At 35.6% G+C, this 72,089-nt stretch overlaps 2 long non-coding RNA genes across 22 annotated transcripts in view; one reads left to right on the forward strand and one right to left on the reverse strand.

Moving 5' to 3' along the window:
- The first annotated feature begins 14,470 nt into the window (after positions 1-14,470).
- Positions 14,471-46,465, forward strand: LOC127918152 (uncharacterized). Of its 20 annotated transcripts, none has more exons than XR_008099137.1 (7): positions 14,471-14,926; positions 16,539-16,672; positions 16,803-17,198; positions 27,742-28,009; positions 38,618-38,883; positions 44,564-44,697; positions 45,240-45,629. It is a non-coding gene; the product is annotated as an uncharacterized LOC127918152 (long non-coding RNA). The 20 variants fall into 20 exon arrangements; XR_008099147.1 differs by having other exon boundaries at positions 14,471-14,796; XR_008099139.1 differs by lacking the exon at positions 16,803-17,198 and adding an exon at positions 19,206-19,471 and having other exon boundaries at positions 45,240-45,628.
- Positions 46,466-65,827: 19,362 nt separating this feature from the next.
- LOC127918151 (uncharacterized) overlaps positions 65,828-72,089 on the reverse strand; it is a 16,553-nt gene continuing 10,291 nt past the window's right edge. For both annotated transcript variants that reach the window (XR_008099134.1, XR_008099136.1), the window contains exons 2-3: positions 70,492-70,631; positions 65,828-66,172 (exon numbers count right to left, since the gene is read on the reverse strand). This is a non-coding gene — a long non-coding RNA (uncharacterized LOC127918151). The remainder of the gene's footprint in view (positions 66,173-70,491; positions 70,632-72,089) is intronic.

The following is a 72,089-nucleotide window of genomic DNA, read 5'->3' on the forward strand; positions in this document are numbered from 1 at the left end:
CAGCAATTGAACTACAGAAGTAACCACTTTTCCACAAACAAGGTCTAAAATCATGTTTGATGCACTCTGGAAACAATGCTTTTTACAGAACTGTTCAAACTAGATGATTGGAACAACTGTGGAAAATGTTCAGCAAGTTGCAGCAATTGAACTGCAGAAATAACCACTTTTCCACAAACAAGGTCTAAAATCATGTTTGATGCACTCTGGAAACAATGCTTTTTACAGAACTGTTCAAACTAGATGATTAGGAACACTGTGGACAATTTTCAGCAAGTTGCAGCAATTGAACTACAGAAATAACCACTTTTCCACAAACAAGGTCTAAAATCATGTTTGATGCAATCTGGACACGTTTTAAACATACCTGTTCAAACCAGGATGATAGAAACACTGTGGACAATTTTCAGCAAGTTGCAGCAATTGAACTGCAGAAATAACCACTTTTCCACAAACAAGGTCTAAAATCATGTTTGATGCACTCTGGAAACAATGCTTTTTACAGAACTGTTCAAACTAGATGATTAGGAACACTGTGGACAATTTTCAGCAAGTTGCAGCAAAAGGTCTAAAATCATGTTTGATGCACTCTGGAAACAATGCTTTTTACAGAACTGTTCAAACTAGATGATTAGGAACACTGTGGACAATTTTCAGCAAGTTGCAGCAATTGAACTACAGAAATAACCACTTTTCCACAAACAAGGTCTAAAATCATGTTTGATGCACTCTGGAAACAATGCTTTTTACAGAACTGTTCAAACTAGATGATTGGAACAACTGTGGAAAATGTTCAGCAAGTTGCAGCAATTGAACTGCAGAAATAACCACCTTTCCATACCTTAAGGGAAGAATTCGGCAGTACCTGTATGGTTAGTGAGAAAGTCCATATTGCAAATGTACGGTCCCTTACTAGACGTCCGAAATCGTTTGTAAAATTCGCGGACGGCGTCGGGCCGAGCGGCAGGGCCGGACCTACCAGGAAGTCATCAAATGAACGTTGTCGGACATTCGGTTTCCGTTTTACAAAAATAATAAGATTTATGTCATTTTTCCCATGTCCCGGAAATTCCCACAAGAGGGCATAAGCAATCATATGGCTATTGCTACAAAACATCACGATTCACGACGGGGCCTTATCTCGAAAACTGAAAATATTTAGAAGCCGAAACTCGGTGAGCGTAGGGGCGGCATAATGGGCAGTTGGCCCCGAACAAGATGGCGTCTAGGCCTCAACGGTTTTTGAGTTATGGCCATTTATCTGGGATTAAAGGTCCAAAATGAAAATAGAGAAATTATTTTTCCACTTCACGTCAAAGTCAAGGAGCCTCCGGTGTCAATAAAAAAGAACCAGCCATTTATCTATCGTCATTTAAGAGAAATCGTACAACGACACCTTGGTGATGTTCACGGATAGGTGTTTTTTTTTTTCAACGGTTACAGATCCAGTTGCAGGTTGTTCTTACGAATCTTTTTAAAGTGTGCTGCGGAGCTCTGCGAGATTTCTGTGATTTTCTATGATTTTCTGAAATAACACACACTCACTAAACCCTCCGTAAATAACTCAGTTCTTAACGTAAAGACTTAAAACTCAGGATTCTGTAAAGGCATACCCCAATCATGATATGAGTTTATTTATAGCTTCCTGTGCCAACCGGAAGTGCCTTTAATGGTGTCACAGTGGCAGTTTCCATGGGTTAAAAAGGTCAGATCTTTTCAAAACTTCATATGTGTGACTAGGTAACCCTCATGAACTGTAAATCAGTCATTTCTCCCAACAGATGTCAAAGAAAATCTCTCACACGCACACACAGCAAGGATGGAGTGAAAAGTGCGGTTCTCAAAGACACAGAGAGCAGGCAATGGCATAAACATAATAATCTCTAGGCCGTGCCGAGTTCAACGAGATATCCCGCTTGACCGTAGCTCGCTCGGTCTAAGCACAGCGACCATTAGAAAATTAGGCCCAAAATGAAGCCTGCCCCACAACGTCATTTGCTTTTGGGTGACAGTGAGAGAACCGTTAGGGTGAGAAGCACAATTCGACCTCAGGTACGTTCCTAAGGTCCTTCCGATCCGTGCAAGCCTAACGTTGACCGTGTGGCATTAACCCTTAATAGTTAAAAGAAGGTGTTTACTTCAAAGAGTTTGCATTGACTTCTCTCCCCATAGGAATACATTGCCTTTACCCCTAAATTCAACCTGAAGTCTATATGGGTTATGAATGCCGTATGAACCTGTCTTTGGTAACAGTCCATCAGGCCAGTGTGAGGTCTACCTGTGTTGATTCTAAGCTTCCTGGACCAACCGGAAGTGGTTAAAATCACCCTAAAAGTGTTTTTCCATTACCTGCCTGCAGTTTGATAGACATAGTGCATTCAACCCTGTGTAAATCAGTCAATTCTTAACGTAAAGACTTAAAACTCAGGATTCTGTAAAAGCATAGCCCAGTGAGGATATGTTTTGACTTATAGCTTCCTGTGACAACCGGAAGTGCCTTAATTGGTGTCTCAGGGGCTGTTTCGAGGGGTAAAAAAAGTCAGATCTGTCCAAAACTTCATATGTGTGATTAGGCAACCCCCATGAACTGTAAATCAGTCATTTTTCCCATAAAATTTCAAAGGAAAACTAAATCACACAGACACACAACTTGGAAGGAGGGACGTATTGGGATTTGTAGAGACAGACAGTGCCTCCAATAGTTAGCTTTGTTCGAGCTAAAAAAGAACCGTCAGACCTAGAGTTCCGAAACTTTAGAAACCTGTTCTAGACCTCGGGTCGATAGTGCGTGGTGAGTTAGGTGGCTCTAGAAGGTTCTCGGACCGAGAAATAGCCTCGTACATTTGCAATGACTTCAATTCATTTTGACCATTACGAAAATGGCGACATTTAGAAAAGTCTCAGAGACACAAGACTAGGTGCATTGAAACCGGCTCGGCCCATAGAGACGGACCCCAACGTTTCGGTCCGATAGCTCATTCAAGGACCCCATAGCAAGGCATGGAAAAAAGTGGATTTTCAGCACCAATTAGGGTTTTACTCGGGCACCGAAGGACCTATCGAGCCGAAACTCGGGATTCGGGGTCGCCTCACATAGGCCTTCACATAATGTCCGACCTGGACCCGCAGCTAGAACGTAACTATGTGTTTTACGTTTTTATTATGTTTTAAACTAATGGCGCTGTGAATTATGGGCCTGCTCTGACATATATGATAGTTGGCTTCTAAATGAGTTGGAAAAAGTGGGTTTGGTGTCAATTGGTATCAGTTTGGTGTCAAAATGACATCTAATTGACTGATGGACACTGACTTGCTAGTTGACTTTTGTACATTTGCAATATGTTTAAACGGAGAGGGACCATCACCAAAATGGCATTCTGAAATCAACACAAAAAATGGCATCACCATAGTCTCCAGACTGTGCCGAGTTCAACGAGACGCCCCGCTTGACCGTAGCTCGCTCTGAGTGCAGTGACCTTGAAAAAAAGCAGAACCAAAATGAAGCCTGGCCCTCAATGTCATTTGCTTTTGGGTGACAGTGAGAGAACCGTTAGGGTGAGAAGCACAATTCGACCTCAGGTACGTTCCTGAGGTCCTCCCGATCCGTGCAAGCCTAACCTTGACCATGTGGCATTAACCCTTAACAGTTAAAATAAGGTGTTTACTTCAAACAGTTTGCATTGACTTCTCTCCCCATAGGAATACATTGCCTGCACCTCTAAATTCAACCTGAGGCCTATGTGGGTTAAGAATGCCTTATGAACCTGTCTTCTATGACAGTCCATCAGCTCACTATGAGGTCTACCTGTGCCGATTCTAAGCTTCCTGAAGCAACCGGAAGTGGTTAAATTGACCCAAAAGGTGTTTTGATGTACATAACCTTCAAAGGTGAAAATGACTACATTCAACCCTGTGTAGATCGTAGATCAGTCAATTCTTAACTTAAAGACTTAAAACTCAGGATTCTGTAAGTTTCTATGTCAATCAAGACATGGGTTTACTTATAGCTTCCTGTGCCAACCGGAAGTGCCTTTAATGATGTCACAGTGGCAGTTTCCAAGGGTTAAAAAGGTCAGATCTTTTCAAAACTTCATATGTGTGACTAGGTAACCCTCATGAACTGTAAATCAGTCATTTCTCCCAACAGATGTCAAAGAAAAGCTCTCACACGCACACACAGCAAGGCTGGAGTGAAAAAGTGCGGTTCTCAAAGACACAGAGAGCAGGCAATGGCATAAACATAATCTCTAGGCCGTGCCGAGTTCAACGAGATATCCCGCTTGACCGTAGCTCGCTCGGTCTGAGCGCAGCGACCATTAGAAAAGTAGGCCCAAAATGAAGCCTGCCCCACAACGTCATTTGCTTTTGGGTGACAGTGAGAGAACCGTTAGGGTGAGAAGCACAATTCGACCTCAGGTACGTTCCTAAGGTCCTTCCGATCCGTGCAAGCCTAACCTTGACCGTGTGGCATTAACCCTTAATAGTTAAAAGAAGGTGTTTACTTCAAAGAGTTTGCATTGACTTCTCTCCCCATAGGAATACATTGCCTGAACCCCTAAATTCAACCTGAAGTCTATATGGGTTATGAATGCCGTATGAACCTGTCTTTGATGACAGTCCATCAGGCCAGTATGAGGTCTACCTGTGTTGATTCTAAGCTTCCTGGACCAACCGGAAGTGGTTAAAATCACCCTAAAAGTGTTTTTCCATTACCTGCCTGCAGTTTGATAGACATAGTGCATTCAACCCTGTGTAAATCAGTCAATTCTTAACGTAAGGACTTAAAACTCAGGATTCTGTAAAAGCATAGCCCAGTGAGGATATGTGTTGACTTATAGCTTCCTGTGACAACCGGAAGTGCCTTAATTGGTGTCTCAGGGGCTGTTTCGAGGGGTTAAAAAGTCAGATCTGTCCAAAACTTCATATGTGTGATTAGGCAACCCCCATGAACTGTAAATCAGTCATTTTTCCCATAAAATTTCAAAGGAAAACTAAATCACACAGACACACAACTTGGAAGGAGGGACGTATTGGGGTTTGTAGAGACAGACAGTGCCTCCAATAGTTAGCTTTGTTCGAGCTAAAAAAGAACCGTCAGACCTAGAGTTACGAAACTTTAGAATCCTGTTCTAGACCTCAGGTCGATAGTGCGTGGTGAGTTACGTGGCTCTAGACGGTTCTCGGACCGAGAAACAGCTTCGTACATTTGCAATGACTTCAATTCATTTTGACCATTACGAAAATGGCGACATTTAGAAATGTCTCAGAGACACAAGACTAGGTGCATTGCGACCGTCTCGGCCCATATAGACAGACCCCAACGTTTCTGTCCGATAGCTCATTCAAGGACCCCGTAGCAAGTCATGGAAAAAGTGGATTTTCAGCACCAATTAGGGTTTTGCTCGGACACCAAATGACCGATCGAGCCGAAACTTAGGATTCGGGGTCGCCTCAGCTAGGCCTACACGTAACATAAGAAATGGACCCGCAGCTAGAACGTAACTACATGTTTTATGTTTTTTTATGGTTTGAACCAAAGGCGTTGTGAATTTTGGGCCAGCTCTGAAGTGTGTGATAGTTGGCTACTAAACAGGTTGGAAAAAGTGGGTTTAGTGTCAATTTGTATCAGTTTGGTGTCAGAATGACATCTAATTGACTGGTGGACACTGACTTGCTAGTTGACTTTTGTACATTAGCAATATGTTTAAACGGTGAGGTACCATCACCAAAAGTGACATTCTGAAATCAACCCTAACGAGCCATTGAGATGAACCAGAATCACTGCCCAGCCATCCCGAGTTCATCGGGCCAGTCAATTTCACATTCCTGCAGGATTTTTATAGCATGACAAATTCGTGATGGTACCTGCCCATTGAACCATATTGCAAATGCACAGTGACTTTGCAAAAGTGAGAAAACATAAACAAATGGACATGATGAAATCAACACAACGAGTGATGGAAATGTACAACTATCACTGCTCGGCCATCCTGTGTTCATCAGACCAGTCAATTTTGCATTTTTGAGCATGTCAAATTTCATATGGTAAATGCACATTGAAACATATTGCAAATGCACGTGCACTTACAATATGATTCTATAGTGAAAAAACATCACCTAATGTTCATGATGAAATCAACACAACGAGTGATGGAAATGTACAACTATCACTGCTCGGCCATCCTGTGTTCATCAGACCAGTCAATTTTGCATTTTTGAGCATGTCAAATTTCATATGGTAAATGCACATTGAAACATATTGCAAATGCGCGTGCACTTGCAATATGATTCTATAGTGAAAAAACATCACCTAATGGACATGATGAAATCAACACAACGAGTGATGGAAATGTACAACTATCACTGCCCGGCCATCCTGTGTTCCCATAGCGAGCATTAATATCAGAATGACCGGTAAATGCATTTACAAGCATATTTTTGGGGGTTACCAGGTGCCTATTTTCAATCACCAGTTGCACAACATGCGAATCCATCAGAATATTTTAAACAGTCCATAAAGCACTCAGGACGGACTCAATAGATAGAGGGCCGTAGTAGGGTACTCCCATAGCGGGCATGGACAATAGGCGTCCCGGTAAATGCATTTACAACCATATTTTTATTTTTGGGTTACCAGTTGCACAACAATGCACGTGCATTTGCAATATGATTCTATAGTGAAAAACATCACCTAATGGACATGATGAAAACAACACAACGAGTGATGGAAATGTACAACTATCACTGCTCGGCCATCCTGTGTCCATCAGACCAGTCAATTTTGCATTTTTGAGCATGTCAAATTTCATATGGTAAATGCACATTGAAACATATTGCAAATGCGCGTGCACTTGCAATATGATTCTATAGTGTAAAAACATCACCTAATGGACATGATGAAATCAACACAACGAGTGATGGAAATGTACAACTATCATTGCCCGGCCATCCTGTGTTCCCATAGCGAGCATTAATATCAGAATGACCGGTAAATGCATTTACAGCATAGCATATTTTGGGGGTTACCAGGTGCCTATTTTCAATCACCAGTTGCACAACATGCGAATCCATCAGAATATTTTAAACAGTCCATAAAGCACTCAGGACGGACTCAATAGATAGAGGGCCGTAGTAGGGTACTCCCATAGCGGGCATGGACAATAGGCGTCCCGGTAAATGCATTTACAACCATATTTTTATTTTTGGGTTACCAGTTGCACAACAATGCACGTGCATTTGCAATATGATTCTATAGTGAAAAAACATCACCTAATGGACATGATGAAAACAACACAACGAGTGATGGAAATGTACAACTATCACTGCTCGGCCATCCTGTGTCCATCAGACCAGTCAATTTTGCATTTTTGAGCATGTCAAATTTCATATGGTAAATGCACATTGAAACATATTGCAAATGCGCGTGCACTTGCAATATGATTCTATAGTGTAAAAACATCACCTAATGGACATGATGAAATCAACACAACGAGTGATGGAAATGTACAACTATCACTGCCCGGCCATCCTGTGTTCCCATAGCGAGCATTAATATCAGAATGACCGGTAAATGCATTTACAAGCTTATTTTTTGGGGGTTACCAGGTGCCTATTTTCAATCACCAGTTGCACAACATGCGTATCCATCAGAATATTTTAAACAGTCCATAAAGCACTCAGGACGGACTCCATAGATAGAGGGCCGTAGTAGGGTACTCCCATAGCGGGCATGGACAATAGGCGTCCCGGTAAATGCATTTACAACCATATTTTTATTTTTGGGTTACCAGTTGCACAACAATGCACGTGCATTTGCAATATGATTCTATAGTGAAAAACATCACCTAATGGACATGATGAAATCAACACAACGAGTGATGGAAAGGAACAACTATCACTGCCAGGCCATCCTGTGTTCATCAGGCCAGTCAATTTCACATTCCTGCAGGATTTTTATAGCATGACAAATTCGTGATAGTACCTGCCCATTGAACCATATTGCAAATGCACAGTGACTTTGCAAAAGTGAGAAAACATAAACAAATGGACATGATGAAATCAACACAACGAGTGATGGAAAGGTACAACTCTCACTGCTCGGCCATCCTGTGTTCATCAGACCAGTCAATTTTGCATTTTTGAGCAAGGTCAAATTTCATATGGTAAATGCACATTGAAACATATTGCAAATGCACGTGCACTTGCAATATGATTCTATAGTGAAAAAACATCACCTAATGGACATGATGAAATCAACACAACGAGTGATGGAAATGTACAACTATCACTGCCCGGCCATCCTGTGTTCCCATAGCGAGCATTAATATCAGAATGACCGGTAAATGCATTTACAAGCATATTTTTTGGGGGGGTTACCAGGTGCCTATTTTCAATCACCAGTTGCACAACATGCGAATCCATCAGAATATTTTAAACAGTCCATAAAGCACTCAGGACGGACTCAATAGATAGAGGGCCGTAGTAGGGTACTCCCATAGCGGGCATGGACAATAGGCGTCCCGGTAAATGCATTTACAACCATATTTTTATTTTTGGGTTACCAGTTGCACAACAATGCACGTGCATTTGCAATATGATTCTATAGTGAAAAACATCACCTAATGGACATGATGAAAACAACACAACGAGTGATGGAAATGTACAACTATCACTGCTCGGCCATCCTGTGTCCATCAGACCAGTCAATTTTGCATTTTTGAGCATGTCAAATTTCATATGGTAAATGCACATTGAAACATATTGCAAATGCGCGTGCACTTGCAATATGATTCTATAGTGTAAAAACATCACCTAATGGACATGATGAAATCAACACAACGAGTGATGGAAATGTACAACTATCACTGCCCGGCCATCCTGTGTTCCCATAGCGAGCATTAATATCAGAATGACCGGTAAATGCATTTACAAGCATATTTTTTTTGGGGGTTACCAGGTGCCTATTTTCAATCACCAGTTGCACAACATGCGAATCCATCAGAATATTTTAAACAGTCCATAAAGCACTCAGGACGGACTCAATAGATAGAGGGCCGTAGTAGGGTACTCCCATAGCGGGCATGGACAATAGGCGTCCCGGTAAATGCATTTACAACCATATTTTTATTTTTGGGTTACCAGTTGCACAACAATGCACGTGCATTTGCAATATGATTCTATAGTGAAAAAACATCACCTAATGGACATGATGAAAACAACACAACGAGTGATGGAAATGTACAACTATCACTGCTCGGCCATCCTGTGTCCATCAGACCAGTCAATTTTGCATTTTTGAGCATGTCAAATTTCATATGGTAAATGCACATTGAAACATATTGCAAATGCGCGTGCACTTGCAATATGATTCTATAGTGTAAAAACATCACCTAATGGACATGATGAAATCAACACAACGAGTGATGGAAATGTACAACTATCACTGCCCGGCCATCCTGTGTTCCCATAGCGAGCATTAATATCAGAATGACCGGTAAATGCATTTACAAGCTTATTTTTTGGGGGTTACCAGGTGCCTATTTTCAATCACCAGTTGCACAACATGCGTATCCATCAGAATATTTTAAACAGTCCATAAAGCACTCAGGACGGACTCCATAGATAGAGGGCCGTAGTAGGGTACTCCCATAGCGGGCATGGACAATAGGCGTCCCGGTAAATGCATTTACAACCATATTTTTATTTTTGGGTTACCAGTTGCACAACAATGCACGTGCATTTGCAATATGATTCTATAGTGAAAAACATCACCTAATGGACATGATGAAATCAACACAACGAGTGATGGAAAGGAACAACTATCACTGCCAGGCCATCCTGTGTTCATCAGGCCAGTCAATTTCACATTCCTGCAGGATTTTTATAGCATGACAAATTCGTGATGGTACCTGCCCATTGAACCATATTGCAAATGCACAGTGACTTTGCAAAAGTGAGAAAACATAAACAAATGGACATGATGAAATCAACACAACGAGTGATGGAAAGGTACAACTCTCACTGCTCGGCCATCCTGTGTTCATCAGACCAGTCAATTTTGCATTTTTGAGCAAGGTCAAATTTCATATGGTAAATGCACATTGAAACATATTGCAAATGCACGTGCACTTACAATATGATTCTATAGTGAAACAACATCACCTAACGGAGATGATGAAATCAACACAACGAGTGATGGAAATGTACAACTATCACTGCTCGGCCATCCTGTGTTCATCAGACCAGTCAATTTTGCATTTTTGAGCAAGGTCAAATTTCATATGGTAAATGCACATTGAAACATATTGCAAATGCACGTGCACTTGCAATATGATTATATAGTGAAAAAACATCACAAAATGGACATGATGAAGTCAACACAACGAGTGATGGAAAGGAACAACTATCACTGCCCGGCCATCCCGAGTTCATCAGGCCAGTCAATTTTGCATTTCTGCAGGATTTTTGAGCATGTCAAATTTCTTATGTCATTTGGCCCACAAAAAAATTCCTTTAATTTAAAAAAATATTAAAAAATATGATAATAAAATTGGACAAAAGTATATTCATACAGTTCTTACACATGTGTAATTGACAAAAAAATTGAAAGAATTAAAAAAACGGTCCAGAAAGCACTTTTTAAGGGTGTGTGAAGTTTTTACAAAATTGACATTTTTGACTTTTGACTTTTGACTTCCTATGAAATCATATTGGAATTGGACAAAACATATTCCTTATGCGCATGTAAAAAAAAAAAAAAATTATGATAATAAAATTGGACAAAAGTATATTCATACAGTTCTTACACATGTGTAATTGACAAAAAATCGAAAGAATTTCGAAAAACGGTCCAGAAAGCACTTTTTTATGGGTGTGTGAAGTTTTTACAAAATTTTGACATTTTTGACTTTTGACTTTTGACTTCCTATGAAATCATATTGGAATTGGACAAAACATATTCCTTATGCGCATGTAAAAAAAAAAAAAAAAAAAAATATGATAATAAAATTGGACAAAAGTATATTCATACAGTTCTTACACATGTGTAATTGACAAAAAAATCGAAAGAATTTCGAAAAACGGTCCAGAAAGCACTTTTTAAGGGGTGATAAGTTTTGAAAAAATTTCATTTTTTCAAAATTTTACTTTTGGACATTGACTTGGGTTACATATCCAATATGAAAAACCCGGTGGAGCGCATTTGCCCCCTGTTGAATTTTTAAAGTGTTACAACTGGCAATTGCCATATGGCATTTGCAATACACTTTGCATGAATCAACGCCGAATTGGGTGGTATTGGCCAATGTGTATATGGTTTGTCCGATGCCAATGACTTGCCATTCATTTTTGTCCAATACAGGGGGACTTCCCTTACACAAACAAGGTCTAAAATCATGTTTGGTTACACTCTGAAAGTACATTTTTTACAGAACTGTTCAAGCTAGATGGTAGGAACACTGTGGACAATTTTCAGCAAGTTGCAGCAATTGAATTACAAAAATAACCACTTTTCCACAAACAAGGTCTAAAATCATGTTTGATGCACTCTGGACACGTTTTAAACATACCTGTTCAAACCAGGATGATAGAAACACTATGGACAATTTTCAGCAAGTTGCAGCAATTGAACTGCAGAAAAAAACACTTTTCCACAAACAAGGTCTAAAATCATGTTTGATGCAATCTGGTAACAATGTTTTACAGAACTGTTCAAGCTAGATGGTAGGAACACTGTGGACAATTTTCAGCAAGTTGCAGCAATTGAACTACAGAAATAACCACTTTTCCACAAACAAGGTCTAAAATCATGTTTGATGCACTCTGGATACAATGTTTTAAACATAACTGTTCAAACCAGGATGATAGAAACACTGTGGACAATTTTCAGCAAACTGCAGCAATTGAACTGCAGAAATAACCACTTTTCCATAAAACAAGGTCTAAATCATGTTTGATGCACTCTGGAAACAATGTTTTCAACAGAACTGTTCAAACTAGATGATAGAAACAGGGACAATTTTCAGCAAACTGCAGCAATTGAACTACAGAAATAACCACTTTTCCACAAACAAGGTCTAAAATCATGTTTGATGCACTCTGGATACAATGTTTTAAACATAACTGTTCAAACCAGGATGATAGAAACACTGTGGACAATTTTCAGCAAACTGCAGCAATTGAACTACAGAAATAACCACTTTTCCATAAAAAACAAGGTCTAAAATCATGTTTGATGCACTCTGGAAACAATGTTTTTACAGAACTGTTCAAACTAGATGATTGGAACAACTGTGGAAAATTTTCAGCAAACTGCAGCAATTGAACTACAGAAATAACCACTTTTCCACAAACAAGGTCTAAATCATGTTTGATGCACTCTGGATACAATGTTTTTTACAGAACTGTTCAAACTAGATGATTAGGGACTGTGGACATTTTCAGCAAGTTGCAGCAATTGAACTACAGAAATAACCACTTTTCCATAAAAAACAAGGTCTAAAATCATGTTTGATGCACTCTGGATACAATGTTTTTACATAACTGTTCAAACTAGATGATTGGAACACTGTGGAAAATTTTCAGCAAACTGCAGCAATTAAACTACAGAAATAACCACTTTTCCAAAAACAAGGTCTAAATCATGTTTGATGCACTCTGGATACAATGTTTTCAACATAACTGTTCAAACTAGATGATTAGGGACCATTTTCAGCAAACTGCAGCAATTAAACTACAGAAATAACCACTTTTCCATAAAAAACAAGGTCTAAAATCATGTTTGATGCACTCTGGATACAATGTTTTAAACATAACTGTTCAAACTAGATGATAGAAACACTGGGACCATTTTCAGCAAACTGCAGCAATTAAACTACAGAAATAACCACTTTTCCAAAAACAAGGTCTAAATCATGTTTGATGCACTCTGGATACAATGTTTTCAACATAACTGTTCAAACTAGATGATAGAAACACTGTGGACCATTTTCAGCAAACTGCAGCAATTGAACTGCAGAAATAACCACTTTTCCATAAAAAACAAGGTCTAAATCATGTTTGATGCACTCTGGATACAATGTTTTCAACAGAACTGTTCAAACAAACAATTTACAGAAGCAACTTTTCCATAAAAAAAAGGTCTAAATCATGTTTGATGCACTCTGGATACAATGGAACTGTTCAAACTAGATGATAGCAACAATTTTCAGCAAGTTGCAGCAATTAAACTACAGAAATAACCACTTTTCCATAAAAAACAAGGTCTAAATCATGTTTGATGCACTCTGGATACAATGTTTTAAACATAACTGTTCAAACAGATGATAGAAACACTGTGGACAATTTTCAGCAAACTGCAGCAATTGAACTGCAGAAATAACCACTTTTCCATAAAAAACAAGGTCTAAATCATGTTTGATGCACTCTGGATACAATGTTTTTACAGAACTGTTCAAACTAGATGATTGGAACAACTGTGGACCATTTTCAGCAAACTGCAGCAATTAAACTACAGAAATAACCACTTTTCCATAAAAAAACAAGGTCTAAATCATGTTTGATGCACTCTGGATACAATGTTTTCAACATAACTGTTCAAACTAGATGATTAGGAACACTGGGACCATTTTCAGCAAACTGCAGCAATTAAACTACAGAAATAACCACTTTTCCATAAAAAACAAGGTCTAAATCATGTTTGATGCACTCTGGATACAATGTTTTCAACATAACTGTTCAAACTAGATGATGGAACAACTGGGACCATTTTCAGCAAACTGCAGCAATTAAACTACAGAAATAACCACTTTTCCATAAAAAACAAGGTCTAAATCATGTTTGATGCACTCTGGATACAATGTTTTCAACATAACTGTTCAAACTAGATGATTAGGAACACTGGGACCATTTTCAGCAAACTGCAGCAATTAAACTACAGAAATAACCACTTTTCATAAAAAACAAGGTCTAAATCATGTTTGATGCACTCTGGATACAATGTTTTCAACATAACTGTTCAAACTAGACGATACTGGGACCATTTTCAGCAAACTGCAGCAATTAAACTACAGAAATAACCACTTTTCCATAAAAAACAAGGTCTAAATCATGTTTGATGCACTCTGGATACAATGTTTTCAACATAACTGTTCAAACTAGACGATAGGGACCATTTTTCAGCAAACTGCAGCAATTAAACATGTTTGATGCAGAAATAACCACTTTTCCATGGACAATTTTCAGCAAATAAAAAACAAGGTCTAAATCATGTTTGATGCACTCTGGATACAATGTTTTCAACATAACTGTTCAAACTAGATGATATAGGGACCATTTTCAGCAAACTGCAGCAATTAAACTACAGAAATAACCACTTTTCCATAAAAAACAAGGTCTAAATCATGTTTGATGCACTCTGGATACAATGTTTTCAACATAACTGTTCAAACTAGATGATAGAAACACTGGGACCATTTTCAGCAAACTGCAGCAATTAAACTACAGAAATAACCACTTTTCCATAAAAAACAAGGTCTAAATCATGTTTGATGCACTCTGGATACAATGTTTTCAACATAACTGTTCAAACTAGACGATATAGGGACCATTTTCAGCAAACTGCAGCAATTAAACTACAGAAATAACCACTTTTCAATAAAAAACAAGGTCTAAATCATGTTTGATGCACTCTGGATACAATGTTTTCAACATAACTGTTCAAACTAGACGACAGGGACCATTTTCAGCAAACTGCAGCAATTAAACTACAGAAATAACCACTTTTCCATAAAAAACAAGGTCTAAATCATGTTTGATGCACTCTGGATACAATGTTTTCAACATAACTGTTCAAACTAGACGATAGGGACCATTTTCAGCAAACTGCAGCAATTAAACTACAGAAATCACCACTTTTCCATAAAACAAGGTCTAAATCATGTTTGATGCACTCTGGATACAATGTTTTCAACATAACTGTTCAAACTAGACGATAGGGACCATTTTCAGCAAACTGCAGCAATTAAACTACAGAAATAACCACTTTTCCATAAAAAACAAGGTCTAAATCATGTTTGATGCACTCTGGATACAATGTTTTCAACATAACTGTTCAAACTAGACGATATGGACCATTTTCAGCAAACTGCAGCAATTAAACTACAGAAATAACCACTTTTCCATAAAAAACAAGGTCTAAATCATGTTTGATGCACTCTGGATACAATGTTTTCAACATAACTGTTCAAACTAGACGATAGAAACAGGGACCATTTTCAGCAAACTGCAGCAATTAAACTACAGAAATAACCACTTTTCCATAAAAAACAAGGTCTAAATCATGTTTGATGCACTCTGGATACAATGTTTTCAACATAACTGTTCAAACTAGACGATAGGAACACTGGGACCATTTTCAGCAAACTGCAGCAATTAAACTACAGAAATAACCACTTTTCCATAAAAAACAAGGTCTAAATCATGTTTGATGCACTCTGGATACAATGTTTTCAACATAACTGTTCAAACTAGACGATAGGGACCATTTTCAGCAAACTGCAGCAATTAAACTACAGAAATAACCACTTTTCCATAAAAAACAAGGTCTAAATCATGTTTGATGCACTCTGGATACAATGTTTTCAACATAACTGTTCAAACTAGACGATAGGGACCATTTTCAGCAAACTGCAGCAATTAAACTACAGAAATAACCACTTTTCCATAAAACAAGGTCTAAATCATGTTTGATGCACTCTGGATACAATGTTTTCAACATAACTGTTCAAACTAGACGATAGGGACCATTTTCAGCAAACTGCAGCAATTAAACTACAGAAATAACCACTTTTCCATAAAAAACAAGGTCTAAATCATGTTTGATGCACTCTGGATACAATGTTTTCAACATAACTGTTCAAACTAGACGATAGGGACCATTTTCAGCAAACTGCAGCAATTAAACTACAGAAATAACCACTTTTCCATAAAAAACAAGGTCTAAATCATGTTTGATGCACTCTGGATACAATGTTTTCAACATAACTGTTCAAACTAGACGATAGAAATAGGGACCATTTTCAGCAAACTGCAGCAATTAAACTACAGAAATAACCACTTTTCCATAAAAAACAAGGTCTAAATCATGTTTGATGCACTCTGGATACAATGTTTTCAACATAACTGTTCAAACTAGACGATTAGGGACCATTTTCAGCAAACTGCAGCAATTAAACTACAGAAATAACCACTTTTCCATAAAAAACAAGGTCTAAATCATGTTTGATGCACTCTGGATACAATGTTTTCAACATAACTGTTCAAACTAGATGATTAGAACACTGTGGACCATTTTCAGCAAACTGCAGCAATTAAACTACAGAAATAACCACTTTTCCATAAAAAACAAGGTCTAAATCATGTTTGATGCACTCTGGATACAATGTTTTCAACATAACTGTTCAAACTAGACGATAGGGACCATTTTCAGCAAACTGCAGCAATTAAACTACAGAAATAACCACTTTTCCATAAAAAACAAGGTCTAAATCATGTTTGATGCACTCTGGATACAATGTTTTCAACATAACTGTTCAAACTAGACGATATAGGGACCATTTTCAGCAAACTGCAGCAATTAAACTACAGAAATAACCACTTTTCAATAAAAAACAAGGTCTAAATCATGTTTGATGCACTCTGGATACAATGTTTTCAACATAACTGTTCAAACTAGACGATAGGGACCATTTTCAGCAAACTGCAGCAATTAAACTACAGAAATCACCACTTTTCCATAAAACAAGGTCTAAATCATGTTTGATGCACTCTGGATACAATGTTTTCAACATAACTGTTCAAACTAGACGATATAGGGACCATTTTCAGCAAACTGCAGCAATTAAACTACAGAAATAACCACTTTTCCATAAAACAGGGTCTAAATCATGTTTGATGCACTCTGGATACAATGTTTTCAACATAACTGTTCAAACTAGACGATAGGGACCATTTTCAGCAAACTGCAGCAATTAAACTACAGAAATAACCACTTTTCCATAAAAAACAAGGTCTAAATCATGTTTGATGCACTCTGGATACAATGTTTTCAACATAACTGTTCAAACTAGACGATAGGGACCATTTTCAGCAAACTGCAGCAATTAAACTACAGAAATAACCACTTTTCCATAAAAAACAAGGTCTAAATCATGTTTGATGCACTCTGGATACAATGTTTTCAACATAACTGTTCAAACTAGACGATATAGGGACCATTTTCAGCAAACTGCAGCAATTAAACTACAGAAATAACCACTTTTCCATAAAAAACAAGGTCTAAATCATGTTTGATGCACTCTGGATACAATGTTTTCAACATAACTGTTCAAACTAGACGATATAGGGACCATTTTCAGCAAACTGCAGCAATTAAACTACAGAAATAACCACTTTTCCATAAAAAACAAGGTCTAAATCATGTTTGATGCACTCTGGATACAATGTTTTCAACATAACTGTTCAAACTAGACGATAGGGACCATTTTCAGCAAACTGCAGCAATTAAACTACAGAAATAACCACTTTTCCATAAAAAACAAGGTCTAAATCATGTTTGATGCACTCTGGATACAATGTTTTCAACATAACTGTTCAAACTAGACGATAGGGACCATTTTCAGCAAACTGCAGCAATTAAACTACAGAAATAACCACTTTTCCATAAAAAACAAGGTCTAAATCATGTTTGATGCACTCTGGATACAATGTTTTCAACATAACTGTTCAAACTAGACGATAGGGACCATTTTCAGCAAACTGCAGCAATTAAACTACAGAAATAACCACTTTTCCATAAAAAACAAGGTCTAAATCATGTTTGATGCACTCTGGATACAATGTTTTCAACATAACTGTTCAAACTAGACGATAGGGACCATTTTCAGCAAACTGCAGCAATTAAACTACAGAAATAACCACTTTTCCATAAAAAACAAGGTCTAAATCATGTTTGATGCACTCTGGATACAATGTTTTCAACATAACTGTTCAAACTAGATGATAGAAATAGGGACCATTTTCAGCAAACTGCAGCAATTAAACTACAGAAATAACCACTTTTCCATAAAAAACAAGGTCTAAATCATGTTTGATGCACTCTGGATACAATGTTTTCAACATAACTGTTCAAACTAGACGATAGGGACATTTTCAGCAAACTGCAGCAATTAAACTACAGAAATAACCACTTTTCCATAAAAAACAAGGTCTAAATCATGTTTGATGCACTCTGGATACAATGTTTTCAACATAACTGTTTCAAACTAGACGACTAGGGACCATTTTCAGCAAACTGCAGCAATTAAACTACAGAAATAACCACTTTTCCATAAAAAAACAAGGTCTAAATCATGTTTGATGCACTCTGGATACAATGTTTTCAACATAACTGTTCAAACTAGATGATTAGGAATAGGGACCATTTTCAGCAAACTGCAGCAATTAAACTACAGAAATAACCACTTTTCATAAAAAACAAGGTCTAAATCATGTTTGATGCACTCTGGATACAATGTTTTCAACATAACTGTTCAAACTAGACGATAGGGACCATTTTCAGCAAACTGCAGCAATTAAACTACAGAAATAACCACTTTTCCATAAAAAACAAGGTCTAAATCATGTTTGATGCACTCTGGATACAATGTTTTCAACATAACTGTTTCAAACTAGACGATAGGGACCATTTTCAGCAAACTGCAGCAATTAAACTACAGAAATAACCACTTTTCCATAAAAAACAAGGTCTAAATCATGTTTGATGCACTCTGGATACAATGTTTTCAACATAACTGTTCAAACTAGACGATAGGGACCATTTTCAGCAAACTGCAGCAATTAAACTACAGAAATAACCACTTTTCCATAAAAAACAAGGTCTAAATCATGTTTGATGCACTCTGGATACAATGTTTTCAACATAACTGTTCAAACTAGACGATAGGGACCATTTTCAGCAAACTGCAGCAATTAAACTACAGAAATAACCACTTTTCCATAAAAAACAAGGTCTAAATCATGTTTGATGCACTCTGGATACAATGTTTTCAACATAACTGTTCAAACTAGACGATAGAAACACTAGGGACCATTTTCAGCAAACTGCAGCAATTAAACTACAGAAATAACCACTTTTCCATAAAAACAAGGTCTAAATCATGTTTGATGCACTCTGGATACAATGTTTTCAACATAACTGTTCAAACTAGACGATATAGGGACCATTTTCAGCAAACTGCAGCAATTAAACTACAGAAATAACCACTTTTCCATAAAAAACAAGGTCTAAATCATGTTTGATGCACTCTGGATACAATGTTTTCAACATAACTGTTCAAACTAGACGATAGGGACCATTTTCAGCAAACTGCAGCAATTAAACTACAGAAATAACCACTTTTCCATAAAAAACAAGGTCTAAATCATGTTTGATGCACTCTGGATACAATGTTTTCAACATAACTGTTCAAACTAGACGATATAGGGACCATTTTCAGCAAACTGCAGCAATTAAACTACAGAAATAACCACTTTTCCATAAAAAACAAGGTCTAAATCATGTTTGATGCACTCTGGATACAATGTTTTCAACATAACTGTTCAAACTAGACGATATAGGGACCATTTTCAGCAAACTGCAGCAATTAAACTACAGAAATAACCACTTTTCCATAAAAAACAAGGTCTAAATCATGTTTTGATGCACTCTGGATACAATGTTTTCAACATAACTGTTCAAACTAGACGATAGGGACCATTTTCAGCAAACTGCAGCAATTAAACTACAGAAATAACCACTTTTCCATAAAAAACAAGGTCTAAATCATGTTTGATGCACTCTGGATACAATGTTTTCAACATAACTGTTCAAACTAGACGATAGGGACCATTTTCAGCAAACTGCAGCAATTAAACTACAGAAATAACCACTTTTCCATAAAAAACAAGGTCTAAATCATGTTTGATGCACTCTGGATACAATGTTTTCAACATAACTGTTCAAACTAGACGATAGGGACCATTTTCAGCAAACTGCAGCAATTAAACTACAGAAATAACCACTTTTCCATAAAAAACAAGGTCTAAATCATGTTTGATGCACTCTGGATACAATGTTTTCAACATAACTGTTCAAACTAGACGATAGAACACTAGGGACCATTTTCAGCAAACTGCAGCAATTAAACTACAGAAATAACCACTTTTCCATAAAAAACAAGGTCTAAATCATGTTTGATGCACTCTGGATACAATGTTTTCAACATAACTGTTCAAACTAGACGATAGGGACCATTTTCAGCAAACTGCAGCAATTAAACTACAGAAATAACCACTTTTCCATAAAAAACAAGGTCTAAATCATGTTTGATGCACTCTGGATACAATGTTTTCAACATAACTGTTCAAACTAGACGATATAGGGACCATTTTCAGCAAACTGCAGCAATTAAACTACAGAAATAACCACTTTTCCATAAAAAACAAGGTCTAAATCATGTTTGATGCACTCTGGATACAATGTTTTCAACATAACTGTTCAAACTAGACGATAGGGACCATTTTCAGCAAACTGCAGCAATTAAACTACAGAAATATAACCACTTTTCCATAAAAAACAAGTCTAAATCATGTTTGATGCACTCTGGATACAATGTTTTCAACATAACTGTTCAAACTAGACGATAGGGACCATTTTCAGCAAACTGCAGCAATTAAACTACAGAAATAACCACTTTTCCATAAAAAACAAGGTCTAAATCATGTTTGATGCACTCTGGATACAATGTTTTCAACATAACTGTTCAAACTAGACGATATAGGGACCATTTTCAGCAAACTGCAGCAATTAAACTACAGAAATAACCACTTTTCCATAAAAAACAAGGTCTAAATCATGTTTGATGCACTCTGGATACAATGTTTTCAACATAACTGTTCAAACTAGACGATAGGGACCATTTTCAGCAAACTGCAGCAATTAAACTACAGAAATAACCACTTTTCCATAAAAAACAAGGTCTAAATCATGTTTGATGCACTCTGGATACAATGTTTTCAACATAACTGTTCAAACTAGACGATAGGGACCATTTTCAGCAAACTGCAGCAATTAAACTACAGAAATAACCACTTTTCCATAAAAAACAAGGTCTAAATCATGTTTGATGCACTCTGGATACAATGTTTTCAACATAACTGTTCAAACTAGACGATAGGGACCATTTTCAGCAAACTGCAGCAATTAAACTACAGAAATAACCACTTTTCCATAAAAAACAAGGTCTAAATCATGTTTGATGCACTCTGGATACAATGTTTTCAACATAACTGTTCAAACTAGACGATAGGGACCATTTTCAGCAAACTGCAGCAATTAAACTACAGAAATAACCACTTTTCCATAAAAAACAAGGTCTAAATCATGTTTGATGCACTCTGGATACAATGTTTTCAACATAACTGTTCAAACTAGACGAATAGGGACCATTTTCAGCAAACTGCAGCAATTAAACTACAGAAATAACCACTTTTCCATAAAAAACAAGGTCTAAATCATGTTTGATGCACTCTGGATACAATGTTTTCAACATAACTGTTCAAACTAGACGATAGGGACCATTTTCAGCAAACTGCAGCAATTAAACTACAGAAATAACCACTTTTCCATAAAAAACAAGGTCTAAATCATGTTTGATGCACTCTGGATACAATGTTTTCAACATAACTGTTCAAACTAGACGATAGGAACAGGGACCATTTTCAGCAAACTGCAGCAATTAAACTACAGAAATAACCACTTTTCCATAAAAAACAAGGTCTAAATCATGTTTGATGCACTCTGGATACAATGTTTTCAACATAACTGTTCAAACTAGACGATAGGGACCATTTTCAGCAAACTGCAGCAATTAAACTACAGAAATAACCACTTTTCCATAAAAAACAAGGTCTAAATCATGTTTGATGCACTCTGGATACAATGTTTTCAACATAACTGTTCAAACTAGACGATAGGGACCATTTTCAGCAAACTGCAGCAATTAAACTACAGAAATAACCACTTTTCCATAAAAAACAAGGTCTAAATCATGTTTGATGCACTCTGGATACAATGTTTTCAACATAACTGTTCAAACTAGACGATACAGGGACCATTTTCAGCAAACTGCAGCAATTAAACTACAGAAATAACCACTTTTCCATAAAAAACAAGGTCTAAATCATGTTTGATGCACTCTGGATACAATGTTTTCAACATAACTGTTCAAACTAGACGATAGGGACCATTTTCAGCAAACTGCAGCAATTAAACTACAGAAATAACCACTTTTCCATAAAAAACAAGGTCTAAATCATGTTTGATGCACTCTGGATACAATGTTTTCAACATAACTGTTCAAACTAGACGATAGGGACCATTTTCAGCAAACTGCAGCAATTAAACTACAGAAATAACCACTTTTCCATAAAAAACAAGGTCTAAATCATGTTTGATGCACTCTGGATACAATGTTTTCAACATAACTGTTCAAACTAGACGATAGAAACATAGGGACCATTTTCAGCAAACTGCAGCAATTAAACTACAGAAATAACCACTTTTCCATAAAAAACAAGGTCTAAATCATGTTTGATGCACTCTGGATACAATGTTTTCAACATAACTGTTCAAACTAGACGATAGGGACCATTTTCAGCAAACTGCAGCAATTAAACTACAGAAATAACCACTTTTCCATAAAAAACAAGGTCTAAATCATGTTTGATGCACTCTGGATACAATGTTTTCAACATAACTGTTCAAACTAGACGATTAGGAATAGGGACCATTTTCAGCAAACTGCAGCAATTAAACTACAGAAATAACCACTTTTCCATAAAAAACAAGGTCTAAATCATGTTTGATGCACTCTGGATACAATGTTTTCAACATAACTGTTCAAACTAGACGATACAGGGACCATTTTCAGCAAACTGCAGCAATTAAACTACAGAAATAACCACTTTTCCATAAAAAACAAGGTCTAAATCATGTTTGATGCACTCTGGATACAATGTTTTCAACATAACTGTTCAAACTAGACGATAGGGACCATTTTCAGCAAACTGCAGCAATTAAACTACAGAAATAACCACTTTTCCATAAAAAACAAGGTCTAAATCATGTTTGATGCACTCTGGATACAATGTTTTCAACATAACTGTTCAAACTAGACGATAGGGACCATTTTCAGCAAACTGCAGCAATTAAACTACAGAAATAACCACTTTTCCATAAAAAACAAGGTCTAAATCATGTTTGATGCACTCTGGATACAATGTTTTCAACATAACTGTTCAAACTAGACGATAGGAATAGGGACCATTTTCAGCAAACTGCAGCAATTAAACTACAGAAATAACCACTTTTCCATAAAAAACAAGGTCTAAATCATGTTTGATGCACTCTGGATACAATGTTTTCAACATAACTGTTCAAACTAGACGATAGGGACCATTTTCAGCAAACTGCAGCAATTAAACTACAGAAATAACCACTTTTCCATAAAAAACAAGGTCTAAATCATGTTTGATGCACTCTGGATACAATGTTTTCAACATAACTGTTCAAACTAGACGATAGGGACCATTTTCAGCAAACTGCAGCAATTAAACTACAGAAATAACCACTTTTCCATAAAAAACAAGGTCTAAATCATGTTTGATGCACTCTGGATACAATGTTTTCAACATAACTGTTCAAACTAGACGATAGGGACCATTTTCAGCAAACTGCAGCAATTAAACTACAGAAATAACCACTTTTCCATAAAAAACAAGGTCTAAATCATGTTTGATGCACTCTGGATACAATGTTTTCAACATAACTGTTCAAACTAGACGATAGGGACCATTTTCAGCAAACTGCAGCAATTAAACTACAGAAATAACCACTTTTCCATAAAAAACAAGGTCTAAATCATGTTTGATGCACTCTGGATACAATGTTTTCAACATAACTGTTCAAACTAGACGATATAGGGACCATTTTCAGCAAACTGCAGCAAACTACAGAAATAACCACTTTTCCATAAAAAACAAGGTCTAAATCATGTTTGATGCACTCTGGATACAATGTTTTCAACATAACTGTTCAAACTAGACGATAGGGACCATTTTCAGCAAACTGCAGCAATTAAACTACAGAAATAACCACTTTTCCATAAAAAACAAGGTCTAAATCATGTTTGATGCACTCTGGATACAATGTTTTCAACATAACTGTTCAAACTAGACGATAGGAACACTGTGGACCATTTTCAGCAAACTGCAGCAATTAAACTACAGAAATAACCACTTTTCCATAAAAAACAAGGTCTAAATCATGTTTGATGCACTCTGGATACAATGTTTTCAACATAACTGTTCAAACTAGACGATATAGGGACCATTTTCAGCAAACTGCAGCAATTAAACAGAAATAACCACTTTTCCATAAAAAACAAGGTCTAAATCATGTTTGATGCACTCTGGATACAATGTTTTCAACATAACTGTTCAAACTAGACGATAGGGACCATTTTCAGCAAACTGCAGCAATTAAACTACAGAAATAACCACTTTTCCATAAAAAACAAGGTCTAAATCATGTTTGATGCACTCTGGATACAATGTTTTCAACATAACTGTTCAAACTAGACGATAGGGACCATTTTCAGCAAACTGCAGCAATTAAACTACAGAAATAACCACTTTTCCATAAAAAACAAGGTCTAAATCATGTTTGATGCACTCTGGATACAATGTTTTCAACATAACTGTTCAAACTAGATGATAGACGATAGGGACCATTTTCAGCAAACTGCAGCAATTAAACTACAGAAATAACCACTTTTCCATAAAAAACAAGGTCTAAATCATGTTTGATGCACTCTGGATACAATGTTTTCAACATAACTGTTCAAACTAGACGATTAGGGACCATTTTCAGCAAACTGCAGCAATTAAACTACAGAAATAACCACTTTTCCATAAAAAACAAGGTCTAAATCATGTTTGATGCACTCTGGATACAATGTTTTCAACATAACTGTTCAAACTAGACGATAGGAACAGGGACCATTTTCAGCAAACTGCAGCAATTAAACTACAGAAATAACCACTTTTCCATAAAAAACAAGGTCTAAATCATGTTTGATGCACTCTGGATACAATGTTTTCAACATAACTGTTCAAACTAGAGGAATAGGGACCATTTTCAGCAAACTGCAGCAATTAAACTACAGAAATAACCACTTTTTCATAAAAAACAAGGTCTAAATCATGTTTGATGCACTCTGGATACAATGTTTTCAACATAACTGTTCAAACTAGACGATAGGGACCATTTTCAGCAAACTGCAGCAATTAAACTACAGAAATAACCACTTTTCCAAAAACAAGGTCTAAATCATGTTTGATGCACTCTGGATACAATGTTTTCAACATAACTGTTCAAACTAGACGATAGGGACCATTTTCAGCAAACTGCAGCAATTAAACAGAAATAACCACTTTTCCATAAAAAACAAGGTCTAAATCATGTTTGATGCACTCTGGATACAATGTTTTCAACATAACTGTTCAAACTAGACGATACTGTGGACCATTTTCAGCAAACTGCAGCAATTAAACTACAGAAATAACCACTTTTCCATAAAAAACAAGGTCTAAATCATGTTTGATGCACTCTGGATACAATGTTTTCAACATAACTGTTCAAACTAGATGATTAGGGACCATTTTCAGCAAACTGCAGCAATTAAACTACAGAAATAACCACTTTTCCATAAAAAACAAGGTCTAAATCATGTTTGATGCACTCTGGATACAATGTTTTCAACATAACTGTTCAAACTAGACGATAGGAACACTGTGGACAATTTTCAGCAAACTGCAGCAATTAAACTACAGAAATAACCACTTTTCCATAAAAAACAAGGTCTAAATCATGTTTGATGCACTCTGGATACAATGTTTTCAACATAACTGTTCAAACTAGACGATAGGGACCATTTTCAGCAAACTGCAGCAATTAAACTACAGAAATAACCACTTTTCCAAAAACAAGGTCTAAATCATGTTTGATGCACTCTGGATACAATGTTTTCAACATAACTGTTCAAACTAGATGATTAGGGACCATTTTCAGCAAACTGCAGCAATTAAACTACAGAAATAACCACTTTTCCATAAAAAACAAGGTCTAAATCATGTTTGATGCACTCTGGATACAATGTTTTCAACATAACTGTTCAAACTAGACGATAGGGACCATTTTCAGCAAACTGCAGCAATTAAACTACAGAAATAACCACTTTTCCATAAAAAACAAGGTCTAAATCATGTTTGATGCACTTGGATACAATGTTTTCAACATAACTGTTCAAACTAGACGATAGGGACCATTTTCAGCAAACTGCAGCAATTAAACTACAGAAATAACCACTTTTCCATAAAAAACAAGGTCTAAATCATGTTTGATGCACTCTGGATACAATGTTTTCAACATAACTGTTCAAACTAGACGATATAGGGACCATTTTCAGCAAACTGCAGCAATTAAACTACAGAAATAACCACTTTTCCAAAAAACAAGGTCTAAATCATGTTTGATGCACTCTGGATACAATGTTTTCAACATAACTGTTCAAACTAGACGATGATAGAAGGGACCATTTTCAGCAAACTGCAGCAATTAAACTAGAAATAACCACTTTTCCATAAAAAACAAGGTCTAAATCATGTTTGATGCACTCTGGATACAATGTTTTCAACATAACTGTTCAAACTAGACGAACAGGGACCATTTTCAGCAAACTGCAGCAATTTGAATTACAGAAATAACCACTTTTCCATAAAAAACAAGGTCTAAATCATGTTTGATGCACTCTGGATACAATGTTTTCAACATAACTGTTCAAACTAGACGATTAGGGACCATTTTCAGCAAACTGCAGCAATTAAACTACAGAAATAACCACTTTTCCATAAAAAACAAGGTCTAAATCATGTTTGATGCACTCTGGATACAATGTTTTCAACATAACTGTTCAAACTAGACGAACAGGGACCATTTTCAGCAAACTGCAGCAATTAAACTACAGAAATAACCACTTTTCCATAAAAAACAAGGTCTAAATCATGTTTGATGCACTCTGGATACAATGTTTTCAACATAACTGTTCAAACTAGACGATTAGGAACAGGGACCATTTTCAGCAAACTGCAGCAATTAAACTACAGAAATAACCACTTTTCCATAAAAAACAAGGTCTAAATCATGTTTGATGCACTCTGGATACAATGTTTTCAACATAACTGTTCAAACTAGACGATTAGGGACCATTTTCAGCAAACTGCAGCAATTAAACTACAGAAATAACCACTTTTCCAAAAACAAGGTCTAAATCATGTTTGATGCACTCTGGATACAATGTTTTCAACATAACTGTTCAAACTAGACGATAGGGACCATTTTCAGCAAACTGCAGCAATTAAACTACAGAAATAACCACTTTTCCATAAAAAACAAGGTCTAAATCATGTTTGATGCACTCTGGATACAATGTTTTCAACATAACTGTTCAAACTAGACGATAGGGACCATTTTCAGCAAACTGCAGCAATTAAACTACAGAAATCACCACTTTTCCATAAAACAAGGTCTAAATCATGTTTGATGCACTCTGGATACAATGTTTTCAACATAACTGTTCAAACTAGACGATATAGGGACCATTTTCAGCAAACTGCAGCAATTAAACTAGAGAAATAACCACTTTTCCATAAAAAACAAGGTCTAAATCATGTTTGATGCACTCTGGATACAATGTTTTCAACATAACTGTTCAAACTAGACGATATAGGGACCATTTTCAGCAAACTGCAGCAATTAAACTACAGAAATAACCACTTTTCCATAAAAAACAAGGTCTAAATCATGTTTGATGCACTCTGGATACAATGTTTTCAACATAACTGTTCAAACTAGACGATTAGGAATAGGGACCATTTTCAGCAAACTGCAGCAATTAAACTACAGAAATAACCACTTTTCCATAAAAAACAAGGTCTAAATCATGTTTGATGCACTCTGGATACAATGTTTTCAACATAACTGTTCAAACTAGACGATTAGGGACCATTTTCAGCAAACTGCAGCAATTAAACTACAGAAATAACCACTTTTCCATAAAAAACAAGGTCTAAATCATGTTTGATGCACTCTGGATACAATGTTTTCAACATAACTGTTCAAACTAGAGGAACACTGGGACCATCAGCAAACTGCAGCAATTAAACTACAGAAATAACCACTTTTCCATAAAAAACAAGGTCTAAATCATGTTTGATGCACTCTGGATACAATGTTTTCAACATAACTGTTCAAACTAGACTAGACGATAGGGACCATTTTCAGCAAACTGCAGCAATTAAACTACAGAAATAACCACTTTTCCATAAAAAACAAGGTCTAAATCATGTTTGATGCACTCTGGATACAATGTTTTCAACATAACTGTTCAAACTAGACGATAGGGACCATTTTCAGCAAACTGCAGCAATTAAACTACAGAAATAACCACTTTTCATAAAAAACAAGGTCTAAATCATGTTTGATGCACTCTGGATACAATGTTTTCAACATAACTGTTCAAACTAGACGATAGAACATAGGGACCATTTTCAGCAAACTGCAGCAATTAAACTACAGAAATAACCACTTTTCCATAAAAAACAAGGTCTAAATCATGTTTGATGCACTCTGGATACAATGTTTTCAACATAACTGTTCAAACTAGATGATTAGGAACAGGGACCATTTTCAGCAAACTGCAGCAATTAAACTACAGAAATAACCACTTTTCCAAAAACAAGGTCTAAATCATGTTTGATGCACTCTGGATACAATGTTTTCAACATAACTGTTCAAACTAGACGATATAGGGACCATTTTCAGCAAACTGCAGCAATTAAACTACAGAAATAACCACTTTTCCAAAAACAAGGTCTAAATCATGTTTGATGCACTCTGGATACAATGTTTTCAACATAACTGTTCAAACTAGACGATAGGGACCATTTTCAGCAAACTGCAGCAATTAAACTACAGAAATAACCACTTTTCCATAAAAAACAAGGTCTAAATCATGTTTGATGCACTCTGGATACAATGTTTTCAACATAACTGTTCAAACTAGACGATTAGGGACCATTTTCAGCAAACTGCAGCAATTAAACTACAGAAATAACCACTTTTCCATAAAAAACAAGGTCTAAATCATGTTTGATGCACTCTGGATACAATGTTTTCAACATAACTGTTCAAACTAGACGATAGGGACCATTTTCAGCAAACTGCAGCAATTAAACTACAGAAATAACCACTTTTCCATAAAAAACAAGGTCTAAATCATGTTTGATGCACTCTGGATACAATGTTTTCAACATAACTGTTCAAACTAGACGATTAGGAATAGGGACCATTTTCAGCAAACTGCAGCAATTAAACTACAGAAATAACCACTTTTCCATAAAAAACAAGGTCTAAATCATGTTTGATGCACTCTGGATACAATGTTTTCAACATAACTGTTCAAACTAGACGATAGGGACCATTTTCAGCAAACTGCAGCAATTAAACTACAGAAATAACCACTTTTCCATAAAAAAACAAGGTCTAAATCATGTTTGATGCACTCTGGATACAATGTTTTCAACATAACTGTTCAAACTAGACGATATAGGGACCATTTTCAGCATACTGCAGCAATTAAACTACAGAAATAACCACTTTTCCATAAAAAACAAGGTCTAAATCATGTTTGATGCACTCTGGATACAATGTTTTCAGAACTGTTCATAACTGTTCAAACTAGACAAATTTCAGCAAACTGCAGCAATTAAACTACAGAAAAACCACTTTTCCATAAAAAACAAGGTCTAAATCATGTTTGATGCACTCTGAAATACAATGTTTTCAACATAACTGTTCAAACTAGACGATTAGGGACCATTTTCAGCAAACTGCAGCAATTAAACTACAGAAAACCACTTTTCCATAAAAAACAAGGTCTAAATCATGTTTGATGCACTCTGGATACAATGTTTTCAACATAACTGTTCAAACTAGACGATAGGGACCATTTTCAGCAAACTGCAGCAATTAAACTACAGAAATAACCACTTTTCCATAAAAAACAAGGTCTAAATCATGTTTGATGCACTCTGGATACAATGTTTTCAACATAACTGTTCAAACTAGACGATAGAAACATAGGGACCATTTTCAGCAAACTGCAGCAATTAAACTACAGAAATAACCACTTTTCCATAAAAAACAAGGTCTAAATCATGTTTGATGCACTCTGGATACAATGTTTTCAACATAACTGTTCAAACTAGACGATAGGGACCATTTTCAGCAAACTGCAGCAATTAAACTACAGAAATAACCACTTTTCCATAAAAAACAAGGTCTAAATCATGTTTGATGCACTCTGGATACAATGTTTTCAACATAACTGTTCAAACTAGACGATAGGGACCATTTTCAGCAAACTGCAGCAATTAAACTACAGAAATAACCACTTTTCCATAAAAAACAAGGTCTAAATCATGTTTGATGCACTCTGGATACAATGTTTTCAACATAACTGTTCAAACTAGACGATAGGGACCATTTTCAGCAAACTGCAGCAATTAAACTACAGAAATAACCACTTTTCCATAAAAAACAAGGTCTAAATCATGTTTGATGCACTCTGGATACAATGTTTTCAACATAACTGTTCAAACTAGACGATAGGGACCATTTTCAGCAAACTGCAGCAATTAAACTACAGAAATAACCACTTTTCCATAAAAAACAAGGTCTAAATCATGTTTGATGCACTCTGGATACAATGTTTTCAACATAACTGTTCAAACTAGATGATTAGGGACCATTTTCAGCAAACTGCAGCAATTAAACTACAGAAATAACCACTTTTCCATAAAAAACAAGGTCTAAATCATGTTTGATGCACTCTGGATACAATGTTTTCAACATAACTGTTCAAACTAGACGATAGGGACCATTTTCAGCAAACTGCAGCAATTAAACTACAGAAATAACCACTTTTCCATAAAAAACAAGGTCTAAATCATGTTTGATGCACTCTGGATACAAGTTTTCAACATAACTGTTCAAACTAGACGATAGGAACAGGGACCATTTTCAGCAAACTGCAGCAATTAAACTACAGAAATAACCACTTTTCCATAAAAAACAAGGTCTAAATCATGTTTGATGCACTCTGGATACAATGTTTTCAACATAACTGTTCAAACTAGACGATAGGGACCATTTTCAGCAAACTGCAGCAATTAAACTACAGAAATAACCACTTTTCCATAAAAAACAAGGTCTAAATCATGTTTGATGCACTCTGGATACAATGTTTTCAACATAACTGTTCAAACTAGACGATAGGGACCATTTTCAGCAAACTGCAGCAATTAAACTACAGAAATAACCACTTTTCCATAAAAAACAAGGTCTAAATCATGTTTGATGCACTCTGGATACAATGTTTTCAACATAACTGTTCAAACTAGACGATAGGAACAGGGACCATTTTCAGCAAACTGCAGCAATTAAACTACAGAAATAACCACTTTTCCATAAAAAACAAGGTCTAAATCATGTTTGATGCACTCTGGATACAATGTTTTCAACATAACTGTTCAAACTAGACGATACTGGGACCATTTTCAGCAAACTGCAGCAATTAAACTACAGAAATAACCACTTTTCCATAAAAAACAAGGTCTAAATCATGTTTGATGCACTCTGGATACAATGTTTTCAACATAACTGTTCAAACTAGACGACAGGGACCATTTTTTGCAGCAATTAAACTACAGAAATAACCACTTTTCCATAAAAAACAAGGTCTAAATCATGTTTGATGCACTCTGGATACAATGTTTTCAACATAACTGTTCAAACTAGACGATATAGGGACCATTTTCAGCAAACTGCAGCAATTAAACTACAGAAATAACCACTTTTCCATAAAAAACAAGGTCTAAATCATGTTTGATGCACTCTGGATACAATGTTTTCAACATAACTGTTCAAACTAGACGATATAGGGACCATTTTCAGCAAACTGCAGCAATTAAACTACAGAAATAACCACTTTTCCATAAAAAACAAGGTCTAAATCATGTTTGATGCACTCTGGATACAATGTTTTCAACATAACTGTTCAAACTAGACGATAGGAATAGGGACCATTTTCAGCAAACTGCAGCAATTAAACTACAGAAATAACCACTTTTCCATAAAAAACAAGGTCTAAATCATGTTTGATGCACTCTGGATACAATGTTTTCAACATAACTGTTCAAACTAGACGATAGGGACCATTTTCAGCAAACTGCAGCAATTAAACTACAGAAAAACCACTTTTCCATAAAAAACAAGGTCTAAATCATGTTTGATGCACTCAGTTTTTACAGAACTGTTCAAACTAGATGATTAGGGACTGTGGACATTTTCAGCAAGTTGCAGCAATTAAACTACAGAAATAACCACTTTTCCATAAAAAACAAGGTCTAAATCATGTTTGATGCACTCTGGATACAATGTTTTCAACATAACTGTTCAAACTAGACGATATAGGGACCATTTTCAGCAAACTGCAGCAATTAAACTACAGAAATAACCACTTTTCCATAAAAAACAAGGTCTAAATCATGTTTGATGCACTCTGGATACAATGTTTTCAACATAACTGTTCAAACTAGACGATATAGGGACCATTTTCAGCAAACTGCAGCAATTAAACTACAGAAATAACCACTTTTCCATAAAAAACAAGGTCTAAATCATGTTTGATGCACTCTGGATACAATGTTTTCAACATAACTGTTCAAACTAGACGATATGGACCATTTTCAGCAAACTGCAGCAATTAAACTACAGAAATAACCACTTTTCCATAAAAAACAAGGTCTAAATCATGTTTGATGCACTCTGGATACAATGTTTTCAACATAACTGTTCAAACTAGATGATAGGAAACACTAGGGACCATTTTCAGCAAACTGCAGCAATTAAACTACAGAAATAACCACTTTTCCATAAAAAACAAGGTCTAAATCATGTTTGATGCACTCTGGATACAATGTTTTCAACATAACTGTTCAAACTAGACGATTAGGGACCATTTTCAGCAAACTGCAGCAATTAAACTACAGAAATAACCACTTTTCCATAAAAAACAAGGTCTAAATCATGTTTGATGCACTCTGGATACAATGTTTTCAACATAACTGTTCAAACTAGACGATTAGGGACCATTTTCAGCAAACTGCAGCAATTAAACTACAGAAATAACCACTTTTCCATAAAAAACAAGGTCTAAATCATGTTTGATGCACTCTGGATACAATGTTTTCAACATAACTGTTCAAACTAGACGATAGGGACCATTTTCAGCAAACTGCAGCAATTAAACTACAGAAATAACCACTTTTCCATAAAAAACAAGGTCTAAATCATGTTTGATGCACTCTGGATACAATGTTTTCAACAGAACTGTTCAAACTAGATGATAGGAACAGGGACCATTTTCAGCAAACTGCAGCAATTAAACTACAGAAATAACCACTTTTCCAAAAACAAGGTCTAAATCATGTTTGATGCACTCTGGATACAATGTTTTCAACATAACTGTTCAAACTAGACGAACAGGGACCATTTTCAGCAAACTGCAGCAATTAAACTACAGAAATAACCACTTTTCCATAAAAAACAAGGTCTAAATCATGTTTGATGCACTCTGGATACAATGTTTTCAACATAACTGTTCAAACTAGATGATAGGGACCATTTTCAGCAAACTGCAGCAATTAAACTACAGAAATAACCACTTTTCCATAAAAAACAAGGTCTAAATCATGTTTGATGCACTCTGGATACAATGTTTTCAACATAACTGTTCAAACTAGACGATGATAGGGACCATTTTCAGCAAACTGCAGCAATTAAACTACAGAAATAACCCTTTTCCATAAAAAACAAGGTCTAAATCATGTTTGATGCACTCTGGATACAATGTTTTCAACATAACTGTTCAAACTAGACGATAGAAACATAGGGACCATTTTCAGCAAACTGCAGCAATTAAACTACAGAAATAACCACTTTTCCAAAAACAAGGTCTAAATCATGTTTGATGCACTCTGGATACAATGTTTTCAACATAACTGTTCAAACTAGAACATAGGGACCATTTTCAGCAAACTGCAGCAATTAAACTACAGAAATAACCACTTTTCCATAAAAAACAAGGTCTAAATCATGTTTGATGCACTCTGGATACAATGTTTTCAACATAACTGTTCAAACTAGACGAAATAGGGACCATTTTCAGCAAACTGCAGCAATTAAACTACAGAAATAACCACTTTTCCATAAAAAACAAGGTCTAAATCATGTTTGATGCACTCTGGATACAATGTTTTCAACATAACTGTTCAAACTAGACGATTAGGGACCATGTTTTTCAGCAAACTGCAGCAATTAAACTACAGAAATAACCACTTTTCCATAAAAAACAAGGTCTAAATCATGTTTGATGCACTCTGGATACAATGTTTTCAACATAACTGTTCAAACTAGATGATAGGGAACACTGTGGACAATTTTCAGCAAACTGCAGCAATTAAACTACAGAAATAACCACTTTTCCATAAAAAACAAGGTCTAAATCATGTTTGATGCACTCTGGATACAATGTTTTCAACATAACTGTTCAAACTAGATGATTAGGAACAGGGACCATTTTCAGCAAACTGCAGCAATTAAACTACAGAAATAACCACTTTTCCATAAAAAACAAGGTCTAAATCATGTTTGATGCACTCTGGATACAATGTTTTTACATAACTGTTCAAACTAGATGATAGGGACCATTTTCAGCAAACTGCAGCAATTAAACTACAGAAATAACCACTTTTCCATAAAAAACAAGGTCTAAATCATGTTTGATGCACTCTGGATACAATGTTTTCAACATAACTGTTCAAACTAGACGATAGGGACCATTTTCAGCAAACTGCAGCAATTAAACTACAGAAATAACCACTTTTCCATAAAAAACAAGGTCTAAATCATGTTTGATGCACTCTGGATACAATGTTTTCAACATAACTGTTCAAACTAGACGATAGGGACCATTTTCAGCAAACTGCAGCAATTAAACTACAGAAATAACCACTTTTCCATAAAAAAACAAGGTCTAAATCATGTTTGATGCACTCTGGATACAATGTTTTCAACATAACTGTTCAAACTAGACGATAGGGACCATTTTCAGCAAACTGCAGCAATTAAACTACAGAAATAACCACTTTTCCATAAAAAACAAGGTCTAAATCATGTTTGATGCACTCTGGATACAATGTTTTCAACATAACTGTTCAAACTAGACGATAGACATAGGGACCATTTTCAGCAAACTGCAGCAATTAAACTACAGAAATAACCACTTTTCCATAAAAAACAAGGTCTAAATCATGTTTGATGCACTCTGGATACAATGTTTTCAACATAACTGTTCAAACTAGATGATTATAGGGACCATTTTCAGCAAACTGCAGCAATTAAACTACAGAAATAACCACTTTTCCATAAAAAACAAGGTCTAAATCATGTTTGATGCACTCTGGATACAATGTTTTCAACATAACTGTTCAAACTAGACGATTAGGAACAGGGACCATTTTCAGCAAACTGCAGCAATTAAACTACAGAAATAACCACTTTTCCATAAAAAACAAGGTCTAAATCATGTTTGATGCACTCTGGATACAATGTTTTCAACATAACTGTTCAAACTGAGACACTAGGGACCATTTTCAGCAAACTGCAGCAATTAAACTACAGAAATAACCACTTTTCCAAAAACAAGGTCTAAATCATGTTTGATGCACTCTGGATACAATGTTTTCAACATAACTGTTCAAACTAGACGATTAGGGACCATTTTCAGCAAACTGCAGCAATTAAACTACAGAAATAACCACTTTTCCATAAAAAACAAGGTCTAAATCATGTTTGATGCACTCTGGATACAATGTTTTCAACATAACTGTTCAAACTAGATGATTAGGAACAGGGACCATTTTCAGCAAACTGCAGCAATTAAACTACAGAAATAACCACTTTTCCATAAAAAACAAGGTCTAAATCATGTTTGATGCACTCTGGATACAATGTTTTCAACATAACTGTTCAAACTAGACGATAGGGACCATTTTCAGCAAACTGCAGCAATTAAACTACAGAAATAACCACTTTTCCATAAAAAACAAGGTCTAAATCATGTTTGATGCACTCTGGATACAATGTTTTCAACATAACTGTTCAAACTAGACGATATAGGGACCATTTTCAGCAAACTGCAGCAATTAAACTACAGAAATAACCACTTTTCCATAAAACAAGGTCTAAATCATGTTTGATGCACTCTGGATACAATGTTTTCAACATAACTGTTCAAACTAGATGATTAGGAACACTATAGGGACCATTTTCAGCAAACTGCAGCAATTAAACTACAGAAATAACCACTTTTCCAAAAACAAGGTCTAAATCATGTTTGATGCACTCTGGATACAATGTTTTCAACATAACTGTTCAAACTAGATGATAGAAACACTGTGGACCATTTTCAGCAAACTGCAGCAATTAAACTACAGAAATAACCACTTTTCCATAAAAAACAAGGTCTAAATCATGTTTGATGCACTCTGGATACAATGTTTTCAACATAACTGTTCAAACTAGACGATGGGACCATTTTCAGCAAACTGCAGCAATTAAACTACAGAAAAAACCACTTTTCCATAAAAAACAAGGTCTAAATCATGTTTGATGCACTCTGGATACAATGTTTTCAACATAACTGTTCAAACTAGATGATTAGGAACACTAGGGACAATTTTCAGCAAACTGCAGCAATTAAACTACAGAAATAACCACTTTTCCATAAAAAACAAGGTCTAAATCATGTTTGATGCACTCTGGATACAATGTTTTCAACATAACTGTTCAAACTAGATGATTAGGAACACTGTGGACCATTTTCAGCAAACTGCAGCAATTAAACTACAGAAATAACCACTTTTCCATAAAAAACAAGGTCTAAATCATGTTTGATGCACTCTGGATACAATGTTTTCAACATAACTGTTCAAACTAGACACTAGGGACCATTTTCAGCAAACTGCAGCAATTAAACTACAGAAATAACCACTTTTCCATAAAAAACAAGGTCTAAATCATGTTTGATGCACTCTGGATACAATGTTTTCAACATAACTGTTCAAACTAGATGATTAGGAACATGGACAATTTTCAGCAAACTGCAGCAATTAAACTACAGAAATAACCACTTTTCCATAAAAAACAAGGTCTAAATCATGTTTGATGCACTCTGGATACAATGTTTTCAACATAACTGTTCAAACTAGACGATAGGGACCATTTTCAGCAAACTGCAGCAATTAAACTACAGAAATAACCACTTTTCCATAAAAAACAAGGTCTAAATCATGTTTGATGCACTCTGGATACAATGTTTTCAACATAACTGTTCAAACTAGATGATAGGGACCATTTTCAGCAAACTGCAGCAATTAAACTACAGAAATAACCACTTTTCCATAAAAAACAAGGTCTAAATCATGTTTGATGCACTCTGGATACAATGTTTTCAACATAACTGTTCAAACTAGATGATTATAGGGACCATTTTCAGCAAACTGCAGCAATTAAACTACAGAAATAACCACTTTTCCATAAAAAACAAGGTCTAAATCATGTTTGATGCACTCTGGATACAATGTTTTCAACATAACTGTTCAAACTAGATGATAGGGACCATTTTCAGCAAACTGCAGCAATTAAACTACAGAAATAACCACTTTTCCATAAAAAACAAGGTCTAAATCATGTTTGATGCACTCTGGATACAATGTTTTCAACATAACTGTTCAAACTAGATGATTAGGAACAGGGACCATTTTCAGCAAACTGCAGCAATTAAACTACAGAAATAACCACTTTTCCATAAAAAACAAGGTCTAAATCATGTTTGATGCACTCTGGATACAATGTTTTCAACATAACTGTTCAAACTAGATGATTAGGGACCATTTTCAGACAAACTGCAAGCAATTAAACTACAGAAATAACCACTTTTCCATAAAAAACAAGGTCTAAATCATGTTTGATGCACTCTGGATACAATGTTTTCAACATAACTGTTCAAACTAGACGAACAGGGACCATTTTCAGCAAACTGCAGCAATTAAACTACAGAAATAACCACTTTTCCATAAAAACAAGGTCTAAATCATGTTTGATGCACTCTGGATACAATGTTTTCAACATAACTGTTCAAACTAGACGATAGGGACCATTTTCAGCAAACTGCAGCAATTAAACTACAGAAATAACCACTTTTCCATAAAAAACAAGGTCTAAATCATGTTTGATGCACTCTGGATACAATGTTTTCAACATAACTGTTCAAACTAGACGATATAGGGACCATTTTCAGCAAACTGCAGCAATTAAACTACAGAAATAACCACTTTTCAATAAAAAACAAGGTCTAAATCATGTTTGATGCACTCTGGATACAATGTTTTCAACATAACTGTTCAAACTAGACGATAGGGACCATTTTCAGCAAACTGCAGCAATTAAACTACAGAAATAACCACTTTTCCATAAAAAACAAGGTCTAAATCATGTTTGATGCACTCTGGATACAATGTTTTCAACATAACTGTTCAAACTAGATGATAGGAACAGGGACCATTTTCAGCAAACTGCAGCAATTAAACTACAGAAATAACCACTTTTCCATAAAAAACAAGGTCTAAATCATGTTTGATGCACTCTGGATACAATGTTTTCAACATAACTGTTCAAACTAGATGATTAGGGACCATTTTCAGCAAACTGCAGCAATTAAACTACAGAAATAACCACTTTTCCATAAAAAACAAGGTCTAAATCATGTTTGATGCACTCTGGATACAATGTTTTCAACATAACTGTTCAAACTAGATGGTACGAACAGGGACCATTTTCAGCAAACTGCAGCAATTAAACTACAGAAATAACCACTTTTCCAAAAACAAGGTCTAAATCATGTTTGATGCACTCTGGATACAATGTTTTCAACATAACTGTTCAAACTAGATGATTAGGGACCATTTTCAGCAAACTGCAGCAATTAAACTACAGAAATAACCACTTTTCCATAAAAAACAAGGTCTAAATCATGTTTGATGCACTCTGGATACAATGTTTTCAACATAACTGTTCAAACTAGACGATAGGAACAGGGACCATTTTCAGCAAACTGCAGCAATTAAACTACAGAAATAACCACTTTTCCAAAAACAAGGTCTAAATCATGTTTGATGCACTCTGGATACAATGTTTTCAACATAACTGTTCAAACTAGATGATTAGGAACACTGTGGACCATTTTCAGCAAACTGCAGCAATTAAACTACAGAAATAACCACTTTTCCATAAAAAACAAGGTCTAAATCATGTTTGATGCACTCTGGATACAATGTTTTCAACATAACTGTTCAAACTAGACACTATAGGGACCATTTTCAGCAAACTGCAGCAATTAAACTACAGAAATAACCACTTTTCCATAAAAAACAAGGTCTAAATCATGTTTGATGCACTCTGGATACAATGTTTTCAACATAACTGTTCAAACTAGACGATAGGGACCATTTTCAGCAAACTGCAGCAATTAAACTACAGAAATAACCACTTTTCCATAAAAAACAAGGTCTAAATCATGTTTGATGCACTCTGGATACAATGTTTTCAACATAACTGTTCAAACTAGATGATTAGGGACCATTTTCAGCAAACTGCAGCAATTAAACTACAGAAATAACCACTTTTCCATAAAAAACAAGGTCTAAATCATGTTTGATGCACTCTGGATACAATGTTTTCAACATAACTGTTCAAACTAGATGATTAGGAACACTGGGACCATTTTCAGCAAACTGCAGCAATTAAACTACAGAAATAACCACTTTTCCATAAAAAACAAGGTCTAAATCATGTTTGATGCACTCTGGATACAATGTTTTCAACATAACTGTTCAAACTAGATGATAGGAACAGGGACCATTTTCAGCAAACTGCAGCAATTAAACTACAGAAATAACCACTTTTCCATAAAAAACAAGGTCTAAATCATGTTTGATGCACTCTGGATACAATGTTTTCAACATAACTGTTCAAACTAGAGACGAACAGGGACCATTTTCAGCAAACTGCAGCAATTAAACACAGAAATAACCACTTTTCCATAAAAAACAAGGTCTAAAATCATGTTTGATGCACTCTGGATACAATGTTTTACAGAACTGTTAACTGTTCAAACTAGACTGATAGGGACCATTTTCAGCAAACTGCAGCAATTAAACTACAGAAAAACCACTTTTCCATAAAAAACAAGGTCTAAATCATGTTTGTTGCACTCTGGATACAATGTTTTCAACATAACTGTTCAAACTAGATGATATAGGGACCATTTTCAGCAAACTGCAGCAATTAAACTACAGAAATAACCACTTTTCCATAAAAAACAAGGTCTAAATCATGTTTGATGCACTCTGGATACAATGTTTTCAACATAACTGTTCAAACTAGACGAACAGGGACCATTTTCAGCAAACTGCAGCAATTAAACTACAGAAATAACCACTTTTCCAAAAACAAGGTCTAAATCATGTTTGATGCACTCTGGATACAATGTTTTCAACATAACTGTTCAAACTAGATGATTAGGAACAGGGACCATTTTCAGCAAACTGCAGCAATTAAACTACAGAAAAACCACTTTTCCATAAAAAACAAGGTCTAAATCATGTTTGATGCACTCTGGATACAATGTTTTCAACAGAACTGTTCAAACTAGATGGTAGGAACACATGGACAATTTTCAGCAAACTGCAGCAATTAAACTACAGAAATAACCACTTTTCCAAAAACAAGGTCTAAAATCATGTTTGATGCACTCTGGATACAATTTTTCAACATAACTGTTCAAACTAGATGATTAGGAACACTGTGGACCATTTTCAGCAAACTGCAGCAATTAAACTACAGAAATAACCACTTTTCCATAAAAAACAAGGTCTAAATCATGTTTGATGCACTCTGGATACAATGTTTTCAACATAACTGTTCAAACTAGATGATTAGGGACCATTTTCAGCAAACTGCAGCAATTAAACTACAGAAATAACCACTTTTCCATAACAACAAGGTCTAAATCATGTTTGATGCACTCTGGATACAATGTTTTCAACATAACTGTTCAAACTAGACGATAGGGACCATTTTCAGCAAACTGCAGCAATTAAACTACAGAAATAACCACTTTTCCATAAAAAACAAGGTCTAAATCATGTTTGATGCACTCTGGATACAATGTTTTCAACATAACTGTTCAAACTAGACGATAGAAACAGGGACCATTTTCAGCAAACTGCAGCAATTAAACTACAGAAATAACCACTTTTCCAAAAACAAGGTCTAAAATCATGTTTGATGCACTCTGGATACAATGTTTTCAACATAACTGTTCAAACTAGATGATTAGGGACCATTTTCAGCAAACTGCAGCAATTAAACTACAGAAAAACCACTTTTCCATAAAAAACAAGGTCTAAATCATGTTTGATGCACTCTGGATACAATGTTTTCAACATAACTGTTCAAACTAGATGATAGGAACACTGTGGACTTTTCAGCAAACTGCAGCAATTAAACTACAGAAATAACCACTTTTCCAAAAACAAGGTCTAAATCATGTTTGATGCACTCTGGATACAATGTTTTCAACATAACTGTTCAAACTAGATGATTAGGAACACTGTGGACCATTTTCAGCAAACTGCAGCAATTAAACTACAGAAATAACCACTTTTCCATAAAAAAACAAGGTCTAAATCATGTTTGATGCACTCTGGATACAATGTTTTCAACATAACTGTTCAAACTAGATGATTAGGAACACTGGGACCATTTTCAGCAAACTGCAGCAATTAAACTACAGAAATAACCACTTTTCCAAAAACAAGGTCTAAATCATGTTTGATGCACTCTGGATACAATGTTTTCAACATAACTGTTCAAACTAGACGATAGGGACCATTTTCAGCAAACTGCAGCAATTAAACTACAGAAATAACCACTTTTCCATAAAAAACAAGGTCTAAATCATGTTTGATGCACCTGGATACAATGTTTTCAACATAACTGTTCAAACTAGATGATAGGGACCATTTTCAGCAAACTGCAGCAATTAAACTACAGAAATAACCACTTTTCCAAAAACAAGGTCTAAATCATGTTTGATGCACTCTGGATACAATGTTTTCAACATAACTGTTCAAACTAGATGACATAGGGACCATTTTCAGCAAACTGCAGCAATTAAACTACAGAAATAACCACTTTTCCATAAAAAACAAGGTCTAAATCATGTTTGATGCACTCTGGATACAATGTTTTCAACATAACTGTTCAAACTAGACGATAGGGACCATTTTCAGCAAACTGCAGCAATTAAACTACAGAAATAACCACTTTTCCATAAAAAACAAGGTCTAAATCATGTTTGATGCACTCTGGATACAATGTTTTCAACATAACTGTTCAAACTAGACGATTAGGGACCATTTTCAGCAAACTGCAGCAATTAAACTACAGAAATAACCACTTTTCCATAAAAAACAAGGTCTAAATCATGTTTGATGCACTCTGGATACAATGTTTTTACATAACTGTTCAAACTAGATGATTAGGAACACTGTGGACAATTTTCAGCAAACTGCAGCAATTAAACTACAGAAATAACCACTTTTCCATAAAAAACAAGGTCTAAAATCATGTTTGATGCACTCTGGATACAATGTTTTACAGAACTGTTCAAACTAGATGATTAGGGACCATTTTCAGCAAACTGCAGCAATTAAACTACAGAAAAACCACTTTTCCATAAAAAACAAGGTCTAAATCATGTTTGATGCACTCTGGATACAATGTTTTCAACATAACTGTTCAAACTAGACGATATAGGGACCATTTTCAGCAAACTGCAGCAATTAAACTACAGAAATAACCACTTTTCCATAAAAAACAAGGTCTAAATCATGTTTGATGCACTCTGGATACAATGTTTTCAACATAACTGTTCAAAATAGATGATAGGAACACTAGGGACCATTTTCAGCAAACTGCAGCAATTAAACTACAGAAATAACCACTTTTCCATAAAAAACAAGGTCTAAATCATGTTTGATGCACTCTGGATACAATGTTTTCAACATAACTGTTCAAACTAGATGATTAGGGACCATTTTCAGCAAACTGCAGCAATTAAACTACAGAAATAACCACTTTTCCATAAAAAACAAGGTCTAAATCATGTTTGATGCACTCTGGATACAATGTTTTCAACATAACTGTTCAAACTAGATGATAGGGACCATTTTCAGCAAACTGCAGCAATTAAACTACAGAAATAACCACTTTTCCATAAAAAACAAGGTCTAAATCATGTTTGATGCACTCTGGATACAATGTTTTCAACATAACTGTTCAAACTAGACGATAGAAACAGGGACCATTTTCAGCAAACTGCAGCAATTAAACTACAGAAATAACCACTTTTCCATAAAAAACAAGGTCTAATCATGTTTGATGCACTCTGGATACAATGTTTTCAACATAACTGTTCAAACTAGATGATTAGGGACCATTTTCAGCAAACTGCAGCAATTAAACTACAGAAATAACCACTTTTCCATAAAAAACAAGGTCTAAATCATGTTTGATGCACTCTGGATACAATGTTTTCAACATAACTGTTCAAACTAGATGATTAGGGACCATTTTCAGCAAACTGCAGCAATTAAACTACAGAAATAACCACTTTTCCATAAAAAACAAGGTCTAAATCATGTTTGATGCACTCTGGATACAATGTTTTCAACATAACTGTTCAAACTAGATGATTAGGAACAGGGACCATTTTCAGCAAACTGCAGCAATTAAACTACAGAAATAACCACTTTTCCATAAAAAACAAGGTCTAAATCATGTTTGATGCACTCTGGATACAATGTTTTCAACATAACTGTTCAAACTAGATGATTAGGAACAGGGACCATTTTCAGCAAACTGCAGCAATTAAACTACAGAAATAACCACTTTTCCATAAAAAACAAGGTCTAAATCATGTTTGATGCACTCTGGATACAATGTTTTCAACATAACTGTTCATACTAGACGATATAGGGACCATTTTCAGCAAACTGCAGCAATTAAACTACAGAAATAACCACTTTTCCATAAAACAAGGTCTAAATCATGTTTGATGCACTCTGGATACAATGTTTTCAACATAACTGTTCAAACTAGACGATATAGGGACCATTTTCAGCAAACTGCAGCAATTAAACTACAGAAATCACCACTTTTCCATAAAAAACAAGGTCTAAATCATGTTTGATGCACTCTGGATACAATGTTTTCAACATAACTGTTCAAACTAGACGATATAGGGACCATTTTCAGCAAACTGCAGCAATTAAACTACAGAAATAACCACTTTTCCATAAAAAACAAGGTCTAAATCATGTTTGATGCACTCTGGATACAATGTTTTCAACATAACTGTTCAAACTAGATGATAGGAACAGGGACCATTTTCAGCAAACTGCAGCAATTAAACTACAGAAATAACCACTTTTCCATAAAAAACAAGGTCTAAATCATGTTTGATGCACTCTGGATACAATGTTTTCAACATAACTGTTCAAACTAGATGATATAGGGACCATTTTCAGCAAACTGCAGCAATTAAACTACAGAAATAACCACTTTTCCATAAAAAACAAGGTCTAAATCATGTTTGATGCACTCTGGATACAATGTTTTCAACATAACTGTTCAAACTAGATGACGAACAGGGACCATTTTCAGCAAACTGCAGCAATTAAACTACAGAAATAACCACTTTTCCATAAAAAACAAGGTCTAAATCATGTTTGATGCACTCTGGATACAATGTTTTCAACATAACTGTTCAAACTAGACGATATAGGGACCATTTTCAGCAAACTGCAGCAATTAAACTAGAGAAATAACCACTTTTCCATAAAAAACAAGGTCTAAATCATGTTTGATGCACTCTGGATACAATGTTTTCAACATAACTGTTCAAACTAGACGATATAGGGACCATTTTCAGCAAACTGCAGCAATTAAACTACAGAAATAACCACTTTTCCATAAAAAACAAGGTCTAAATCATGTTTGATGCACTCTGGATACAATGTTTTCAACATAACTGTTCAAACTAGACGATAGGGACCATTTTCAGCAAACTGCAGCAATTAAACTACAGAAATAACCACTTTTCCATAAAACAAGGTCTAAATCATGTTTGATGCACTCTGGATACAATGTTTTCAACATAACTGTTCAAACTAGACGATATAGGGACCATTTTCAGCAAACTGCAGCAATTAAACTACAGAAATAACCACTTTTCCATAAAAAAACAAGGTCTAAATCATGTTTGATGCACTCTGGATACAATGTTTTCAACATAACTGTTCAAACTAGACGATATAGGGACCATTTTCAGCAAACTGCAGCAATTAAACTACAGAAATAACCACTTTTCCATAAAAAACAAGGTCTAAATCATGTTTGATGCACTCTGGATACAATGTTTTCAACATAACTGTTCAAACTAGACGATAGGGACCATTTTCAGCAAACTGCAGCAATTAAACTACAGAAATAACCACTTTTCCATAAAAAACAAGGTCTAAATCATGTTTGATGCACTCTGGATACAATGTTTTCAACATAACTGTTCAAACTAGAGACGATAGGGACCATTTTCAGCAAACTGCAGCAATTAAACTACAGAAATAACCACTTTTCCATAAAAAACAAGGTCTAAATCATGTTTGATGCACTCTGGATACAATGTTTTCAACATAACTGTTCAAACTAGACGATATAGGGACCATTTTCAGCAAACTGCAGCAATTAAACTACAGAAATAACCACTTTTCCATAAAAAACAAGGTCTAAATCATGTTTGATGCACTCTGGATACAATGTTTTCAACATAACTGTTCAAACTAGACGATATAGGGACCATTTTCAGCAAACTGCAGCAATTAAACTACAGAAATAACCACTTTTCCATAAAAAACAAGGTCTAAATCATGTTTGATGCACTCTGGATACAATGTTTTTACAGAACTGTTCAAACTAGATGATTAGGACCATTTTCAGCAAACTTCAGCAAAGTTTCAGCATTAAACTACAGAAAAACCACTTTTCCATAAAAAAAACAAGGTCTAAATCATGTTTGTTGCACTCTGAAATACAATGTTTTCAACATAACTGTTCAAACTAGATGATTAGGAACACTGGGACCATTTTCAGCAAACTGCAGCAATTGAACTACAGAAATAACCACTTTTCCATAAAAAACAAGGTCTAAATCATGTTTGATGCACTCTGGATACAATGTTTTCAACATAACTGTTCAAACTAGATGATTATAACACTGTGGACCATTTTCAGCAAACTGCAGCAATTAAACTACAGAAATAACCACTTTTCCATAAAAAACAAGGTCTAAATCATGTTTGATGCACTCTGGATACAATGTTTTCAACATAACTGTTCAAACTAGACGATTAGGGACCATTTTCAGCAAACTGCAGCAATTAAACTACAGAAAAACCACTTTTCCATAAAAAACAAGGTCTAAATCATGTTTGATGCACTCTGGATACAATGTTTTCAAGATAACTGTTCAAACTAGATGATTAGGGACCATTTTCAGCAAACTGCAGCAATTAAACTACAGAAATAACCACTTTTCCATAAAAAACAAGGTCTAAATCATGTTTGATGCACTCTGGATACAATGTTTTCAACATAACTGTTCAAACTAGATGATTAGGGACCATTTTCAGCAAACTGCAGCAATTAAACTACAGAAATAACCACTTTTCCATAAAAAACAAGGTCTAAATCATGTTTGATGCACTCTGGATACAATGTTTTCAACATAACTGTTCAAACTAGATGATTAGGGACCATTTTCAGCAAACTGCAGCAATTAAACTACAGAAATAACCACTTTTCCATAAAAAACAAGGTCTAAATCATGTTTGATGCACTCTGGATACAATGTTTTCAACATAACTGTTCAAACAGGATGATAGATCCACTATGGACCATTTTCAGCAAACTGCAGCAATTAAACTGCAGAAATAACCACTTTTCCAAAAACAAGGTCTAAAATCATGTTTGATGCACTCTGGATACAAGGTTTTACAGATCTGTTCAAACTAGATGATTAGGAACACTGTGGACAATTTTCAGCAAGTTGCAGCAATTGCACTGCAGAAATGACCACTTCCACAAACAAGGTCTAAAATCATGTTTGATGCACTCTGGAAACAATGCATTTTAAAGAACTGTTCAAACTAGATGATTCGGAACACTGTGGACAATTTTCAGCAAGTTGCAGCATTTGAATTACAGAAATAACCACTTTTCCATTAACAAGCTCTAAAATCATATTTGATGCACTCTGGATACAATGCTTTTTACAGAACGGTTCAAACTCGATGATTAGGAACACTGTAGACAAATTTCAGCAAAGTTTCAGCATTAAAATACAGAAAAAAACACTTTCCCACAATCAAGGTCTAAAATCATGTTTGATGCACTCTGGGTCCAATTTGTCTGAAAATAAAGACTCAGGCTACCAGAGCATTTATGTACAAAATAACATCAGCCAAAAGTCTGTTCTGTTTTATTTTATTATTTAGGTTTTGTTTATTTTAGTCGTTGTCAGATAGCATGTCACCAAAACTTCACTGTTAAGAACTCTTTTTATTTTTTTAAAATATGTTTTATATTATATATTGACTTTCATTTTTTTACAGGCAGTTACTACCATTCCCCGTTAAAATGCACTTAAATATTTTGTCTTGTCCATTCACCCTCTAAAAGACTCTGGGAGCAACTAAGGATAAACTACAAGGAGATTAAGTAACTAGAAATTATGCAAAAAAGAGATACAAAAACAAAATAAAATACAAAATAAAATAAAAAATGTAACTCTTTTCCATCTTTTAGAGAACTGTTCAACTAGATGTGATTGCAGAAATACAACTTTTCCACAAACAAGGTCTAAAATCATGTTTGATGCACTCTGGATACAATGCTTTTTACAGAACTGCTGCAAGAGAGAGATAGGATACGGCATGTGTCAAAATGATTGATTGGTGACAGGTGTCAAAAATGATTGATTGCTGACCTTATGACCTGATGACATGTACTGAATATGTGCCCCCGCACCGCCCCCCTGTTCGTGTGGTCATGTGTTAGACGGTGTTTGAACTTTTGGGGCCTCCGGCCCCCTCCACCCCCAGTTTTATCTCCCTTATGGTTGTTATCTATGAAGCAGGAATGTCCTGGGTTATGGATCTGGGGCCTCAGCATTATAAATGTCCAGAACAAGCCATCTTTAAGACCTGAATATGTGTGTGTGTGTGTGTGTGTGTGTGTGTGTGTGTGTGTGTGTGTGTGTGTGTGTGTGTGTGTGTGTGTGTGTGTGTGTGTGTGTGTGTGTGTGTGTGTGTGTGTTTTAGAAACAAGGAATGTGTGTGTGTGTGTGTGTGTGTGTGTGTGTGTGTGTGTGTGTGTGTGTGTGTGTGTGTGTGTGTGTGTGTGTGTGTGTGTGTGTGTGTGTGTGTGTGTGTGTGTGTGTGTGTGTTTTGTTTTAGAAACAAGGAATGTGTGTGTGTGTGTGTGTGTGTACCCTTTTTCTCGTGCTTCAATCAATTCCTTATCATCAACATTACCCAGAGTTTCTTCTGGTCAGGTTACATGGCCAGGAAACAGTCCTGGTGCTACTTCTATTACATTCCTATGTTATTCCTCGGTCCCCTTGGTATTTTCTACCCTCACTTATTCCGAAACTCCCTGTTTCCTGCATTTTTCTTCTCAGTCCTCCGAACCATGTTTATGGAATTGTGTGTGTGTGTGTGTGTGTGTGTGTGTGTGTGTGTGTGTGTGTGTGTGTGTGTGTGTGTGTGTGTGTGTGTGTGTGTGTGTGTGTGTGTGTGTGTGTGTGTGTGTGTGTGTGTGTGTGTGTGTGTGTGTGTGTGTGTGTGTGTGTGTCTGTTAGAAACAAGGTCCCTTGGAATTGTGTCCATTTCAGGCTTTAAACAACAATTAAACAGCCATCTAAATAATGTTTCTCAGCCTAGTCTCCTATTTAGTTCTCTTTATATGTACAGGCACAGAGCTTCCAGATGGCTCCAGCCTAAGGATTTTCAGGGCATGTACACACGGGGAGATTATTAGAACCCCAAAGAAAAGATCCTAAAGGTACTTTCAGATTCAGGTTTATCATGACAGCCGCTTTATGAAAGGCCTTTACTTATGGCTAAACAGCTTCTACACAGTTTATTAATTAATGCTGTGGGATGAAATTAGGTGTTTATATATAGGAGGTCTTAAACAGATCTACAGTGAAACAAACATGTACACGCCACACACATATTTATTGACTTTTAAAAAGACCACGGTAACATGACAGAATTTGTGCAAAGGCAACGAAATCTGCTAGGGGATATTAGATGTACAACAGTAGTATTCTGTAACAAGCAATACATACTGCTGGGGGAACCAGCAGGCTAACTTAATCAAGGGAGGAAACATTTATTTAATCATTTCAACATCTCATTCAGAAATGAAAAGACATTGTCAGCGTAACCATTTTTGTTTTCTCTTTTTATTTTATTTGTTATTATTTGTTATTTGTTATTATTATTTATTTTTCATGTTTAAACATGAGGCACATGCAATCATGACAGCCTCTTTATGAAAGGCCTTTAATTATGGCTAAACAGCTTCTACACAGCTTATTAATTAATGCTGTGGGATGAAATTAGGTGTTTCTAGGAGGTCTTAAACAGATCTACAGTGAAACAAACATGTACACGCTACACACATATTTATTGACTTTTAAAAGACCACGGCAACGAAATCTGCTAGGGGATATTAGATGTACAACAGTAGTATTCTGTAACAAGCAATACGTGTTAAACATGTGGCACATGCAATCAGGACAGCCTCTTTATGGAAGGCTAACTATGGCTAAACAGTTTTCTACACATCTTATTCATTAATGATGTGGGCATACCCAGGAATTACAGGCAGGACGTTTGATCTACACAGGGAGGGAAAACTTACGGAGTTATGATGGAGCGGGCAAGCGTCTTTGAGTTGGTGAATTCGAAACGGATAATGGTCTTGTAGCTCCCTTCAGTAACCACGAGCACAACCGTTCCTTGATATTAACTGGCGGCTTTATTCTGTAGTTTCAGTGAGAATTATCCCCTTCCGTGAGAACTATAAAGTAAATGAAAAATACAGTTAAGCACACTCTTACAACCTTATCTTACGAGTGACTTATTAGCTTGGTATAACTCTGAAGTGCTTACATACATAACAGTTTAACCGGCTTTATAACGGGTTCAGATTAAACACATGAATAAAGGAAAAAATACCTCATTGGCTGCTTATTACAGAAAGGAGGAAATCAAACTTCACACTTATTATTCCTGGCATGAATTCACACTTCATCCTAACATACACTCTTCAACCTTTATGAACTACACCCGATGACATGAAAACTTAGTTAACGCAGCGCAGGATTGCCTTCCTACAAAAGTGTGTTGCTACAATAAGGATCCCCGTTACAACAGTATTAGCTACATAGTTCCATAGTATTATCATTTCCCCGCACAGCGGACACATAAACAATTCAAACAAAAGACAACGACTGTAAGTCTAACTGTCAGTTACAGGTCGGGGCTAAAACAGGACCCTTTATCTGTAAGAAATAGTAAACATTTTGGAATGTGTTAAAATGTAGGTACTAAGTCTTTTGAATTAAATCACTGGTTTTAAAAATGTATCTCACGCTTTATAGATAGGGGCTGAGGTAATTTCATATATCGGTTTAGGGGGTTATTAACTTTATGGAAAACAATATTCACTCAAACAACACCGCTTAGAGCAGCTTGGAGATTATTAGCCATGTAAGTGGGGAGCAAAAGAGCGGATTTAACCAACTCTGTACAAACCCCGACACGGGGGTATGATAACTCTGACGCGTAAGTCTGATGATTATTGTAGATGTTTACAACTGAGGGAGTTGACAGTAGGTCAATGAGATGTATAAAGGCAAATTGACATAACGGACCTCAAAAGACCAACAGCCTACTTAATAATATAGAATGCAATGAACATGTAACCATTATAAAACAAAAAATGTCTCGAAACACCCCCTAGTTAGGGACAGAACGTGGAGCATATACTTTAATAGAGTTACCACAGCTTTAGCGCAAACCCACAGCCCCGAATATTTAGCTGCCAGGACAGATTAAAAAAGAGATGTGAATAAGTGAATCCCTCCTAATAGATATTTCTGAAGGCTACTGGACATAGGGGGTTGGGAAGCGACTGTTAGACGTAGATTCTCAGAAGTAATTTATAGTCTTTCCTACAATGGTATGTTATAAAGTTTGAAATAATGTACAACTGCAGGTCTCCAATGTTTTTACATAAAAACACTAATGATGCATGTTTAAATAGTAGTACAATTTGGTAATTAATCCGAACATGTCTTTAAAAAGTTAGTACTATATATTTTGGTCTTAAATCAATGGTTTTAAAACAATATCTCACCCTTTAACGAAGGGAAAATGTCCTTTCCAGCCATCAATCCGGTCTGTCACGAAGAAAAAAGACAGAAAATCCGGGTGCGTACGTGAGTGTGCGTGTGACGGAGCAGCAGGAGTGTGTGTGTGTGTGTGTTTGTTTCAAAAACAAAGGGTGTGGGTGTGTGTTCAACCAGGGGGTCCCAGAACTCTTATCTGTAGAGAATCGTTTGAAACCAAGGTGTGCACTATTATGCATAAGGCATGTCGAGATATCAGCCGAACAGCGGGGGTTAAACATAGATATCTCTAATCTGAGGCCCCCACACACCCCGTTTGCAGACAGAATGTAACGACATCCCCTCCTGTTGTTTGAATTCACAGCCTGTGTTCTTTAAACCAAATATCCTGTATGCAACACCTTGTATATCTCCCGAAACTCATTCCGGACTTAGAACGTGGAGCATATACTTTAACACTATGTTACCACAGCTTTAGCGCAAACCCACAGCCCCGAATATTTAGCTGCCAGGACAGATTAAAAAGAGATGCGAATAAGTGAATCCCGCCTAATAGATATTTCTGAAGGCTACTGGACATAGCTGATTGGGAAGCGACTGTACCCGAGTTATTTGTGTTTTAAACAGGGGGGGACAACGTTTTATTTTTATTTTGTATTATTATTTTTAGGTATGATGGACAACGGACACAACGGGTGACTTGGATGCATTAGGGACTCTGAACGACATCGGAGGAACCGATGAAACAGACAGTATTAGGTATTTTCGTATGAAAGGTCTACGAACGTTGGAACATCTACAACTATTGAAGATGCAAAAAGGGGTTTTCAGAAATACATTTGGTTTGCAGATATGTATTATTATAAAAATAATATAACATTATTATCATAATCTAAAACACTTTAAAGGAGCTCTAATTCAAACATGCAAGGATATATATATATATGATACGATTACCCACTTTAAAACTGTTGCTGCAAAATCACTTCTCAATGTGTGTACATGTCAAGCGTTCAACAACAATAAACCAACCAGCTCAATAATGTTTCTCAGACTTACACACTGTTGAGATTTTCTAGTTAGTAAAGAAACAACCACTAAGCCAAAACACAAAAGTTGTAATATAATATGTATACAAGTCATTCTATACGGAAAACAGGTACATTTTGATTGATCAAGAATTCCCAATAGGTTTGTGTCACGCCCGGACCATAGTTTGCTATGTATGTTTATAGGTTTGGTTGGGTATGGTGGGGTGATCTGAGTGGGCATTCTATGCTGTATGTCTAGTTTGTCTTTTTCTGTGTCTGGCCTGATTGATTGAAAACCCTGAGGCCGGTGTTAGTCGTTGTCTCTGATTGGGAGCCATATTTAGTAGGTAGCCTTTGTTGTCATTGTTGGGTGATTGTCTGTTAGGTGCTTGTGTCAGCACATTTGGTATATAGCGTCACGGTAGTTGTTTATTTAGTGGCTTGTTCACTTTACTTTGTGTTTGCGTCATCCATTAAAACGATGCATTCACACCACGCAGCGCTTTGGTCCGCCTCTTATTACCCATGAAGATCGTGACAGCTTGATCTGATCCTCAAAACCCTATTACGACAGCAGTCATATGCAAAACCATAACTCTGACAAGAAAACAATGAAAACCTTAACACGACTACACGCCATTATTTTAGTTAACAGCCACCCATGGGTGAATTTGGTAATTTTGCTTTGTACATGCACCAAGCCTCCAAGGGGGTGACAACCGTATTCCTAATGAGATATATAGTCTAATAAAACAAATGTCTGCATAATGAAAGACATGAAAACTCTAGCCAACAATGTATTTTGAGCTGTTTTAAACGGGGATATTGTCAGTAAGGTCACTGAGACTAACAATAGACAATAGTTATTGTGGGAGGTTTAGGGTTAAAATATATGGGAAGGATCAGGAATGTTAGAGATTTGGTCACTGGGGCGATTTTGAAAGAGGGAGATTAGAACCACAATAAATTGTATTAAATGACAAAACAACGTACATTTTGTATAAAAGCAGACTTCAATACTACTCGGAAGTCAGCTGTCTGTAACTTTTTCAATTACTTAACAAGTAGACAGTATCATGGTAGAGTACTGTGAAATGAATTGTTCAGTATGTATTTTATGTTTGTGAAATTTTGGCCAGGCATTAGACAAATATGCATGTGAAAATACATTTCTCTTTTTCATTTTCACATTTCATAACCAACCAATCCTAAAGGTAATTTCATATTTCGGTTTAGGTGTTATTAACTTTATGGAAAACAATATTCCCACTATGTGGATTATAAACATGTACATACATAGAGAGCCAACACATCAATATATAACAGGGATGAGTGGGGATTCATAGTACAACGGGAGGCTTCGGTAACCTGCAATACGTGTTGAAAGTGTTTTACATACATCCATGACTGAATGGTTTCACAAACTACCTTTAAAGATTTTGTAAGAAAGTTGTAACAGGCCTCATTCAGTCACCAGTCTAGAGAGGAACCCAGAGACACCAAAAACATCAACGTTTAGAGCAGCTTGGAGATTATTACCCATTTACCTCTATGGTCAAATGCATCAATAGTTTTTAATGAAGGGGGTCGCTGCATTCATTTAGATTATTTCAACATAGTCTAGAACCAGTAAGAACATAGATTGAATGATCGGCTTTGTGCTATTGAGCAAGAGGCCTGACCCATTTCTATGTAAGAAGCCATACTTTTATATTCAGATTCTGAATCAACTAAATCATAAATATTTTTTTAAGTCAGCTTAATAGCTTGATACACTTCAATCATTAGAATCATTTACATAATGTAGTTCAGATAGAGCACGAGCAGCAGGGCGGCGATAGAGGACACAACTGTATCAACGGCTTGAATTTAAAGTGGTTATTTCTGTAGTTCAATTGCTGCAACTTGCTGAAAATTGTCCACAGTGTTCCTATCATCTAGTTTGAACAGTTCTGTAAAAACATTGTTTCCAGAGTGCATCAAACATGATTTTAGACCTTGTTTATGGAAAAGTGGTTATTTCTGTAGTTCAATTGCTGCAACTTGCTGAAAATTGTCCACAGTGTTCCTAATCATCTAGTTTGAACAGTTCTGTTGAAAAAACATTGTATCCAGAGTGCATCAAACATGATTTTAGACCTTGTTTGTGAAAAGTGGTTATTTCTGTAGTTCAATTGCTGCAGTTTGCTGAAAAACAGTGTCCCTATCATCTAGTTTGAACAGTTATGTTGAAAACATTGTTTCCAGAGTGCATCAAACATGATTTTAGACCTTGTTTATGGAAAAGTGGTTATTTCTGTAGTTTAATTGCTGCAACTTGCTGAAAATTGTCCACAGTGTTCCTAATCATCTAGTTTGAACAGTTCTGTTAAAAACATTGTATCCAGAGTGCATCAAACATGATTTTAGACCTTGTTTGTGGAAAAGTGGTTATTTCTGTAGTTCAATTGCTGCAACTTGCTGAAAATTGTCCACAGTGTTCCTAATCATCTAGTTTGAACAGTTATGTTAAAAACATTGTATCCAGAGTGCATCAAACATGATTTTAGACCTTGTTTTTTATGGAAAAGTGGTTATTTCTGTAGTTCAATTGCTGCAACTTGCTGAAAATTGTCCCCTATCATCTAGTTTGAACAGTTATGTTAAAACATTGTATCCAGAGTGCATCAAACATGATTTAGACCTTGCATTTTTTTATGGAAAAGTGGTTATTTCTGTAGTTCAATTGCTGCAACTTGCTGAAAATTGTCCACAGTGTTCCTAATCATCTAGTTTGAACAGTTCTGTTGAAAAGCATTGTTTCCAGAGTGCATCAAACATGATTTTAGACCTTGTTTATGGAAAAGTGGTTATTTCTGTAGTTCAATTGCTGCAACTTGCTGAAAATTGTCCACAGTGTTCCTATCATCTAGTTTGAACAGTTATGTTAAAAACATTGTATCCAGAGTGCATCAAACATGATTTAGACCTTGTTTATGGAAAAGTGGTTATTTCTGTAGTTCAATTGCTGCAACTTGCTGAAAATTGTCCACAGTGTTCCTAATCATCTAGTTTGAACAGTTCTGTTAAAAACATTGTTTCCAGAGTGCATCAAACATGATTTTAGACCTTGTTTATGGAAAAGTGGTTATTTCTGTAGTTCATTGCTGCAACTTGCTGAAAATTGTCCACAGTGTTCCTAATCATCTAGTTTGAACAGTTCTGTTAAAAACATTGTTTCCAGAGTGCATCAAACATGATTTTAGACCTTGTTTATGGAAAAGTGGTTATTTCTGTAGTTCAATTGCTGCAACTTGCTGAAAATTGTCCACAGTGTTCCCTATCATCTAGTTTGAACAGTTATGTTTAAAAAACATTGTATCCAGAGTGCATCAAACATGATTTTAGACCTTGTTTGTGGAAAAGTGGTTATTTCTGTAGTTCAATTGCTGCAACTTGCTGAAAATTGTCCACAGTGTTCCTAATCATCTAGTTTGAACAGTTCTGTTAAAAACATTGTTTCCAGAGTGCATCAAACATGATTTTAGACCTTGTTTATGGAAAAGTGGTTATTTCTGTAGTTCAATTGCTGCAACTTGCTGAAAATTGTCCACAGTGTTCCTAATCATCTAGTTTGAACAGTTCTGTTTAAAAAGCATTGTATCCAGAGTGCATCAAACATGATTTTAGACCTTGTTTATGGAAAAGTGGTTATTTCTGTAGTTCAATTGCTGCAACTTGCTGAAAATTGTCCACAGTGTTTCTATCATCTAGTTTGAACAGTTATGTTTAAAACATTGTATCCAGAGTGCATCAAACATGATTTAGACCTTGTTTGTGGAAAAGTGGTTATTTCTGTAGTTCAATTGCTGCAACTTGCTGAAAATTGTCCACAGTGTTCCTAATCATCTAGTTTGAACAGTTCTGTAAAAAGCATTGTTTCCAGAGTGCATCAAACATGATTTTAGACCTTGTTTGTGGAAAAGTGGTTATTTCTGTAGTTCAATTGCTGCAACTTGCTGAAAATTGTCCACAGTGTCCCTATCATCTAGTTTGAACAGTTATGTTTAAAACATTGTTCCAGAGTGCATCAAACATGATTTTAGACCTTGTTTGTGGAAAAGTGGTTATTTCTGTAGTTCAATTGCTGCAACTTGCTGAAAATTGCCACAGTGTTCCTAATCATCTAGTTTGAACAGTTCTGTAAAAAGCATTGTTTCCAGAGTGCATCAAACATGATTTTAGACCTTGTTTATGGAAAAGTGGTTATTTCTGTAGTTCAATTGCTGCAACTTGCTGAAAATTGTCCACAGTGTTCCTAATCATCTAGTTTGAACAGTTCTGTAAAAAGCATTGTTTCCAGAGTGCATCAAACATGATTTTAGACCTTGTTTGTGGAAAAGTGGTTACTTCTGTAGTTCAATTGCTGCAACTTGCTGAAAATTGTCCACAGTGTTCCTAATCATCTAGTTTGAACAGTTCTGTAAAAAGCATTGTTTCCAGAGTGCATCAAACATGATTTTAGACCTTGTTTGTGGAAAAGTGGTTATTTCTGCAGTTCAAGTGCTGCAACTTGCTGAAAATTGTCCACAGTGTTTCCTATCATCTAGTTTGAACAGTTATGTTAAAAATTGTTCCAGAGTGCATCAAACATGATTTTAGACCTTGTTTGTGGAAAAGTGGTTATTTCTGTAGTTCAATTGCTGCAACTTGCTGAAAATTGTCCACAGTGTTCCTAATCATCTAGTTTGAACAGTTCTGTTAAAAAGCATTGTTTCCAGAGTGCATCAAACATGATTTTAGACCTTGTTAATGGAAAAGTGGTTATTTCTGTAGTTCAATTGCTGCAACTTGCTGAAAATTGTCCACAGTGTTCCTAATCATCTAGTTTGAACAGTTCTGTAAAAAGCATTGTATCCAGAGTGCATCAAACATGATTTTAGACCTTGTTTGTGGAAAAGTGGTTATTTCTGTAGTTCAATTGCTGCAACTTGCTGAAAATTGTCCACAGTGTTCCTAATCATCTAGTTTGAACAGTTCTGTAAAAAGCATTGTTTCCAGAGTGCATCAAACATGATTTTAGACCTTGTTTGTGGAAAAGTGGTTATTTCTGTAGTTCAATTGCTGCAACTTGCTGAAAATTGTCCACAGTGTTTCTATCATCCAGTTTGAACAGTTATGTTAAAAACATTGTGTCCAGAGTGCATCAAACATGATTTTAGACCTTGTTTATGGAAAAGTGGTTATTTCTGTAGTTCAATTGCTGCAACTTGCTGAAAATTGTCCACAGTGTTCCTAATCATCTAGTTTGAACAGTTCTGTAAAAAGCATTGTTTCCAGAGTGCATCAAACATGATTTTAGACCTTGTTTATGGAAAAGTGGTTATTTCTGTAGTTCAATTGCTGCAACTTGCTGAAAATTGTCCACAGTGTTCCTAATCATCTAGTTTGAACAGTTCTGTAAAAACATTGTTTCCAGAGTGCATCAAACATGATTTTAGACCTTGTTTGTGGAAAAGTGGTTATTTCTGTAGTTCAATTGCTGCAACTTGCTGAAAATTGTCCACAGTGTTTCTATCATCCTAGTTTGAACAGTTATGTTTAAAACATTGTTTCCAGAGTGCATCAAACATGATTTTAGACCTTGTTTGTGGAAAAGTGGTTATTTCTTAGTTCAATTGCTGCAACTTGCTGAAAATTGTCCACAGTGTTCCTAATCATCTAGTTTGAACAGTTCTGTTAAAAACATTGTTTCCAGAGTGCATCAAACATGATTTTAGACCTTGTTTATGGAAAAGTGGTTTTTCTCTGTAGTTCAATTGCTGCAACTTGCTGAAAATTGTCCACAGTGTTCCTAATCATCTAGTTTGAACAGTTCTGTTAAAAAGCATTGTATCCAGAGTGCATCAAACATGATTTTAGACCTTGTTTATGGAAAAGTGGTTATTTCTGTAGTTCAATTGCTGCAACTTGCTGAAAATTGTCCACAGTGTTCCTATCATCTAGTTTGAACAGTTATGTTTAAAACATTGTTCCAGAGTGCATCAAACATGATTTTAGACCTTGTTTATGGAAAAGTGGTTATTTCTGTAGTTCAATTGCTGCAACTTGCTGAAAATTGTCCACAGTGTTCCTAATCATCTAGTTTGAACAGTTCTGTTAAAAAGCATTGTTTCCAGAGTGCATCAAACATGATTTTAGACCTTGTTTGTGGAAAAGTGGTTATTTCTGTAGTTCAATTGCTGCAACTTGCTGAAAATTGTCCACAGTGTTCCTATCATCTAGTTTGAACAGTATGTTTAAAACATTGTATCCAGAGTGCATCAAACATGATTTTAGACCTTGTTTATGGAAAAGTGGTTATTTCTGTAGTTCAATTGCTGCAACTTGCTGAAAATTGTCCACAGTGTTCCTAATCATCTAGTTTGAACAGTTCTGTAAAAAGCATTGTTTCCAGAGTGCATCAAACATGATTTTAGACCTTGTTATGGAAAAGTGGTTATTTCTGTAGTTCAATTGCTGCAACTTGCTGAAAATTGTCCACAGTGTTCCTAATCATCTAGTTTGAACAGTTATGTAAAAACATTGTTTCCAGAGTGCATCAAACATGATTTTAGACCTTGTTTGTGGAAAAGTGGTTATTTCTGTAGTTCAATTGCTGCAACTTGCTAAAAATTGTCCCCTATCATCTAGTTTGAACAGTTATGTTTAAAACATTGTTTCCAGAGTGCATCAAACATGATTTTAGACCTTGTTTGTGGAAAAGTGGTTATTTCTGTAGTTCAATTGCTGCAACTTGCTGAAAATTGTCCACAGTGTTCCTAATCATCTAGTTTGAACAGTTCTGTTAAAAAGCATTGTATCCAGAGTGCATCAAACATGATTTTAGACCTTGTTTATGGAAAAGTGGTTATTTCTGTAGTTCAATTGCTGCAACTTGCTGAAAATTGTCCACAGTGTTCCTAATCATCTAGTTTGAACAGTTCTGTTAAAAAGCATTGTTTCCAGAGTGCATCAAACATGATTTTAGACCTTGTTTGTGGAAAAGTGGTTATTTCTGTAGTTCAATTGCTGCAACTTGCTGAAAATTGTCCACAGTGTTTCTATCATCTAGTTTGAACAGTTATGTTTAAAAATTGTATCCAGAGTGCATCAAACATGATTTTAGACCTTGTTTGTGGAAAAGTGGTTATTTCTGTAGTTCAATTGCTGCAACTTGCTGAAAATTGTCCACAGTGTTCCTAATCATCTAGTTTGAACAGTTCTGTAAAAAGCATTGTTTCCAGAGTGCATCAAACATGATTTTAGACCTTGTTATGGAAAAGTGGTTATTTCTGTAGTTCAATTGCTGCAACTTGCTGAAAATTGTCCACAGTGTTCCTAATCATCTAGTTTGAACAGTTCTGTAAAAAACATTGTTTCCAGAGTGCATCAAACATGATTTTAGACCTTGTTTGTGGAAAAGTGGTTATTTCTGTAGTTCAATTGCTGCAACTTGCTGAAAATTGTCCACAGTGTCCTATCATCTAGTTTGAACAGTTATGTTTAAAACATTGTTTCCAGAGTGCATCAAACATGATTTTAGACCTTGTTATGGAAAAGTGGTTATTTCTGTAGTTCAATTGCTGCAACTTGCTGAAAATTGTCCACAGTGTTCCTAATCATCTAGTTTGAACAGTTCTGTAAAAAGCATTGTATCCAGAGTGCATCAAACATGATTTTAGACCTTGTTTGTGGAAAAGTGGTTATTTCTGTAATTCAAATGCTGCAACTTGCTGAAAATTGTCCACAGTGTTCCTAATCATCTAGTTTGAACAGTTCTTTAAAAAGCATTGTTTCCAGAGTGCATCAAACATGATTTTAGACCTTGTTTGTGGAAAAGTGGTTATTTCTGTAGTTCAATTGCTGCAACTTGCTGAAAATTGTCCACAGTGTTCCTAATCATCTAGTTTGAACAGTTCTGTAAAAAGCCTTGTATCCAGAGTGCATCAAACATGATTTTAGACCTTGTTTGTGGAAAAGTGGTTATTTCTGTAGTTCAATTGCTGCAACTTGCTGAAAATTGTCCACAGTGTCCCTATTTTATCTAGTATTGAACAGTTATGTTTAAAACATTGTTTCCAGATTGCATCAAACATGATTTTAGACCTTGTTTGTGGAAAAGTGGTTATTTCTGTAGTTCAATTGCTGCAACTTGCTGAAAATTGTCCACAGTGTTCCTAATCATCTAGTTTGAACAGTTCTGTAAAAAGCATTGTATCCAGAGTGCATCAAACATGATTTTAGACCTTGTTTGTGGAAAAGTGGTTATTTCTGTAGTTCAATTGCTGCAACTTGCTGAAAATTGTCCACAGTGTCCCTATTTTATCTAGTATTGAACAGTTATGTTTAAAACATTGTTTCCAGATTGCATCAAACATGATTTTAGACCTTGTTTGTGGAAAAGTGGTTATTTCTGTAGTTCAATTGCTGCAACTTGCTGAAAATTGTCCACAGTGTTCCTAATCATCTAGTTTGAACAGTTCTTTAAAAAGCATTGTTTCCAGAGTGCATCAAACATGATTTTAGACCTTGTTTATGGAAAAGTGGTTATTTCTGTAGTTCAATTGCTGCAACTTGCTGAAAATTGTCCACAGTGTTCCTAATCATCTAGTTTGAACAGTTCTGTAAAAAAGCATTGTTTCCAGAGTGCATCAAACATGATTTTAGACCTTGTTTGTGGAAAAGTGGTTATTTCTGTAGTTCAATTGCTGCAACTTGCTGAAAATTGTCCACAGTGTTCCTATCATCTAGTTTGAACAGTTGTTTAAAACATTGTTCCAGAGTGCATCAAACATGATTTTAGACCTTGTTTATGGAAAAGTGGTTATTTCTGTAGTTCAATTGCTGCAACTTGCTGAAAATTGTCCACAGTGTTCCTAATCATCTAGTTTGAACAGTTCTGTAAAAAGCATTGTTCCAGAGTGCATCAAACATGATTTTAGACCTTGTTTATGGAAAAGTGGTTATTTCTGTAGTTCAATTGCTGGCAACTTGCTGAAAATTGTCCACAGTGTTACAAATCATCTAGTTTGAACAGTTCTGTAAAAAGCATTGCATCCAGAGTGCAATCAAACATGATTTTAGACCTTGTTTGTGGAAAAGTGGTCATTTCTGTAGTTCAATTGCTACAAATTGCTGAAAATTGTCCATAGTGTTCCTTTCATCCTAGTTTGAACAGTTCTGTAAAAAAATGTACTTTCAGAGTGTAAAACCAAACATGATTTTAGACCTTGTTTGTGGAAAAGTGGTTATTTCTGTAGTTCAATTGCTGCAACTTGCTGGAAATTGTCCACAGTGTTCCTATCATCTAGTTTGAACAGTTATGTTTAAAACATTGTTTCCAGATTGCAATCAAACATGACCTTGTTTGTGGAAAAGTGGTTATTTCTGTAGTTCAATTGCTGCAACTTGCTGAAAATTGTCCACAGTGTTCCTAATCATCTAGTTTGAACAGTTCTGTAAAAAGCATTGTATCCAGAGTGCATCAAACATGATTTTAGACCTTGTTTGTGGAAAAGTGGTTATTTCTGTAGTTCAATTGCTGCAACTTGCTGAAAATTGTCCACAGTGTTCCTACCATCTAGCTTGAACAGTTATGTTTAAAACATTGTATCCAGAGTGCATCAATGATTTTAGACCTTGTTTGTGGAAAAGTGGTTATTTCTGTAGTTCAATTGCTGCAACTTGCTGAAAATTGTCCACAGTGTTCCTAATCATCTAGTTTGAACAGTTCTGTAAAAAGCATTGTTTCCAGAGTGCATCAAACATGATTTTAGACCTTGTTTGTGGAAAAGTGGTTATTTCTGTAGTTCAATTGCTGCAACTTGCTGAAAATTGTCCACAGTGTTCCCTATCATCTAGTTTGAACAGTTATGTTTAAAACATTTTCCAGAGTGCATCAAACATGATTTTAGACCTTGTTTATGGAAAAGTGGTTATTTCTGTAGTTCAATTGCTGCAACTTGCTGAAAATTGTCCACAGTGTTCCTAATCATCTAGTTTGAACAGTTCTTTAAAAAGCATTGTTTCCAGAGTGCATCAAACATGATTTTAGACCTTGTTTGTGGAAAAGTGGTTATTTCTGTAGTTCAATTGCTGCAACTTGCTGAAAATTGTCCACAGTTTTTCTATCATCTCTAGTTTGAACAGTTATGTTTAAAACATTGTATCCAGAGTGCATCAAACATGATTTTAGACCTTGTTTATGGAAAAGTGGTTATTTCTGTAGTTCAATTGCTGCAACTTGCTGAAAATTGTCCACAGTGTTCCTAATCATCTAGTTTGAACAGTTCTGTAAAAAGCATTGTTTCCAGAGTGCATCAAACATGATTTTAGACCTTGTTTATGGAAAAGTGGTTATTTCTGTAGTTCAATTGCTGCAACTTGCTGAAAATTGTCCACAGTGTTCCTAATCATCTAGTTTGAACAGTTCTGTTAAAAAGCATTGTTTCCAGAGTGCATCAAACATGATTTTAGACCTTGTTTGTGGAAAAGTGGTTATTTCTGTAGTTCAATTGCTGCAACTTGCTGAAAATTGTCCACAGTGTTCCTATCATCTAGTTTGAACAGTTATGTTTAAAAACATTGTTTCCAGAGTGCATCAAACATGATTTTAGACCTTGTTTGTGGAAAGTGGTTATTTCTGTAGTTCAATTGCTGCAACTTGCTGAAAATTGTCCACAGTGTTCCTATCATCTAGTTTGAACAGTTCTGTAAAAAGCATTGTTTCCAGAGTGCATCAAACATGATTTTAGACCTTGTTTATGGAAAAGTGGTTATTTCTGTAGTTCAATTGCTGCAACTTGCTGAAAATTGTCCACAGTGTTCCTAATCATCTAGTTTGAACAGTTCTGTAAAAAGCATTGTATCCAGAGTGCATCAAACATGATTTTAGACCTTGTTTGTGGAAAAGTGGTTATTTCTGTAGTTCAATTGCTGCAACTTGCTGAAAATTGTCCACAGTGTTCCTATCATCTAGTTTGAACAGTTCTGTAAAAAAACATTGTCCAGAGTGCATCAAACATGATTTAGACCTTGTTTATGGAAAAGTGGTTATTTCTGTAGTTCAATTGCTGCAACTTGCTGAAAATTGTCCACAGTGTTCCTAATCATCTAGTTTGAACAGTTCTGTAAAAAGCATTGTTTCCAGAGTGCATCAAACATGATTTTAGACCTTGTTTATGGAAAAGTGGTTATTTCTGTAGTTCAATTGCTGCAACTTGCTGAAAATTGTCCACAGTGTTCCTATCATCTAGTTTGAACAGTTCTGTAAAAACATTGTTCCAGAGTGCATCAAACATGATTTTAGACCTTGTTTATGGAAAAGTGGTTATTTCTGTAGTTCAATTGCTGCAACTTGCTGAAAATTGTCCACAGTGTTCCTAATCATCTAGTTTGAACAGTTCTGTAAAAAGCATTGTTTCCAGAGTGCATCAAACATGATTTTAGACCTTGTTTGTGGAAAAGTGGTTATTTCTGTAGTTCAATTGCTGCAACTTGCTGAAAATTGTCCACAGTGTTCCTATCATCTAGTTTGAACAGTATGTTTAAAAACATTGTTTCCAGAGTGCATCAAACATGATTTTAGACCTTGTTTATGGAAAAGTGGTTATTTCTGTAGTTCAATTGCTGCAACTTGCTGAAAATTGTCCACAGTGTTCCTAATCATCTAGTTTGAACAGTTCTGTAAAAAGCATTGTTTCCAGAGTGCATCAAACATGATTTTAGACCTTGTTTGTGGAAAAGTGGTTATTTCTGTAGTTCAATTGCTGCAACTTGCTGAAAATTGTCCACAGTGTTCCCTATCATCTAGTTTGAACAGTTATGTTAAAAATTGTTCCAGAGTGCATCAAACATGATTTTAGACCTTGTTTGTGGAAAAGTGGTTATTTCTGTAGTTCAATTGCTGCAACTTGCTGAAAATTGTCCACAGTGTTCCTAATCATCTAGTTTGAACAGTTCTGTTAAAAAGCATTGTTTCCAGAGTGCATCAAACATGATTTTAGACCTTGTTTATGGAAAAGTGGTTATTTCTGTAGTTCAATTGCTGCAACTTGCTGAAAATTGTCCACAGTGTTCCTAATCATCTAGTTTGAACAGTTCTGTTAAAAAGCATTGTTTCCAGAGTGCATCAAACATGATTTTAGACCTTGTTTGTGGAAAAGTGGTTATTTCTGTAGTTCAATTGCTGCAACTTGCTGAAAATTGTCCACAGTGTTCCTATCATCTAGTTTGAACAGTATGTTTAAAACATTGTTTCCAGAGTGCATCAAACATGATTTTAGACCTTGTTTGTGGAAAAGTGGTTATTTCTGTAGTTCAATTGCTGCAACTTGCTGAAAATTGTCCACAGTGTTCCTAATCATCTAGTTTGAACAGTTCTGTAAAAAGCATTGTTTCCAGAGTGCATCAAACATGATTTTAGACCTTGTTTGTGGAAAAGTGGTTATTTCTGTAGTTCAATTGCTGCAACTTGCTGAAAATTGTCCACAGTGTTCCTAATCATCTAGTTTGAACAGTTCTGTAAAAAGCATTGTATCCAGAGTGCATCAAACATGATTTTAGACCTTGTTTGTGGAAAAGTGGTTATTTCTGTAGTTCAATTGCTGCAACTTGCTGAAAATTGCACAGTGTTTCTATCATCTAGTTTGAACAGTTATGTTTAAAACATTTTCCAGTGCATCAAACATGATTTTAGACCTTGTTTGTGGAAAAGTGGTTATTTCTGTAGTTCAATTGCTGCAACTTGCTGAAAATTGTCCACAGTGTTCCTAATCATCTAGTTTGAACAGTTCTGTAAAAAGCATTGTATCCAGAGTGCATCAAACATGATTTTAGACCTTGTTTGTGGAAAAGTGGTTATTTCTGTAGTTCAATTGCTGCAACTTGCTGAAAATTGTCCACAGTGTTCCTAATCATCTAGTTTGAACAGTTCTTTAAAAAGCATTGTTTCCAGAGTGCATCAAACATGATTTTAGACCTTGTTAATGGAAAAGTGGTTATTTCTGTAGTTCAATTGCTGCAACTTGCTGAAAATTGTCCACAGTGTTCCAAATCATCTAGTTTGAACAGTTCTGTAAAAAGCATTGTATCCAGAGTGCATCAAACATGATTTTAGACCTTGTTTGTGGAAAAGTGGTTATTTCTGTAGTTCAATTGCTGCAACTTGCTGAAAATTGTCCACAGTGTTCCTAATCATCTAGTTTGAACAGTTCTGTAAAAATTGCATTTTCCAGAGTGCATCAAACATGATTTTAGACCTTGTTTGTGGAAAAGTGGTTATTTCTGTAGTTCAATTGCTGCAACTTGCTGAAAATTGTCCACAGTGTTCCTATCATCTAGTTTGAACAGTTATGTTTAAAACATTGTCCAGAGTGCATCAAACATGATTTTAGACCTTGTTTATGGAAAAGTGGTTATTTCTGTAGTTCAATTGCTGCAACTTGCTGAAAATTGTCCACAGTGTTCCTAATCATCTAGTTTGAACAGTTCTGTAAAAAGCATTGTTTCCAGAGTGCATCAAACATGATTTTAGACCTTGTTTATGGAAAAGTGGTTATTTCTGTAGTTCAATTGCTGCAACTTGCTGAAAATTGTCCACAGTGTTCCTATCATCTATTTGAACAGTTATGTAAAAAACATTTTCCAGAGTGCATCAAACATGATTTTAGACCTTGTTTATGGAAAAGTGGTTATTTCTGTAGTTCAATTGCTGCAACTTGCTGAAAATTGTCCACAGTGTTCCTAATCATCTAGTTTGAACAGTTCTTTAAAAAGCATTGTTTCCAGAGTGCATCAAACATGATTTTAGACCTTGTTAATGGAAAAGTGGTTATTTCTGTAGTTCAATTGCTGCAACTTGCTGAAAATTGTCCACAGTGTTCCTAATCATCTAGTTTGAACAGTTCTGTAAAAAGCATTGTATCCAGAGTGCATCAAACATGATTTTAGACCTTGTTTGTGGAAAAGTGGTTATTTCTGTAGTTCAATTGCTGCAACTTGCTGAAAATTGTCCACAGTGTTTCTATCATCTAGTTTGAACAGTTATGTTTAAAACATTGTTTCCAGAGTGCATCAAACATGATTTTAGACCTTGTTTTATGGAAAAGTGGTTATTTCTGTAGTTCAATTGCTGCAACTTGCTGAAAATTGTCCACAGTGTTCCTAATCATCTAGTTTGAACAGTTCTGTTAAAAAGCATTGTTTCCAGAGTGCATCAAACATGATTTTAGACCTTGTTTATGGAAAAGTGGTTATTTCTGTAGTTCAATTGCTGCAACTTGCTGAAAATTGTCCACAGTGTTCCTAATCATCTAGTTTGAACAGTTCTGTAAAAAGCATTGTTTCCAGAGTGCATCAAACATGATTTTAGACCTTGTTTGTGGAAAAGTGGTTATTTCTGTAGTTCAATTGCTGCAACTTGCTGAAAATTGTCCACAGTGTTTCTATCATCTAGTTTGAACAGTTATGTTTAAAACATTGTATCCAGAGTGCATCAAACATGATTTTAGACCTTGTTTGTGGAAAAGTGGTTATTTCTGCAGTTCAATTGCTGCAACTTGCTGAAAATTGTCCACAGTGTTCCTAATCATCTAGTTTGAACAGTTCTGTAAAAAGCCTTGTATCCAGAGTGCATCAAACATGATTTTAGACCTTGTTTGTGGAAAAGTGGTTATTTCTGCAGTTCAATTGCTGCAACTTGCTGAAAATTGTCCACAGTGTTCCTAATCATCTAGTTTGAACAGTTCTGTAAAAAAGCATTGTTTCCAGAGTGCATCAAACATGATTTTAGACCTTGTTTGTGGAAAAGTGGTTATTTCTGTAGTTCAATTGCTGCAACTTGCTGAAAATTGTCCACAGTGTTCCTAATCATCTAGTTTGAACAGTTCTTTAAAAAGCATTGTTTCCAGAGTGCATCAAACATGATTTTAGACCTTGTTTGTGGAAAAGTGGTTATTTCTGTAGTTCAATTGCTGCAACTTGCTGAAAATTGTCCACAGTGTTTTCTATCATCTAGTTTGAACAGTTATGTTTAAAACATTGTATCCAGAGTGCATCAAACATGATTTTAGACCTTGTTTGTGGAAAAGTGGTTATTTCTGTAGTTCAATTGCTGCAACTTCTGAAAATTGTCCACAGTGTTCCTAATCATCTAGTTTGAACAGTTACTTAAAAAGCATTGTTTCCAGAGTGCATCAAACATGATTTTAGACCTTGTTAATGGAAAAGTGGTTATTTCTGTAGTTCAATTGCTGCAACTTGCTGAAAATTGTCCACAGTGTTCCTAATCATCTAGTTTGAACAGTTCTGTAAAAAGCATTGTATCCAGAGTGCATCAAACATGATTTTAGACCTTGTTTGTGGAAAAGTGGTTATTTCTGTAGTTCAATTGCTGCAACTTGCTGAAAATTGTCCACAGTGTTCCTATCATCTAGTTTGAACAGTATGTTTAAAACATTGTCCAGAGTGCATCAAACATGATTTTAGACCTTGTTTGTGGAAAAGTGGTTATTTCTGTAGTTCAATTGCTGCAACTTGCTGAAAATTGTCCACAGTGTTCCTAATCATCTAGTTTGAACAGTTCTGTAAAAAGCATTGTTTCCAGAGTGCATCAAACATGATTTTAGACCTTGTTTGTGGAAAAGTGGTTATTTCTGTAGTTCAATTGCTGCAACTTGCTGAAAATTGTCCACAGTGTTCCTATCATCTAGTTTGAACAGTTATGTTTAAAACATTGTTCCAGAGTGCATCAAACATGATTTTAGACCTTGTTTGTGGAAAAGTGGTTATTTCTGTAGTTCAATTGCTGCAACTTGCTGAAAATTGTCCACAGTGTTCCTAATCATCTAGTTTGAACAGTTCTGTAAAAAGCATTGTTTCCAGAGTGCATCAAACATGATTTTAGACCTTGTTTGTGGAAAAGTGGTTATTTCTGTAGTTCAATTGCTGCAACTTGCTGAAAATTGTCCACAGTGTTCCTAATCATCTAGTTTGAACAGTTCTGTAAAAAGCATTGTTTCCAGAGTGCATCAAACATGATTTTAGACCTTGTTTGTGGAAAAGTGGTTATTTCTGTAGTTCAATTGCTGCAACTTGCTGAAAATTGTCCACAGTGTTTCATATCATCTAGTTTGAACAGTATGTTTAAAACATTGTTTCCAGAGTGCATCAAACATGATTTTAGACCTTGTTTTATGGAAAAGTGGTTATTTCTGTAGTTCAATTGCTGCAACTTGCTGAAAATTGTCCACAGTGTTCCTAATCATCTAGTTTGAACAGTTCTTTAAAAAGCATTGTTTCCAGAGTGCATCAAACATGATTTTAGACCTTGTTTGTGGAAAAGTGGTTATTTCTGTAGTTCAATTGCTGCAACTTGCTGAAAATTGTCCACAGTGTCCCTATCATCTAGTATTGAACAGTTATGTTTAAAACATTGTTTCCAGAGTGCATCAAACATGATTTTAGACCTTGTTTGTGGAAAAGTGGTTATTTCTGTAGTTCAATTGCTGCAACTTGCTGAAAATTGTCCACAGTGTTCCTAATCATCTAGTTTGAACAGTTCTGTTAAAAAGCATTGTTCCAGAGTGCATCAAACATGATTTTAGACCTTGTTTGTGGAAAAGTGGTTATTTCTGTAGTTCAATTGCTGCAACTTGCTGAAAATTGTCCACAGTGTTCCTATCATCTAGTTTGAACAGTTATGTTTAAAACATTGTTCCAGAGTGCATCAAACATGATTTTAGACCTTGTTTATGGAAAAGTGGTTATTTCTGTAGTTCAATTGCTGCAACTTGCTGAAAATTGTCCACAGTGTTCCTAATCATCTAGTTTGAACAGTTCTGTAAAAAGCATTGTTTCCAGAGTGCATCAAACATGATTTTAGACCTTGTTTGTGGAAAAGTGGTTATTTCTGTAGTTCAATTGCTGCAACTTGCTGAAAATTGTCCACAGTGTTCCTATCATCTAGTTTGAACAGTTATGTTTAAAACATTGTTTCAGAGTGCATCAAACATGATTTTAGACCTTGTTTGTGGAAAAGTGGTTATTTCTGTAGTTCAATTGCTGCAACTTGCTGAAAATTGTCCACAGTGTTCCTAATCATCTAGTTTGAACAGTTCTGTAAAAACATTGTTTCCAGAGTGCATCAAACATGATTTTAGACCTTGTTTGTGGAAAAGTGGTTATTTCTGTAGTTCAATTGCTGCAACTTGCTGAAAATTGTCCACAGTGTTTCTATCATCTAGTTTGAACAGTTATGTTTAAAACATTGTCCAGATTGCATCAAACATGATTTTAGACCTTGTTTGTGGAAAAGTGGTTATTTCTGTAGTTCAATTGCTGCAACTTGCTGAAAATTGTCCACAGTGTTCCTATCATCTAGTTTGAACAGTTCTGTTAAAAAGCATTGTTTCCAGAGTGCATCAAACATGATTTTAGACCTTGTTTGTGGAAAAGTGGTTATTTCTGTAGTTCAATTGCTGCAACTTGCTGAAAATTGTCCACAGTGTTCCTAATCATCTAGTTTGAACAGTTATTTAAAAAGCATTGTTTCCAGAGTGCATCAAACATGATTTTAGACCTTGTTTGTGGAAAAGTGGTTATTTCTGTAGTTCAATTGCTGGCAACTTGCTGAAAATTGTCCACAGTGTTCCAAATCATCTAGTTTGAACAGTTCTGTAAAAAGCATTGTTTCCAGAGTGCATCAAACATGATTTTAGACCTTGTTTGTGGAAAAGTGGTTATTTCTGTAGTTCAATTGCTGCAACTTGCTGAAAATTGTCCACAGTGTTCCTAATCATCTAGTTTGAACAGTTCTTTAAAAAGCATTGTTTCCAGAGTGCATCAAACATGATTTTAGACCTTGTTTGTGGAAAAGTGGTTATTTCTGTAGTTCAATTGCTGCAACTTGCTGAAAATTGTCCACAGTGTCCCGATCATCTAGTTTGATAATGGAAAAGTGGTTATTTCTGTAGTTCAATTGCTGCAACTTGCTGAAATTATTCCACAGTGTTCCTAATCATCTAGTTTGAACAGTTCTTTAAAAAGCATTGTTTCCAGAGTGCATCAAACATGATTTTAGACCTTGTTTGTGGAAAAGTGGTTATTTCTGTAGTTCAATTGCTGCAACTTGCTGAAAATTGTCCACAGTGTTTCTATCATCTAGTTTGAACAGTATGTTTAAAACATTGTGTCCAGAGTGCATCAAACATGATTTTAGACCTTGTTTGTGGAAAAGTGGTTATTTCTGTAGTTCAATTGCTGCAACTTGCTGAAAATTGTCCACAGTGTTCCTAATCATCTAGTTTGAACAGTTCTGTTAAAAAGCATTGTTTCCAGAGTGCATCAAACATGATTTTAGACCTTGTTTGTGGAAAAGTGGTTATTTCTGTAGTTCAATTGCTGCAACTTGCTGAAAATTGTCCACAGTGTTCCTAATCATCTAGTTTGAACAGTTCTGTAAAAAGCATTGTTTCCAGAGTGCATCAAACATGATTTTAGACCTTGTTTGTGGAAAAGTGGTTATTTCTGTAGTTCAATTGCTGCAACTTGCTGAAAATTGTCCACAGTGTTCTATGAATCATCCTGGTTTGAACAGTTATGTTTAAAACATTGTCCAGAGTGCATCAAACATGATTTTAGACCTTGTTTGTGGAAAAGTGGTTATTTCTGTAGTTCAATTGCTGCAACTTGCTGAAAATTGTCCACAGTGTTCCTAATCATCTAGTTTGAACAGTTCTGTAAAAACATTGTTTCCAGAGTGCATCAAACATGATTTTAGACCTTGTTTATGGAAAAGTGGTTATTTCTGTAGTTCAATTGCTGCAACTTGCTGAAAATTGTCCACAGTGTTCCTAATCATCTAGTTTGAACAGTTCTGTTAAAAAGCATTGTATCCAGAGTGCATCAAACATGATTTTAGACCTTGTTTGTGGAAAAGTGGTTATTTCTGTAGTTCAATTGCTGCAACTTGCTGAAAATTGTCCACAGTGTTCCTATCATCTAGTTTGAACAGTTATGTTTAAAACATTGTGTCCAG

This window comes from Oncorhynchus keta, unplaced genomic scaffold (assembly GCF_023373465.1).
Source record: "Oncorhynchus keta strain PuntledgeMale-10-30-2019 unplaced genomic scaffold, Oket_V2 Un_contig_1341_pilon_pilon, whole genome shotgun sequence".
NCBI classification, from domain to species: Eukaryota; Metazoa; Chordata; class Actinopteri; order Salmoniformes; family Salmonidae; genus Oncorhynchus; species Oncorhynchus keta.